At 42.6% G+C, this 60,948-nt stretch overlaps 2 protein-coding genes across 3 annotated transcripts; both read right to left on the minus strand.

The window, feature by feature from the left end:
* Positions 1-5,092: 5,092 nt before the first annotated feature.
* sost (sclerostin) lies at positions 5,093-10,896 on the minus strand. The gene is made up of 2 exons (XM_024387530.2): positions 10,399-10,896; positions 5,093-7,258 (listed from the first exon to the last, which is right to left on the minus strand). The coding sequence occupies exons 1-2, from the start codon at positions 10,637-10,639 to the stop codon at positions 6,837-6,839; spliced, it is 663 nt and encodes a 220-aa protein (XP_024243298.1). The 5' UTR covers positions 10,640-10,896; the 3' UTR covers positions 5,093-6,836.
* A 17,206-nt stretch (positions 10,897-28,102) lies between these two features.
* On the minus strand, positions 28,103-56,348 carry LOC112224168 (dual specificity protein phosphatase 3-like). Of its 2 annotated transcripts, XM_024387531.2 has the most exons (4): positions 56,269-56,348; positions 55,982-56,176; positions 42,677-42,909; positions 33,324-35,898 (listed from the first exon to the last, which is right to left on the minus strand). In XM_024387531.2, the coding sequence occupies exons 2-4, from the start codon at positions 56,152-56,154 to the stop codon at positions 35,657-35,659; spliced, it is 648 nt and encodes a 215-aa protein (XP_024243299.1). In that variant the 5' UTR covers positions 56,155-56,176; positions 56,269-56,348; the 3' UTR covers positions 33,324-35,656. The 2 variants fall into 2 exon arrangements, with proteins under 2 accessions (XP_024243300.1, XP_024243299.1); XM_024387532.2 differs by lacking the exon at positions 33,324-35,898 and adding an exon at positions 28,103-28,353 and having other exon boundaries at positions 55,982-56,348.
* Between the last annotated feature and the right edge of the window lie 4,600 nt (positions 56,349-60,948).

Raw genomic sequence — 60,948 nt, forward strand, 5'->3', positions numbered from 1 at the left:
CACATATGGTCGGCCCCGGCCTCACTCCTTATTCTTGCCTGCTGGCCGAGGCTTACATGGCTAATTGCGGGCCTGTGACCCATATTGTGCTACCGTCCATCTCAGAAGATGTGTGTCAATCTTCCCCATTCTCCTCAGCCCTGGTAGAGGGAAGGCATGTGTAGCCCTACCCTCATCCTGGCTCCTACCAGTCCCATGCCCGGGTAGAAACGCTTACATACAATTGAAGTCGGAAGTGTACATACACCTTAGCCAAATACATTTAAACTCTTTAAACTTTTTCATCATTCCAGACATTTAATCCTTGTAAAATCCCATTTTATATGGGATTGAGGTCAGGGCTTCGTGATGGCCATTCCATAACCTTGACTTTGTTGTTCTTAAGGCAGTTTGCCACAACTTTGGAAGTATGCTTGGGGTCATTGTCCATTTGGAAGAGCCATTTGCGACTAAGCTTTAACTTCCTGACTGATGTCTTGAGATGTTGCTTCAATATATCCACATAATTGTCCCTCCTGCAGCAAAGCACCCCCACAACATGATGCTGCCACCCCTGTGCTTAGCGGTTGGGATGGTGTTCTTCGGCTTGCAAGCCTCCCCCTTTTTCCTCCAAACATAATGATGGTCATTATGGCCAAACAGTTCTATTTTTGTTTCATCAGACCAGAGGATATTTCTCCAAATAGTACGATCTTTGTCCCCATGTGCAGTTGCAAACCGTAGACTGGCATTTTTATGGCGGTTTTGGAGCAATGGCTTCTTTCTTGCTGAGCGTCCTTTCAGGTTATGTCGATATAGGACCTGTTATACTGTGGATATACATATCTCTAGGAGACACAGCGCGTCTCCTTCCTGAGCGGTATGACGGCTGCGTGGTCCCATGGTGTTTATACTTGCGTACTATTGTTTGTACCGATGAACGTGGTACATTCAGGCATTTGGAAATTGCTCCCAAGGACGAACCAGACTTGTGGAGGTCTACAAAATTTTTTCAGAGGTCTTGGCTGATTTCTTTTGATTTCCCCATGATGTCAAGCAAAGAGGCACTGAGTTTGAAGGTAGGCCTTGAATTACATCCACAGTTACACCTCCAATTGACTCAAATTATGTCAATTAGCCATTCAGAAGCTTCTAAAGCCATGACATAATTTTCTGGAATTTTCCAAGCTGTTTAAAGGCACAGTCAACTTAGTGTATGTAAACTTCTGACCCACTGGAATTGTGATACAGTGAATTATAAGAGAAATAATCTGTCGGTAAACAATTATTGGACAAATGACTTATGTTATGCACAAAGTAGATGTCCAACTGACTTGCCAAAACTATAGTTTGTTAACAAGAAATGTGTGGAGTGGTTGAAAAATGAGTTTTAATGACGCCAACCTAAGTGTATGTAAACTACCGACTTCAACTGTATGTTAGCATGTTGACGCTAATGTGGGAGGACATCTCCCGGCTCGCCTCTGCTCTCCTCTCCCCTGACCCTGGCTTCCCCTTCCCCGCTGAACATTAGTCTCTCAGCCCTCTTCTGAAACCCTATCCTCCTTCTCCAGCAACTGGCTAAGGAGGATACAAAAAATGCGTCAGACTGGTTGCTTTCCACGTTCCAGATCTTTGCCAAGCTGCTCCTCTGGTTTCGATTTCTTTTAAGCTATTAGCACTCATGACCTGAGAAGGGTGTGGTCAGTTGAACACAAACATCCCTCTCTAAATACATCTGTCATATTCCATATGTGTCTGACTTGGGGAATAATATCTGTTCCTGGAGCACTTTGACTTGGGGAATAATATCTGTTCCTGGAGCACTTTGACTTGGGGAATAATATCTGCTCCTGGAGCACTTTGACTTGGGGAATAATATCTGCTCCTCGAGCACTTTGACTTGGGGAATAATATCTGCTCCTCGAGCACTTTGACTTGGGGAATAATATCTGCTCCTGGAGCACTTTGACTTGGGGAATAATATCTGCTCCTGGAGCACTTTGACTTGGGGAATAATATCTGCTCCTCGAGCACTTTGACTTGGGGAATAATATCTGCTCCTGAAGCACTTTGACTTGGGGAATAATATCTGCTCCTGGAGCACTTTGACTTGGGACACAGAGGTGAAATTACTGGGGCATAATAGTATCATACGTTTATATAATCCTTGAAAACGGTCAGAATATCATGTATTGCATTAGCAATGTTCTCTGCTCAGTAAATATATCCCTTTTTGGGAAATTACTTGGAAGGCCGCGAGGTTGTTAGGCTATTGCGCAGGAAGCCGACCAGGGGAATTGTAATATGCCAAAGATTGTTTTTGAGGATTGCTTGCCCTTAGCTTGATTTGAATAAGCCAACATTGTTCACATGCTAGGTTCACATGCTAGGTCTCCTCAACTTCATTTCCGTTCATGTATTACTAGTTCAGCAGAAGAGAGTCGTTTACTCTTGTAATACAGACAACACTGGCAGACATGCGTATTAGTCAAACATCTTTATATGGTGAAATACAATCTACTTAATTTGCTCTCTGGCAAGACATCAGTTTAGTCTGTGTTGGCAGTTGCTAAGCCATTCAAGTGGTTACCAATCTTTAAAAAACATTCTGGCACAAGCTAAACAATAATGCTGTGCACACTGTTGAAATGGGATATTTTACCATTCCATTATACACTTAACAAAAATATAAACACAACATGTAAAGTGTTTCATGAGCTGAAATAAAATATCCCAGAAATGTTCCATACGCACAAAAAGCTTATTTCTCTCAAGTGTTCTGCAGAAATTTGTTTACATCGGTGTTTGTGAGCATTTCTACTTTGCCAAGATAATCCAACCAATTGAAAGGTGTGGCATATCAAGAAGCTGATTAAACAGGATGATCATTACACAGGTGTACCTTGTGCTAGGGACAATAAAAGGCCACTCTAAAATGTGCAGTTTTGTCACACAACACAATGCCAAAGATGTCTCACAACGTGTATCCACGCCAGCCCAGGACCTCCACATCCGGCTTCTTCAGCTGTGGGATTGTCTGAGACCAGCCATCCGGACAGTTGATGAAACTATGTCAGAAACAGTCTCAGTAAAACTCATCTGTGTGCTCGTTGTCCTTACCAGGGTCTAGATCTGACTCCAGTTTGGCATCATAATCGACTTCATTGGGCAAATGAGTGCCCATGGTGGCGGTGGGGTAATGGTATGGGTAGCCATAAGCTACAGACAAAGAAGACAATTGCATATCTATGACAAGATCAATGAGACCGATTGTTGTGCCATTTCTCCGCCGCCATCTCCTCATGTTTCAGCATGATAATGCACGGCCCCATGTGGCAAGGATCTGCAAACAATTTTTGTAAGCTGAAAATGTCCCAGCTCTTCCATGGCTTGCATACTCACCAGACATGTCACCCATTGAGCATATTTGGGATGCTCTGGATCGACATGTACGACAGCGTGTCCCAGGTGCCGCCAATATCCAGCAACTTTGCACAGCCATTGACGAGGAGTGGGACAACATTCCACAGGCCACAACCAACAGCTTGATCAACTCTATGTGAAGGAGAGGTGTCGCACTGCATGAGGCAAATGGTAGTCACACCAGATACTGACTGGTTTTCTGATCCACGCCCCTACTTTTTTTTTAAGGCATCTGTGAACAAAATTTGCATAGCTGTATTCCCAGTCATGTGAAATACATAGATTACTTCAAATGACTGATTTCCTTATATGAACTGTAATTCAGTAAAATCTTTGAAATGGTTGCGTTTGTATTTTATATTTTAGCTGATGAGCGTAGTAGTGTGTTTAGAGCACAAGTCCAGAAAGCACTTTTGTTAGGCAACATAGCCTAACAAAAAGTGATTTAGCCTGAGAAATTGGCAGCTGAAAGAAGGGCTTAATTGCAACATCTCGTTAGAGGAATCGTTAAAAGTTCATTTGAATTATACAACATTTCTACGTTTCTATGTATATATCAGTTATTTCGCTAAGTTTGGGAGGTGGGAATCAATGGTTATAAAAACCTGTCAGTTCTATAAATATTCACCATACCAGTACATGCCATGAAACGATCAGGAACCGTCTGTGAATCCAATAAAGTTGATTTATGGGGACCAAATCTGAGGCTTTTGCACTCTCTCTTTTAATAGCCAAGGCCCCCATAGACTTTCTGCACCTGGTGCTGAGAACCTCAACGGCGGCCCTCGTATTGGGCGTAGTTAAGTTGCTTTAGAGTAGACATATGACGTGCCCAAGGGAAACTGATCGTGTCTGACCTGCCGTACACCCTCGTGTTCCCTAGGCCTACCGAGGTCGACACTAGGTAATTGTGGAGTAATGGCCTGTATAAACGCAGTAACACGGGCAGATGCTTTTGTCAGCATCAATCTATTAAGGTACCACTCATGTACTGCACTTAAGTACCTGTTCTTGAATTACTGGGAAACTTAGTCGGGTGCCAGTAGTTTGAGCTAAAAAGCATGGCATATCTGCTCTCTTGGATAGGGCTTGATTATGGCCGAATATCAATTGTTAGTCATTGGCAAGGATAATGACAAGCACCCACTTACAAATAGCTTCCACTCGGTTCTCTGTTTTGTATTTACTACAGTTTAACATTATTTGGTCTTCTAAAGTGCTGTAGTATAATAGGTGCCAGTTTTATCATTCAGAATTACGTTGGTCCATAAAACTCATCATAAACACCTAATTTGGTGCATTGGAGTGCCTGGATCCAGTAGGTGTTGGTAGTTGTTTGAGAGTCCAAGTTTTCAGTGAATAAATTAGGACCTTGAGGGAGGTGAGAAAACAGGCTGAATGACGGGTTCTATGGCTCGTATCCACCTCTATGAACAAAGCAATGTTGCTGTTGTGACTGAGCCTCTAACGTCTCATGTGTGAATTCCTTTGTGCAAATTCTTCTTCCATTCCTTTTGTGAGCCGGGCCAGACATTCCAAAGAGCTACAAAACCTCAACTTCCTAATTACCGATATGTGTTTTCATGAGACACATTGAGAGGTACGCTTAGCATGCAGGTACAGATAAAGGAGAGAACGACCTTGACAAAGCAAGCCCATTCAGAGAAGAATGATAACAAACACACAGTTCTTTCAAATATATCTGCCTTTACTTGATTCGTGTACTGTACAGCATTTCATTATTATCTGACAGTCACTATTATTCTAAATGACAATAATGGCTATCATTTACTACAAAAAGTTGCATAAATAATTTACATGTGGAAATAAAAAATAAATATGCAGTTAATTTCTTTGAGTCTGCAAGGTTTTTTTTCCTCCCCAACTGCTTTTAGCCAAAAGACCAGATAGGAACAATATGTACAATCAAGCTATACATGACAACTCTACTTATATGACAAAATCCTTTCCAGTTGCTATTTCAAACACACAATTGAACAAGAAGGAAACACTGTCAGTACAGTTTAGAAAACTGAAAATCAGGAAGCGATATGAGAGAATGGAACAATGGAATGTGGACAATAAGTGGAAACGTTATGAGTATTCTTCATGAAATACAGGCCATAGTACTGAAAGGGTTGAAAAAAGGGAATGGGTTGTCAGCATGGGCAGACTGGGCATCCACAACCTTTTCCTGTCTGTCTTTCTGTCTATTTCTGTCCGTCAGCATCCTGCAGGATATCAACAGCCAATATCAAACAATTCAGATTGAGATTCAGTTTTTTATCTATCTTTCCTGTCAGTGCTATTCAGAGAATGAGTCACTCTAGGTTCACAATGAATAGAATAGGGACATGACTAGTTGGTCGCCAATGTTATTTGCTGCTAACAAAATAGTTCCAGTCAGTGTGGGTTTAGTGGAGAATGTTGTGCCAGAGGGTAACAACAGGCACAATTACTGGAGCCGCCTCCACACGTGGACCTTTTGTGTGTGTGTGATTCCTGCAAACAGGAACCAGCCATGTCTAGCGGAAATTCTAAACACAGGAATGGGCTCATTTAGTCATTAAGATGAGTCACAGGAATGCCTAGTTGCCTGTTTGACCGAAGGGACCCTGGTCTTGGCCTGCTGACACAGCCATTTCCCCTCTCTCACTCTCCCTCTGCCTCTCTCACAGGGGCTCTAGGGCCACTGGGCCAGGGGCCCTAACTGACAGCTCCTGTAAGGCTGCTACGGAGCGAGAGCCCTGGGAGACTCCTGGTGAGTGAGGTGCTGCCCGGGCTGTCATGTGACTGCGTGGTCTGGGGTCAAGGCCAGGGCCTCTCAGGCCTGTCAGCAGCCCACTTCCAGAGCCTGAAGCCCCAGGGCTACCAGGTGCTGCTACGGTACAGTACACACAGCCATGGAAAAGATGGATTAGAACCAGTTACAGCATAGAGACACCTTTCAACCCTATAGGCCTATCAAGCAGTGTAGCCTGCCCGCTGGATGTTTTCACAGGTGGATTTTGAGTTTAGGTGCACCTCTTGCTGTGGCTAAGGTAGATTCTACTTGTGCCTGAGTCAGAGGCCGTTATCTATGAACTGGAGTGTGTAATGATGATCTACACTCCAATCCGAGCAGTGTTCCAACTTTCCTGACCAGTCCCATGGCCTTCCCTGGCAGTCTGTTGACTCATTTGGTCATGCAAATCAAAGGTTCTGAAATATGTTTGAAAATAGGCTGCAAAATCTATAGTGCCTGTCTGGTGAGAAAAACGCATGTCAAGCCAGTCCAACAAACAGCTTAACAAATCCCTTTTTGTTGAAATGTCTCTTCCTCTCCCTCTTCCAATGAAGGAGCCATGTTGGGTTGTGTGTAACATGTGCGTGTGTATGAGTGAGCGTGCTACTTTGGTCTCTGCATTTGTACGGAAGAAGGAAAGGAATCCTCAGTAGGAGTTGCTGACCAGCGTCGGGGTGTTGCTCTTGCTCTGACTCCCGGGAGACCGGGTGCGTTTCTTGTTGCGTCGGGGCTCGGGCAAAGAGGAGGCCTCCTTGGCCTCTGACTGGTTGTGGTGGCGGCTATAGCGCTTGCACTTGCAGGAGGTGACCACGCGGATTTTGTAAGTCCGGCTGTTGCCGTTGGGGCACTGCAGCTGCACCCGCTGGGTTCGGGAGTGGGCCGGGATGCAGCGGTAGTCGGAAGCGCTGCTCCGCCACCATTTGCCGCGCACGATGGAGTTGGGTAGGAGGTGGGCGGGCATGCACTGACCCGAGCACACCAGCTCCTTGACGGGCTTGGCACTGCGGCAGGAGCCGTCAGTGATGTAACGGGTGGAGCGCAGCTCTCTGCAGCTCAGCTCCGAGGCACCTGGGGTGAAGAGGAGGATATCAAGGTTACACAATCTGTGGCATCCCTCCAAAAAACCAAACACTTTGAAGTCGGACCGACTCGAGGGAAACAATCTTCCATTTAACTGTTCAAGAGCAGAGAGCTTGAGAGCTGTGTCTCTGTGAGACGTGCTGAATATGTCAATGACAAAAGTATGTGTGTGTCAGTGTCAAAAGTACGATTCCCACTGTGCGTATAATGTTATTTGTTTATTCTAAGAACTTGGTTTAACTGCATGCGTGGAGCTGGGCTGGGAAATGGAATATGAGTCTCAATTTAATTAATCGGAAATGTTCATAAACTCTTCCTTCCGTTTCACCATTCAGAAAAACATAACATTTAGAATTTCTTAACGCAGAGAGTACTTTTTATAAAAAAATGTAATGGTAATTAAATAAATGCAATGTTGATATACAAATCCAATTCAAAACCAATGTTGTCCCCATGTTTGGTTAAGGGCTCAGTATAAGGGGGGGAAATAAGTTGCAACTGAACACTAACGTTGATGCATGATCTGATAATGACTGTTGCCTGACAATGAGGTTGGATGTGGAATTCCAGCTGGCAGCAATCAGCTGATAGTAAATCCAGACCAGAATGCTATTAAACAGCTCAATCAAACATAATGGAGATTTAAATCGGAAACAAAAGCTGGCATACACAAAACAGGCCCTCCGGAAAAAGGATGTGAAGATTGGAAACTTTCTCTAAATGCTTGTTGTCATTCCTAAGTACAACATTTGACAATTGGAAATGAGACTAATGAACCAAACGATTTGAGAAAGCATATTCAGTGCATAATTGGTCATTCAATATGTTGGCCATGGCCTTTTTAACAGCCCTATGCAAGAGTTATTGTCCTCTTTTTTCTTTTTTACATGTGGCGTGTAGAATGGCAGAGGACATGTCGGTTTAAGAAATTATACACTCTGAGATGTATCTGTTTTCTTCTGTGGCTTTTCTATTGCAAAAAGGCAATAAAAAAGGATTCATGGAAGGATGACTTTTTTCTCCCCTCAGAGAACCTGATCTGGTGTTATTTTGTGGCTCGGCTGGTCGGGCGGCCACAGCATAAGGTCTCTCCCCTGTTCTCAGGTCTCTCCCAGTGTGCTGACTGCTGGGCCTAGGGACCAGGGATGGACTGTCATGGAGGGGAGCCAGACAGAGGTCACCCTCTCTGCCTCAATGACCCCACTGGGACCATGGGAAGAATCATGGGAAGATATGGTACTCCCAGAGGAAGGCAGATAGGCCTATGAGAAAGACCCCTAATCGCATATGATATGACCCAATAGATTATTATTTCTCTCTCTCGGTTGATGGATGTTGACCAGTATAAGAGGAGATTTAAAAAGACGTTCTTCCAACCCCCACCGCAAAGCTACAGGTGTAGGATCTTAATGTGATAGCCCTGGTGCAAAGAAATGTGATATGTACGGTGTATTTGAGGTTTAAAAAGCATTCTGAAGTTTATCATTTCCACTTTGACATTTCTGACTTGACTTCCCCTTACGAAGAATATATCAAGACCTACAAAAATGTTCATGAATTATAATCTACATAATAAATGGCATTTCCTGTTGGTGCAGGTTCATTTCCCTTCTGTAGCAAACGGTCTCAAATTAATATCCTGCAGATGTATCTGTTGTTTATCGATTTCAAGTATTATGTTAAATGTATCTCACCCATTATTACAGTATTTTATATCCTAATCACAACATTTGTCATTTGTACTCTATGTACGACTCTTTTAGATTTGAAATGACATGATTAGATTCGGGGAAAACTTGGAAAGAACAACATTGAATCCATGAGACAAGGCAATCAGAGATATTTCCTCTGTAAAAAAATCTGCATGACTACAGCATAACCTGTACTGGCCACAGGTGGGACTCAATTATCTATCACAGTGTTGCAATTCCCAAATACCTTGAAGAAATCCCCTAAGAGCAGAAACTCTATTTTCTATTTGGACACATGATGTTGCAATTAAATAGTTATGGCATAGGCAGACCTGAACTAATTCGTTGTATAAAAGAGAGGGAAATAGCACCAAGGATAGAGTGAAAAACCCTGATCTCTCATAAGTGCAGCTCTTCAGATCGTGTGAGGATGAAACCACGGGCATATTATGTGTCTGTGACATATTGCCCTATCAGCCTTGGCATAGCATTCATCTAACCGCAATCCGGCTTGCTCCATTGAACAGTACAGCTGTTCCAGTCTAATGCATCAGCAGGGAAAGCTGCAATTTAAAACAGCCACTGAAGGTTGAGGCATTACTCATGATATTGCTATTAACTATTCTACATACAGAAAGTAGCACTTCTCGGCACGTTCATAAATGAAACATTATTGGATATTCTGGGTGGTCTTTGGAGGGTTTCTTGCCTTAATGATTTACATAAACCACACAGGTGAGGTTTCATTATTCTCCAGAGACTATAGGCTACATTGATATTTTAATCGACACCTTGCGCATTTTTTTTATGATTAAAAGGACGTGTGTGGTCTTGCACATTGACAGAAACAAATTAACCCGTGCCTAAAGGATGAGACGCTATGCTGGGAAATATGTGTGTGGGGAAATGAGCAGTTCGCGCCCTTTGAACAGTGCTGACGGTCCAAAAGCTCAGTGCTTGAGAAATAATGCCTTATCTATCTCACATGCGTAACATGACAGATTCTTAGATATTGTTGAAACGTTTACCACAAATTGAAAACTCACTTTTTCACTAAATGACTGCGCACATTATGCACGAGAGCATATTGTGCATTCATGTCCATGAGATATTAGCACTATTCCACGCAGTTTATTTTAAACTCCTCGATTTGATATAAGTATCCTACGAATAAATCTAACTATGTGTTAGAGTAAAATTCGAAGGAAATATTTGTTAGATCGATTAAGCAATATCCCAACGTATTCAATTAAATTGATGAAAGACGATCCATACAGATAAATCGTTTCTCTATACCAATCTCACATTGTAGGCTACGAGTGTTTCACAAATAAAGCAAGTCATTGTTACAAGTATTCATAATGCGCCTTGAATATGGACATCCTATATTCATTCTAGCTATGTCGGCTACCAGATAACGTAAAAATAAATACTCACTATAGGAGGCTGTGTTTGCTGATGATCTCCTTCCCCCGTGTTTTGGTCGATTCATTGTATTATTGTTATTATTAGAAGCCAGTGGTATTGGTTCCTCGGGAGGCTGTATGTTTTCAGTATATTCTGGTACGATCTCTGTAGCATCGTTTTTTAGCACCCTCCATCCTTGCACGAAGGTACAACATCCCTGTAGCAGCAGCAGCACGGTGCTGGAGACAAGGAGCGCGAGAGACACCTGCATGCTTATCGATCTGCGGAGCTGGAATAAACTATGGGTAACATGCGCTCTGTGGCAAGTTGACCAATTCCACCCATACAAGAAACTTTGACGCTATTTAAGTACCCCAGCGTTCGTCAAAACTGACAATTAAGTGCTTACTCGAAGTGGGAGGGGTCCTGCCCCAGGCAAATTCATTGAAACTGGAGAGGTGCGTGTGTGCGCGCCAAGAGAGGTGCGTGCGGGTTTGGGGTTCGTTGGTTTGAGGGAGACAGCGCATCTAGTTCCAGTATTGCAGCATTTTTCCTTCGTGATTCATGCAATATGTACGTGTCTCTAAAATATTCCATTTGTTTTGATGTGGTTTTGTTTGGAGTGATACAGGGCGCAGTCTCGATGACCATTGAGTGATGTTTCATGGCAAGGCTGGTTCCTTCTCCATCATAGACAATGTGTTTGATAGCTGGCGCAATTTTGTGTTGTAAAAAAAATAATTCAAAATTGTGAAATTCGTACACGTTGACAGATCGCAGCAGTCTTTTTGCAATATTACTTGTTTGTTTTATAGTATTTATTTTATTGTTGTTTATTGTATGCTCGTGTATCTGCTTTTGAGTTCGACTATTGACTAACTTCAAACATTTATTACAGTCATAGACTACTGAAAAAAGTATCTATAGAAATGTAACACCATTCATCATCAAACAATCTCATTCATTCATTTTCACTATTTTTTTTATTAACTGAGAATGACACATGGAGTCCCATCCTGGTTTCAATAAGATAATTAGGATGGAAAAAATGGACCCCGAAAATTCTTGGCATCCTTGAAAATCACAGCCTTTGGATTTGCAGAGGTGTCATGCCCATATGGGGCACAAGGGCACCTGCTGCTTGATATTTTGTTTGTTTATGTAATTAAAAATAATATATTGCCTGTATTTATCCATTTTTATTTAAAAAAATACTTTTTCAGATGTTAAATTATTTACTTAACTTCATTTTTAAGACCACATTTTATCATAATGATTTATATATATATAATACAAGATCTGTCAGTGGTGTTTTGCAGAGGGGGCACACTACCTGGACCAGGCAAAGAGTAACCCCCTATTCTCCCTAGTAAATGGTTCTTTCCAAGATGCACCATGGATCAAAGATATGTTAAGGAGGACACTCTAATATGCTTGTAAATTAATTTGAGGAGAGAGTCAAGCTACATTACATGACCAAAAGTTTGATTTAATGTTAGCTGGACACCTGCTCATGACCAAAAGTATATGGACACCTGCTCGTCGAACATCTCATTCCAACATCTTGGGTATTAATATGGAGTTGCTCCCCCTTTTGCTGCTATAACAGCCTCCACCAAACTTTACAGTTGGCACTATGCATTGGGAAAGGTAGACGAACAGTTCTTGTGCTGATGTTGCTTCCAGAGGCAGTTTGAACTTGGTAGTGAGTGTTGCAACCAAGGATGGACAATTTTTCCACATTACGCACTTCAGCACTCACCGATACCGTTCTGCGAGCTTGTGTGGGCTACCACTTTGCGACTGAGCCATTGTTGTCCTAGACGTTTCCACTTCACAATAACAGCACATACAGTTGACCGGGGCAGCTCTAGCAGGGCAGAAATTTGACGAACTGACTTTTTGGAATGTGGTATCTTATGACAGTACCAAGTTAAAAGTCATCAGTAAGACCATTCTACTGCCAATGTTTTGTCTATGGAGATTGCATGGCTTTGTGCTCAATTTTATACACCTGTCAGCAATGGGTAATTTGAAGGGCTGTCCACATGCTTTGGGTATACTGTATAGTGTATGTAGCAGTAGTTGAAAAGTTGTTAATGAGTTAAAATGCTAAAGTTGTCTATGATGAGATTCAAACTCGTAACCTTTGGGTTGCTAGACTATTGCGTTATATGCCCACCCATCCACCCTGACCAAGTAACCATCTGTCTTATGTAGCCATACCAAACGTAATATATCATACTAAATGGAGTGTCTCAGATGTACAGTATGTATAGAATAATATAAAATGCTTAGAGACCAGGTTATAATACTAGCCACCTGGCAATTTTTGTTAAGTTGGCTTTAGCTAGCCAGCTAGATCGGTTCCCAATCTCCCAACCTCATAACTCGCTACCAAGCCATTTCAGGCTATCAATCAAGCTAGTGTAGTTTGTCTTACTATCTTAGCTGGCATGCCTGCTTTCGAAAGTACTAAAATTGCTTTAATTCTTGAGTTATACTATGTGGCAGTTGTACTAAACTCCTAAGGCAGAATAATGGGTGCATGACGACCCTGATTGGAGTCGGAGGCTCAATTGTACAAATACTGCCCTCTTGAGGGACAATAAACAAATAAACTGTTCAGAGGAAGCAGATAGGATTATGACTGCCCTCTGATCAAACTGAAATGTTCTCCTATTGGAGTCATTTTAAGAACAAAGCAGACATGCACAGACAGGCCAACCAGGGTGTGTTGCATGAAAAATTATACTTTTACACATATTCATAAAATAGTACTGTTCATGACACATTGTCTCCTCTCTTACTCATTTTGGGAACTGAGCAATGGTCATAATGAGATGTTTGATGGTTTCCTTCTAGCTTCAGGCCTATTGAAACCCTAAATCAGGGTTGGAATAAAGGGAGCCACCCAACCGGCTTCAAAACCATGCCAATAACGATCAAGGATGAAGATGATTCATTATTGTTGAAATGCTCCTTTCAGGGGCCACCAACAAACAAACAGCCTAAAACCTGTCAAAAAGAGAGATTATCGTTGTTGATGAACTTCTAACTTTGGCACAGTGATTTAGTGGACTGGACACCACTCTCCAGAAGACTCTGTCCATGTGTTTCCATGTCTTCCCTTCTATCGTCACGCTGGTGAAGAATGGTCCCGTGTTCACCCCAGAGCCAACTCTGATTACTACCTTGCCTCAGTCCCTGCCGCTCACAGTCCTCATTTAGATCTCTCTGGCTTTCTGAATAGAACACCCGGGCTCCAGTGCTTTTTTACTGGTTTATCGATAGCAGCCGAGGACCTGAATAACAATCAGATGCTCTCCAGATTGTGGGCTGCCAGCAGCGAGAAAGGATGGGTGGATATTTTATAGGAGACGAACAAACCATGTCTGAGCCACATAAACAAAACATTTAGTTGCTCAGGGCTCAACCTGGTCTCATAGACTAGACATAACATAGTAAATGTAAATCCAGGACACTCAAATTAGTATGCTATGTTTGGTATGGTTACATAAGACAGAAGGTTACTTAAAGGCAAAAAAACGAAAGTAGGGTGGTTGGTCGGGGTGGACGTATAAGGTTGCGAGTTCGAATCTCATCACAGACAACTTTAGCATTTTAGCTAATTAGCAACTTTTCAACTATTTACTACTTTTCAACTACTTAGCATGTTACTCAACCCTTCCTCTAACCCTAACCTTAACCCTTTTAGCTAACCCTAACTTTAACCCTCTAACTTAAATTAAAGGGTTAAGTTTAGGAGTCAACTCCTAATCTTAACCAACCGTAACCCCTAACTAACATTAGCCACCTAGCTAACGTTAGCCACCTAGCTGAAATTCGTAACATATAGTACATTTGCAAATTCGCAACATATAATATGAATTGTCATTCGTAACATACCATACGAAATGGGTGATGGACATCCACCATATGAAACGTATCACATCATACTAAGTGTCTCGGATTTGGATACAGATTAATACGAAATGCTATGAAACCAGGTTGCAGCAGCCAGGACTGGAGGACTGGGTGTTGGGAAACAGTGATTCAAGATGCTAACTACTTGACCACACATGTTTGAAAAATATGTTTATTTCAGATGCAGTATAATGGGTGAAAATAGTTGTAAATGGTGCGTGAAATCGTAAATGTCTGTTTTGCAATTCATTTTGCCCAAATTCTTAATTGTTTACATTTTTCGTCAATGTTTAAGTCAGTCAACAACGTGTCGTCTGTAGTTCTGCAGAGTATCAACAAAACCTCTCATATCTGGCATCTTCCCCTAAATACACCCTGCTGGCGTGATATCTATCTTAATAGTTTCCATTGGAGAGGGTCATATAGAGTGCAAAATGGAAAGGACATAAAATGCAGGCAAACATGTTGATGGAACAATATACTGTATACTGTATCACCATGCATTCATGTCCCTCTGTTCACATAATATGACAACTGCATAGGACTGTACTTGAGGACGGGAGTGTCCAAGCAACTCAAAAGACAAGAAGAGTGCACTAAATCTACTCAATTTAATGGAGGGACCCTGATAACCACAAATTGAAAGAGATATTGTAGGAATCTGTCTATAGTTGGGGACTCCCGAGTGGTGGAGCGGTCTAAGGCACTGCATCTCAGTGCTAGAGGCATCACTACAGACACCCTGGTTCGAATCCAGGCTGTATCACAACCAGCTGTGATTAGGAGTCCCATAGGGCTGCGTGCTATTGGCTCAGCGTCGTCCGGGTTTGGCCGGTATAGGCCGTTATTGAAAATGAGAATTTGTTCTTAACTGACTTGCCTAGTGAAATATATTTGTCATTTTTTTTCAGTTGCTTTGGAGAGGAGATATTGGATACATGGAAACATTTAACAATGTGTATTAGCTAAGCTACTTGGGGAAAGGTTATCAATCCCTGCATGTTTAAAAGCAATGCATTATTGGCAGGTGTTCTGCACTGTATCACAGTGTATATTTTACAGGGCAGGAATGCTTTGCTTTGCTTTCAAACAGTCCAGGCACTTGATTTATTATCCATTCATATAAACACAATTAATTCTAAACTGCTTCTGCACATTGTCACACAATGAAAAAGATTGATCAACATACATTATAATGTTGCACTCTCCACAAAACAGAACACAGGATATTTTCTATCTAGGAAATGCTTTATGATATACATTTTCACCCTGCCTCTATAGCTGAAGCTAAACTAACTGTGTGAAAATCCTCTGCTATTTCAACGGCGAAGCTAGAATATCAACCATTTGTCATGACAGGAATTGTTGAGCTTTACGCCACCCATCTCCCATTTACTTGCGACGCATGACACATGTGACAAGGACTACAGACTATCAAGGACTACAAGGCAAATCCAGCTGTGTGGTGCCCACCGAAGCCTCCCTCCCAGACGAGTTTAACACATTCTATGCTCACCTCGAGGCAGACAATACCAAGCCATCCAGGAAGACTCTCGCTGCTCTGGGCGACTAGGTGCTTTCACTCTCCTAGGCTGACGTGAGGAAAACTCTCAAAAGCCGCTGGCCCAGATGGCATCCCTGGCTGCGCCCTCAGAGTGTATGCTGACCAGCTGTCGGGCGTCTTCAGACATCTTCATCCTGTCCCAGGCTGTAGTACCCACTTGCTTCAAGGAGACCACCATCATCCCATTGCCCAAGAAAACCATGGTGCCCAAATGACTATCGCCCCATCAAACTCACCTTGGTCATCATAAAGTGCTTCGAGAGGCTGGTTGTGGTCTACATCAAGGCCAGCATGCCAGGCACACTGGACCCACTCCAATTTGCCTACCACTGTGGACCAACAGATCCACAGAAGATCCAATTTTCATCGCTATTCACACGGACGTAACACATCTAGACAAGAGGAACACCTGTGAGAATCCTGTTCATTGACTACAGCAGCATTCAACACTATTGTTCCCTCCAAGCTCTTCATCAAGCTCAGAGGCTTGTGTCTGGACACCACCCTCTGCAACTGGATCCTGGACTTCCTGACTGGCAGACCACAGGCTATGAGGATTGGCAACAACACCCCCTCCACAGTGACTCTTAACACAGGGGTGTGTCCTCAGGCCTCTGCTGTACTCCCTGTTCACCAATGACTGCGTGGCTTTGCACGACACCAGCTCCACCATAAAGTTTGCAGACAAAACCACGGTTGTAGGCCTGATAACCAACAACGACGAGCCAGCCTATAGGGAGGAGGTAAGTGAACTGGCATTGTGGTGCCAGTTCACTTACCTCTCCTTCAACATCAGCAAAACAAAATAGTTGGTTGTTGACTTCAGGAAGCAGAGGAGGGAACATGGCCCGATCCACATCAACGGGACTGGAGTAGAGAGTCGGCAGTTTTATGTTCCTTGGCGTCCATATCACAGAGGACTTGACATGGTCGAACATCAACACCACTCTTATCAAGAGGGTGCATCACCGACTCTACTTCCTAAGGTGGCTGAAGTAACCTGGCATGCCACCCCGGGTCCTTTCCAAATAATACCGCAGCACCATCGAGAGCGCCCTTACCGGTGGCATCACGGCCTGGTATGGGAATTGCTTCGTCGATGACTGCAAGGCCCTCCAGTGGGTGGTGAAGATGGACCAGTACATCACTGGGACCGTGCTCCCATCCATCCAGGACATTTACTCAAAATGTTGCCTGAGGAAGGCCTGCAGCATCATCAAGGTGCCCACACACCCTAGCCATGAAGTGTTCACTCCCTTACTGTCGGGCAGTTTGTATCGGAGCATGAGGTCTGATAACAACAGGTTCAAAGATAGTTTCTATTTACAAGCATTAGACTGTTCAACACTTTAACTGGACAGACCACCTGCTCTGATTCTCCACACCTTAGCAAACACACACACGTGTGTTGTGTATCTCTCAGCTCTATCCTCTACTAGGCCTAAAAACCTAATGCTGCATATTCTCGTAGGTAGACGGTAGTCTCATTCTATGCCCTGGCAAACGAGGCTAAGTGGACACCAGCAGGAGCACATAACATTCTTTATCTCTTGTCCCAATGCTTTCCAAACTGAGCCTTCATCTAAATCTGCTCCGTACACCAAAGCAGGCATGAGCCATGTGGTGGGAACTGTGGGAACCTCGACTGCGGCTTGACTGGGGAGCCTGAACCATGTGCTAACCAGTTGCGCTACCCAGCATGCCGCTCACCATGCCGCCTGCCGCAGGTGCTATTCTTAGCTGCCAAAGTAATTACCCTACAAATCAAATTATTCACTGCCAACGTGAAGGCTTTCTCTGGAGCGTTTTACAAGAAGCTCTAACATAGCGGTAGATTACGAGGCAAGGGAACAAAATTCTAGCTTCCTTCTCCTCTCCTTGACTGACCTCTCACCAAATACACATGGCTGATGCCAGGAGAAGAAATCTCTGATGGGATATTTTGGAGGAGAGCAGGGGGTTTTGCACACAACATTAGTGGTTATGAAAACCAAACGTTATGGTCCTTTTCCCAAAAAACATCCAATATCAACTGTCTGTCCACCCTCCCTTTCTTTTCTCCGCAGGCCGGCATGTTTCTCCTGATTGTCTTTGGTCGCTGCTCCACTTTGTTATAATCCAGATTGCTACTTTTGAAATGCTTTTATCAAATGGGGGCCAGGATTGCCAACAGAGATTCAACAGACCATTGTTTCCCATACCTTAAAATTACCTCTTAATTGGTTTGGCATTGTCAGTCTTCTCTGTGACCTAGGTTTGCCATTTGATGTTCAATGTCGATGCTATTCATTAGATTGGAAACCTTGTAGGTTTACAAGACTGTATTATACATTGGCCATAAATTATGTGCACAGCATTTATTTAACCTCTTAGAATGGGGAAGCTCCAACAGGGCTGCCTGCATGTGAAGCCCGATTGGGCCAGGAGGAGAGGTCTGCTTGTGGGATTGTGGCCATATGGTTTGTTAATGGAGCCCCCTCTCGCTGTCTCTGTGTGTGTGTCCATATAGTGGTATGGCTGTGGAGGTCACACTCACACCACATACATGAACAGAGATCCTGAATTTCTACACTAACACGATTCAGGGCATTTTGATATGGAACCTGGTCCAATGTATGATGTAGTGGTATATCCTTTTCCTACCAAATATTCCCTGACTGTGTTTTTTAAAGCTTTTGATATTCCTTGTCTGCGTCAACCTGTCAAGAAACATGGTATAGGCCCAAACCCAACTTGAGAAAACATAAGTACGAGCAGCATGGCCCACCCAAATCTAAACTATAGGAAGCTTGATACATATTGATGAATGAGAACCCAGAGAAAGGCAACACATTCCAATGGAGTGTGATAATCTCCCAGAATACCGAGTGAGGTGTTCTAATTAGCCATGAAAGTATAAACAACTTTCAGCTGCTGAACAGACAAGAATTGACATCCACACACTGGGTGTAAAAACATTCTTAGAGCCGTTCAGGACTAACAAAACGAGGTACGAAACGTGAAAATAATCTCCAGCTCTGGCATCTAATGCAATAAAGACCAATTATAAGCAGAAATAAAGGGGTCATGCCACAGATTGTCTCATAAAGGTAGCTGTTGAGCGTCGCAGATAAATAGCCATTCCCTTTGGCCACCCAGCCTGCTAGCTTCCAGAAAACACTACCCATCTCCCAAAACTCGAACACTGCCTATCCATAGCTGACAGTAGTGTGAAAACAAACCTGTTGCGGAGAGAAACAGATGAACCCTAAATTCCTAAGTTAGATGGTATATCCCTGTGTTTACCTCCACACTTGGGGGTTTTCATTCAGCAATGTGGGCGTTCATGGGTTGGCTATGTGATAATAGAGATTGATAAGGTAGATATGGTCATGGTAAAATAGTACATATATAAATAAATAAAAATGTCTCCTTGTTCATGCCATGAATATTGATACTGTATTTCGAGCAAGAATTTTGCCTGTTGCCACGTAGTTCTGGGTGGTCTTTTTCCACAGCCAGTGGCAATAATAGGGTGCAAATACAGGCCGTATTTATTTTATATACCCTGAAGTATATTTGGTCATTTTCTTTCAGATGTACTGTGTATGGCGCTAACAAAATGTTCCTGTCAAGCTACAGTACCTTTGAATCCAGGTTATGTTATGTGGGTGGTACACAGTCACACAAAGCCATCCAGAGTAAATGAAAAAGTAGCACTCAATATCACGTTGCACAATTGATATCCAAAACACATGCTATTTAAGGCTAACCGTGGCAGGAGGACATATAAGCCCTATGTGGAGCGTCACCAATATCACCCCAGTTTCCTGTTATGACTTGTTATTACTCTACCTTAGCAAGCGTTTCATGCGGATTTTAGGCCTGTGGATAATTTGACCACATTATGTTTCACATTCCGCAATATTAATAATACTTGAGATTATTATTTTTTACATTCAACATCACTCAGTCAAGGGAAATATAGTTCTCTTTCTAATAAAGATATCAACATATGTTTCAGGATGTTGTGTATCCCTGGAAATAATCAGAATTCAAGTAAACTTTACAGTTTTGAAAACATAGTCCAGAAAAAGTGGCACAACTTACCGCTGGTATGGGGTAACTGGAGCCGCTGGACAGGGTAAATTAAGCCACCGACAAATATCTGTACTGAATGAAATATTACCACTACCTTTTAAAAATCATGTTGTTTTCTCCCGAACACAATTCAACACAATCACTTGTTTGTCTTTTAATAATTGTATGCATCTTTTAAGGCTTAACACCTCACAAACACTTTGTACTTTATTAAACAATTTTAACAAAGTCCAAGCCCTGCTGTTACCTCATATCCCAGCGATAATATCTTGCATTACACCTACAGTACAAGAATGCACTTTCCTGCTAGGTTTAGGACATCATATTGAAGTTTACAGAGACCCCCCCGACAGTCTCCAGTATCTATTCTAGGGAGGCTAGGGTCAGTCTGTCTTATCTGGTGTTCTTGTGTGAATCTAAGTATGCTCCCTCTAATTCTCCCTTCCTCCCCTCCCCGAGCCCTAGAATCATGCCTTAGGACTACGTGGCCTGATGACTCCTGCCTGTCCCCAGTCTATCTGGTCGTGCTGCTGCTCCAGTTTCAAATGTTCAACTGACTGCAGCTAGGGAACCTGACCTGTTCACCAGACGCGCTACCTTGGCTCGACTTACCCATTTGGAACAACTTACCATACCCTCCCCTACAGGTAACAAGGTGATTCACATCACAAAATAATACAATTAAAGTATAAACCAATAAACAAAGACAGGAGGATGGAGAAAGAAAAAAAGATAGCTAATTATACATTGAAATCATACATTAATAGTATATTTTTTCAAAGTGTGTTCAGCAGGGATTTAAAAAGAGGCACTGAATCTGCGAGTCTGATCTCATCTGGCAGATCATTTCAAAGTCTAGGGGCCCTAATGGCAAATGCCCGGTCTCCTTTTGTTTTCAACCTACACTTTGGATTGGCAAACAGTGCCCAGGCAGAGGATCTCAGGCTGTCCTATAGTGAGGGAGATAAAGGGAGATGAAATATCTGCGATACAGGATGAGGATAAAACCAATAATGAACTGGTCCCTTATTAAATAAATCCATCATTATTACTGTTTGACACTGTTATTACTATTACTCTGCATGTTTCCCAACTCAAATCAAATGAAAACCTTCGGAAAGAATAACAGACATTCCGCAGCAGGCAAGCTGGAGTTATACACTCCCCATCGCTTTCCCTCAAAGGTCAGAAAAATGAAAATGTTTTTTTTTTTTGTGCGTGGTGGGGGGGGGGCATTAAATATGTTATGCTCTCACCGCCAACTCTTAAAGGGATGGGTAGTTCTAAAGAGCTTGGCGGCCATCTTGTGTCAAGCATGACATGACAGTTTCTTCTTTCTCCTTAATAAACATCAGAAAGGCGTGCTTGGCTCGGCTCCACAGCACTGTAAAACAACAGAGCAGGAGGAGATGAAAAGAGCAACACCACCACGGGCACAGGCGCTTGGAAGAGGATCTGAGGGCCATCCATTCCAAACCCCATTCTATCTGATATTTCCCAATAATTAGCGCTGCGCCACAGATGTTCCCCCTCTTCCCTCCCTCTATTCCACCTCACCGCCCTGTTTTTTTTTTTTGTGAAATGAGCGCGGTGGAGTATTAGGACAAGGAGTTAAGGGGAGCATCATGTGCTTTTAATTTGATAAAGTCATTAAAAAGAGGACAAAGATGAAAGCGGAAAGGCCTACATTAAAAAGACATGTAAAGAATTGCAAAATAACCTACAATATCGCTGCAGAGATGGAATTCAGATCCGAGCCGCTCGATGTTGGACGAACCCAAACATTGATTTCACCCAGAACGCAGAGTTAATTTTGAACTTAAAAATTTGCCTTCTGGTATTTTGATATTATAAACCCTGAGGGGAAAGGGATAAATTAGTCGACTAGCATTATTAAACCGATAATATCTGCTTTACATATGACTAGTACACTACACCACTGAAGCATCTCCTTCCGAAGCTAATAAATATTCACATAAAATTTGAGTGCTAGTTTCAACACATGCTGGATTATGCACTGTGTTGTCGCTGATGTAATGACAGCTCTGTAAGAGAGAATGGTTCTGTTGACATCACTCAGATTACAGGAAGAAAAGTCTCTCTCTTCCAGCATTCTGACACATCCTCAGAGTATCTGACTGTTTCCCTAATATAGCGAAGGAATGAGGCCATTCTCACTTCCAACTGTGCTACATATCTCTTAGCAAGACGTCCGCCTTGAATCCTCTGCCATCCCCACAACACAGCATAGACACTTCCTATCGGAGAATACCATTAGCTGCAGATAGCTGAAGTAAATTATACGTCATCATGCTAAGCCTAGCTCGATTATTGATGAGATTCCGGATACAGCGATCCTGGATTAACAGTGAGCCGCAGAGATCTAGGGACCCATAGCCTGCTACATCCAACACATAATCCTTCCACTTTACCTCTGCTCCCCCGCCCGCTTCTCCGGCAGAGGCCCTGGATATGACAAAGCAGGGAGGAGACCCCTGGATCTCGGGTGACCCTGGGGAGCGTTACAGCTGGGCTACAGTAATTGCAAAGTGCAAGGGGCCGTGGTGAGAGCGGGGAGTCAATGCAGAATCAGTATCGGGCCTTTCCAATAGTCCTCGTGGACACATGCTGTTTGAGAGGGTCCATCCCCGAGCCAGGTGTGTGCCACTTCAAAGTTGTAAAACCTAAAAGAGCATTTAGATCAAATCAGGGAGACGTGGCTGCTGGTTCGATGTGTGAAAAGGAGAGAGAGTGAGAGAGAGAGAGAGAGAGAGAGAGAGCAAGAGATAGATTTCAACAGGGCTCTCCAGAGGAGTGTGTCTCCATCTAATGGTCAGGTGATACAATGCCATTCAGGAGATAGAATACAGAGAGGATGTGACATTGGATTAGTGTCACCCATAGACTTAGTTAGACGACTAATCTTTGTATTTGTCCCATTATGGCGTCTTTGAGAGCACGGCAGTGTCATTGAGGCCATCTCCATCCTTCCTTAACCCATCCGAAGTCCCACCCAGTTGAATGGTGGAAAGTCTCAATTGCAATGTGCACAATTTTTTTTTGTTTTTTTGCAAGTAAAGATCTCGATCCATCTCTATGGTGTCACCTCACCCACCAGCCTTATCTGACACTTGCCTGACGACTCACCATGAATTTAATTCCGCTGCTCTATTGATTGCTACATACATTCAGTCTGAAACTTCCATCCTAGAAGTAGTTTGCATGACCTCAAAATAAGGGGCATTGTACAAAACAAATTCATCAGCGGTTGGATTGCCTAATTAACAAATCTAACCAATCAGAATATCAAAGATGACAACGTCATCATGTAGGCTGGCTTTGGCTCAACCCATCTGTTTCTGGGACCAATCAGAACTGTCAGAATGAGTTCTCATTCTAGAAATCGTCGGGGAGGGAGGAGAATCCAGACTCATCGTGGAAAAGAAACATCAGTTGGCCGGAGCGATGTGGAGGGGGGTAGCCAGGTAAATCTGACGTGACCAATGTGAGGAGCTGTGTTTGTGTCACCTTTGAGGATTTGATTGACAGGGAGATGATCACAAAAGGACTCCCCAATAGAAATCTGTATCGCAGCTGTTGCAACGGTGAAATACAGCCCAACGTTTTCAATGCCAGTCAAAAGTTCATTGCGCTGAAGCGTGGAGTGAAGACTGAGAGAGTACAGTAAATGCATTATGGTAGTATTCCTCCTGTCAAATGTGTCAGAGATAGAAGGCTGACAAGTATCACTACATTACTGCAGATATAGACAGGTTTAGAGTGAGCCCACTGGGCACAAACTGGCTGAATCAATGTTTTTTTTTCAACATATTTGGTCAATGTATTTTGTCAACGTATTGTAGAAGTAGAAAATAGATTTGTTTTGAAAAAAGTAAATCAACTGTTGTTTTGAGGGTGAAATTTCAACCACAGGATTATGTCATCATGGAAACCAAATTTCAACCTTGACAAACCTTTTCAAAAAATATGTTGAATTTGTACCTTTGATACGACGGCACATCTTCAACGTTTGGTCAATGTATGTCCACTATCCCCAAAAAAATGTCAATAGGTTGGGCAGCAACTCCTACTGGAGAAATTGATCTATCTATAGCTTTCATTTAGTTTCCCATCCGGGTTTTTTACCAAGCCCAGCTATGATATTTGCCACTGACTATTACCAATGTGCTATCGTGAGAATGATTGAGAGATCTCCACTTAAATATGAAATAGACCCACTGTTGCTATCAAAGTCATTCCAAATGGTAGGTTTAACAGAAAAAATTAAATGTGACCCTAGTTTATCACTCAGGCCTATATAGAATGTGCAAAGTCATCAATGGCTATTGTTTCAATTCAACACAGAATTCAATAATAGAGACACTACAAATAGGCCTAGGGTTTCAAGCTCTGGTTGATTTCAAATGTGATGATATTTAGTGATATTGAATTGTGTTTGGTTGTCAACGCAAGCAAATATATACAGTGCCTTGCGAAAGTATTTGGCCCCCTTGAACTTTGCGACCTTTTGCCACATTTCAGGCTTCAAACATTAAAGATATAAAACTGTATTTTTTTGTGAAGAATCAACAACAAGTGGGACACAATCATGAAGTGGAACGACATTTATTGAATATTTCAAACTTTTTTAACAAATCAAAAACTGAAAAATTGGGCGTGCAAAATTATTCAGCCCCCTTAAGTTAATACTTTGTAGCGCCACCTTTTGCTGCGATTAACAGCTGTAAGTCGCTTGGGGTATGTCTCTATCAGTTTTGCACATCGAGAGACTGAAATTTTTTCCCATTCCTCCTTGCAAAACAGCTCGAGCTCAGTGAGGTTGGATGGAGAGCATTTGTGAACAGCAGTTTTCAGTTCTTTCCACAGATTCTCAATTGGATTCAGGTCTGGACTTTGACTTGGCCATTCTAACACCTGGATATGTTTATTTTTTAACCATTCCATTGTGGATTTTGCTTTATGTTTTGGATCATTGTCTTGTTGGAAGACAAATCTCCGTCCCAGTCTCAGGTCTTTTGCAGACTCCATCAGGTTTTCTTCCAGAATGGCCCTGTATTTGGCTCCATCCATCTTCCCATCAATTTTAACCATCTTCCCTGTCCCTGCTGAAGAAAAGCAGGCCCAAACCATGATGCTGCCACCACCATGTTTGACAGTGGGGATGGTTGTTCAGGGTGATGAGCTGTGTTGCTTTTACGCCAAACATAACGTTTTGCATTGTTGCCAAAAAGTTAAATTTTGGTTTCATCTGACCAGAGCACCTTCTTCCACATGTTTGGTGTGTCTCCCAGGTGGCTTGTGGCAAACTTTAAACAACACTTTTTATGGATATCTTTAAGAAATGGCTTTCTTCTTGCCACTCTTCCATAAAGGCCAGATTTGTGCAATATACGACTGATTGTTGTCCTATGGACAGAGTCTCCCACCTCAGCTGTAGATCTCTGCAGTTCATCCAGAGTGATCATGGGCCTCTTGGCTGCATCTCTGATCAGTCTTCTCCTTGTATGAGCTGAAAGTTTAGAGGGACGGCCCGGTCTTGGTAGATTTGCAGTGGTCTGATACTCCTTCCATTTCAATATTAATCGCTTGCACAGTGCTCCTTGGGATGTTTAAAGCTTGGGAAATCTTTTTGTATCCAAATCCGACTTTAAACTTCTTCACAACAGTATCTTGGACCTGCCTGGTGTGTTCCTTGTTCTTCATGATGCTCTCTGCGCTTTTAACGGACCTCTGAGACTATCACAGTGCAGGTGCATTTATACGGAGACTTGATTACACACAGGTGGATTGTATTTATCATCATTAGTCATTTAGGTCAACATTGGATCATTCAGAGATCCTCACTGAACTTCTGGAGTTTGCTGCACTGAAAGTAAAGGGGCTGAATAATTTTGCACGCCCAATTTTTCAGTTTCTGAATTGTTAAAAAAGTTTGAAATATCCAATAAATGTCGTTCCACTTCATGATTGTGTCCCACTTGTTGTTGATTCTTCACAAAAAAATACAGTTTTATATCTTTATGTTTGAAGCCTGAAATGTGGCAAAAGGTCGCAAAGTTCAAGGGGGCCGAATACTTTCGCAAGGCACTGTAAACATTTGAAGGAGATGCATCTTCTGCTTGGATAGTTCCATCTGTGCCACTGACTTATAGGATGTGTTCATACAGTCAAATTGGAGTGCCAGAGTGCGCTCTGGGCGTTTCGCAAATTCAGATTGTCCGTTCGTAAATGGACAGCGTTTCGCTCTCTCTGAGCGTTCAGAGCGCAGACTGCACGTCTGGCGGAGGGTGTAGGGTTGATCCAAGCGTTCTGACCCCACAACAGCTGTCAAGCACTCAAGCTAACTGGCTAAAGTTGGCTAGCTTGCTAGCTACTTCAAGACACAAATGAGTGAACACCTCACTGACTGTTTTACTCACTCTAGCAAAGGTGCAGAATCTCGAACGGCATTGATCATTTGCACCATGTACTTTTAATGTAATCTCAACTGCAATCCATGGTCATTTGGTTCTGCTTTTGGATGTTAACACAGCACAGTGATAACACACTATTCTAAATATCGGACATTCTATTCCCATTTGAACTTGGCTGTGCTTTTAAATGGTTGAAAGCTTAGTGATACATTTTTGGTTTAGTTGTCACCCAAATGTATGACTGTTTTTCTATTGGAATTTGGTTGTGCGTTTAGATGGTTGAACGCATAGTGAAACCACATTGGAAATTCAACTTGTGGCTTTTTATCTATGAGACAAGGCGGTGTGCTGCCCAGCGGGAAGAATCCGCTTTCTGTTTTAAGGCTAAAGGCATAAAATATTCTGAAGTAGAGCTCTCAGGTAAGCACTTCTTTCAACATTCTCTCATGTCCTCCAAAATCTCGTATCACTTGAATTGAACAGTATTTTCACATGGCCTTCAAGTTTGTATTGCTTGAAGTCTCTGTTCAGGCCAGGCAGGCCTTTGACCGTGGATGGTCATGGCCTTCTCTTCTGTGTACTCTTGTGATTTGGGACTATTGTGTGCTCGGTTTTTCCTAAATGCATTCTTCTCCTCTGTGGTAATCAACGGCCCATCAAGACAAAGGAAGGGATAGCTTGCAGCATAAGATAAGCTCCAGTAATAAAATCTTGTCATGCGAGCAACACCGCTCCACATAAAACATGTGTCCTTCTCATGCATGGATCTACTTGGATGCGCTCTACCAGGAAATCGTGGAATTATGAGAGTATTTTCCCAATGATGTTCTACCATGTTTACAGGGTAATTGATGGGGCCAATGTCAAACACAACAAAGCAAAACATGAGAGACATGGAATATCTAAATATGCGCTGTAACTGTCACAGATCAAGCTAAATGACGGAGATTAGTTTGGAGAAAACAATATGGTAACACTACTTGACACCTAGTGTCAGAACAGTCATGTCATAACAGCTGACAAACCGGTCATAACACTGTCATGACACATATTTGCATGTGACATAATGACTTTATTTTATGGCTGATTATGGACAGTGTCAAAAACCCACCTTTCCTTTTGTTTGTTTAAGTTTCTTAAATCCATTGTGTATTCTGTAGTCATGGTTGTTAAATCATATTCTTAATAACTTGCAGAAAACACACTTTATGACACTGACAGGAAGCATTGGGACCATCCACTTCACTTTGACTAATAAAATACTATATAAAAACATAAGACAGATAGGCCTATCATGTACATGCCCTTATTTCAGTCATTAGTCAAAAAGGGGGGGACTCTAGTCCTGCTCCTGAAGTCATTCCAATCAGCAACAGAGCATTGGGGTAGGTGCATGTCTGACACTGTGCACAATTACAATGATCATTTAACAAAAGGTCAAAAATCAGAAAACGTTATACAACATAAAAATCACTGTTGACATGTAGGTTATGGTGGAATAGAATGGAATGTTTTGCCTCGTCTGGTAGGTTGTTTGTTGGACACTTATGGAGTCATAACCAGCCATAAAAATACACCAAAAAGGTCATGATCATATTGTGTCATGATCATATGACAAGTTGTCGGCTGTGACGGTGTCATAACACTAAGTGGCAAGTAAAGTGTCATCAAAAATACTGTATCATACACACCAGCTGAATTTTTTTTGCCATCCACCAAAACAAAAAGGTTAACATCTTAGCCATTTATTGTTCAACATAACACTTTAAAAACAGGTCAGAAAAATAACATAGCAATTCAAAATCAAGTGCACTTAACCCAGCAGTCATCTCCAACTGCAAAGGTGCTGTCCTTCCAAACGGTGTGAAGAAAGCACATCTTCAGTGTAAGGCTTTTGGGTGGGATTCGGTGTCATTACCGTCATGATGCATTCCCTGTGATGAGTTTCCTGCTCCTTCTCCAGGCAGTGCCCGCTAACCGCTAGTATGAAAAGAAAATTAACCCAACAAACCAATACTACACGAATGTAACATTGTGAGAACGTGAGAGGATAACTGGGGTGTGGAAGCCAGGCAGTGTGGGGGTCATTTGTGCCAAATCTCCAACTACTCCATAATGCCTGAAAGGATTGGAGGGGGCACGGATGTCACCGATGGCAACATGGAGTAGGAAAAAGTCAAGTGACATTTAGGTCTGTCTGAAACCCAAGGTAAATCAGTTTGGGCTGGAAACATAAAAGACCTTCAGTGAAAGTGAAGGGTGACTTAGGGAGGCTGGGTGCTGGAATATGAAGTGTTTAAGAATAATAAAAACAGTAGCATTTATTAGTACAGAGAAGTAACTAGAAACAGCATACTGGTACACAATGATATATTACTATAGGGCTGATTAAATACCTTTCGTGATTGTAAAATACAGTGACTCACAATAGCCAGAGCGCAATTACTGTAACTTAGATCTCTCTCATATCGTAATATACAGTAGAGTAATATCACATTCTTAACACATCACATTGCAAAACCATAAGCACAGAGATGTTACATTAATCTTTCAATTGTATATTATATTCAAGAGTGAATATACAGCACATAAATTACATTTCATGGCACACGTTATTCAAAACAGACAAGAAAAATAGTCCAGTCCATGTTTCACAATACGTACAACTGTATAATAGACAGAAAACCAGGACTAATGATAATTTGCAAATAAATAAAAAGTGTCAGCTTAATGGCATTCAATAACTGAATAAATTGTGCAAAAACCACTGGAATCATTTTAAACAGCAGGGGGCAGTGTTTATCCTTCAACACTAACAGAAGGGTGTGTTTGATGCTGACCTATGGAGCTGGTTCAATGTATTTTACAACCCCTTGTTTGTTATAAAGTTAACCATTTTACCTAATTTGTGGTAAAAATGGGTACTCAATCTGTAAACTGTAGGCAGGCAGTTAATGCTGAATTTTTTTTTTTTACCCTCATCTTAGACCAATAGCCAGAAATTCTCCCAATGGGTTGAATAACTGAACCTTTAAAAATGGTAATCAATACGGTTTGGGGAAAAAAAATGGTAGGCTCTACAATAGACACTATTAGATGTGTCTATTGTAGTGCCTATCGTTGTTCAGTAGGAAAACAGATGTATGGACCTGATAGAAAGAGGCCTATTAGAACAAGATAGACAACACTCCTTTCACGTTACCAAGCCAGTCATTTACATTGTAACCAGCTTCTGTAGGTTGCTTGGAACAGAATATCTTGGCACACTGTATGTTTGTGTTGATGGAAAAAAGGGTCTCAGTAACTACAGTAGGTTAGGTTGTATAAATCCTAGGTCTTCAGATCATACAGGAATGTTAGACATGTCTGGACTATCACTTTGTTTTAAAATGGATTCATTAGGGAAAAACAAAAAGGTTTGCGGTGTTGGCGTGATGGTGGTTATGAATGGTAGTGTGTGATGCGTGAATGATGGTTGGTGTTACGAGGCAACTTGGGGTCAGAGCATCAGAGTTAGAGAACATCCTATTAGTTAGCACCATGGAGTCACAGAATCGATACTAATCAAAATAGATCTACAAATCACTCCATCTTTTATCCTCAACAAAACAGATATAAAAATGCATGAAAGCATCTTTTAAAATACAGATATTGGAATATAAGGGAAATGTAGAGGAGTTAGCGGTGGGAGGATTGAGTGATCTAACATTGGACAGAAACTAAGTGTGTAAATGTTGAATTTATGGGGCAATTAATTTATAGAGCTACAGTAATGATACAGTATAACAATTAAACACATTGCTTAAATATGTATATACATGATTCATATTTATATTAAAAAAAGGAGGAATAGATAGTGCTGTGTGAGATAACGCAACCTAGAACTAATCCCACTTCTATTCCTTCCATCCGTGGACACACCAATAAGTCAGTAGACCTCTATGGTGAGCGTTATCCGATTTGACACATGGGACGAACAGGGTGAACAAAACGGTTCTAGAACACTCTTTAGTGCATCATGTCCAAAATGGAGTGATGCTGGTCATTAGAACTCAATGTCTGGATCCAATGTCTGTCTTTCACATTTTAAGATGACGTCAAGTCAAAAGGCAACACCGGATATCTGAGGGGTGACGTTTATATCTTGGATTCGATCATACAATATACTTTAATAGGATGGTAGGGCATTGAGATATTTAAGCCAAAAGAGGCATAACATTAGCATACACATATTTTGGTGCAAGGCAGTGAACATGTAAGGGCCAATTGGAATTTCTGTGAGTGACGTTGATCGACAGCAGAACTGTAGATCTATGGGACGGACAGAACGGATGTGTACTATGGAATTAATAGGCGGTAACTCTGGCACAGTAAGTGCGTATTCCTTTAGCTGATACCATGGTCTGATACCAGACCTTTCAGGTCTCTATGGAATGATTTGTTGATATACCAAATATCAACCAACACTAAATTTGTCCCTTCCTGGTGTGATGGCAAGGTGCTTCGCTGTCACACCCAATCAGGAAGTCTAGACCAGGTATTCCCAAACTGGAGTACATGTATCCCCAGAGGTACGTACGCGTAATGCCGTCGAGGGTACGCCAAATAAAAATGTGATTCACATTAAAAAAGTATATTTATATTTTCCAACACAGCCATAAAAATCTCATTAAACCACCGAAATAACAAAGTCAAATACAGGTAGCCTAGTCAAATAATTAACCGTTGAGGGAATTCCAATTCTCTCCCGAGCCCGTACGGGAGTTGTAGCAATGAGACAAGATAGTAACTACTAACAATTGGATACCACGAAATTGGGGAGAAAAGGGGGTAAAAAAATAATTTAAAAGGCCAGTGTCCATAGAGACACATACCAGCTCTACTGGTAGTACTGCTACTTCCAGCAGTACTAGACCTGCACCTGTCGACAACACAAGTTGTTCTGCTTCCACGAGCAAATCCAAAGCTAGCATCAATAATTCTACATGTTGTAGTCCAGCTAGCATGGACACTGACAGTTGTAATTCTGATGCAGCCGAAGAGCTACTGGCCCCTTCTCCGGGAAAGCACCGAACAGACCGGGATGTTGGACCATCGATGAGAACTACATTGATTTGGGGTTCACTAATATTGGGAGTAGTGCCTTTCCTCAGACAGTGTGTTATATGTCTGAAAGTACTCTCACAACTCAATGAAACCTTTACTCTTGCGCAGACATTTAGAAACAAAAAAACATGCCAATTTTAAAAGTAAGCTACAGGAGTTTTTGGAGAAAGAATTAAGATGACTTTTGAGTAGTAAGACGTATAAAAAGCAACATATACCATTAATAAGAAGGGGCTAGAAGCGTCCTATATGGTGAGCTACTGAGTGGCTAGGACAGGCAAGCCCCATACTATTGTGGAGGACTTCATTCTTCCTGCTGCCACGGATATGGCTGGGACAATGCTGGGGGAAAAGGCCCCCCCAAAAAAACTATACAGTCAATGCCTTCATCAAACACTGTTTCACGACGCATCAGTGACATGGCAGGAGATGTTTTGAAACAATTGCTGCTTCGCATACAAGCCAGTGAATTCTGTGAGTTACAGCTGGATGAGTCAGATGTGGCAGGCCTGGCACAGCTCCTGGTATAGGTCTGTTACATTTATTGGGGGGGGTCAATTAAAGAAGACATCCTCTTCTGCAAACCACTGGAAACCAGGACAACAGGAGAGGATATTTTTAAAGTACTGGACAGTTTTGTTACATCAAATGGACATGTGGTAAAGATGTGTCGGTATCTGTACGGATGGTGCAAAAACCAAGACAGGGAGACATAGTGGAGTGGTAACGCGTGTGCAAGCAGTTGCTCCTGACTCCACTTGGGTACACTGCAGCATCCACCAAGAGGCTCTTGCTGCTAAAGGAATGCCTGACAGCTTGAAAGACGTTTTGGACACTACAGTGAAAATGGCTAACTTTGTTAAAGCAAGGACCCTGAACTCTCGTGTATTTTCTGCACTATGCAATGATATGGGTAGCGACCATGTTACACTTTTACAACATACAGAAGTGTGCTGGTTATCAGGGGCAAAGTATTGACACAGTTTTTTTTTTAATTGAGAGAAGAGCTTAAAATTAACTGACCATAGTTTTCACTCGTCTGACCGCTTGCATGATGACGAGTTTCTCAAGACTGGCCTATCTGGACGACCCCCCCATATGTGATATAGCAAAGCACCTCAGTTGGGTGCTCAATTACGCAGGTACTTTCCCGAAACTGATATCGAATCCAGTTTATCCCTTTCATGCCCTGCCTCCAGTCCACTTACAGATATCTGAACAAGAGAGCCTCAAAATAGCAACAAGTGGTTTTGTGAAAATGTCATTTAAAATCAGAAGCCATTGCCAGATTTCTGGATTGGGCTGTGCTCAGAGTATCCTGCCTTGGCAAATCACACTGTTAAGACACTGATGCCCTATGCAACCACATACCTTTGTGAGAGTGTATTCTCGGCCCTTACTAGCATGAAAACCAAATAGACTGTGTGGAAAAGGATTTAAGACAGACTCTCTCCAATTACAACCCAACATTGCAGAGTTAAGTGCATCCTTTCAAGCACACCCTTCTCATTAACCTGTGGTGAGTTATTCACAATTTTCAATGAACAAATATGGTTTTATAATAGATAGTAGATTCTAAACAATTGGATACCATGAAATGGGGAGAAAAAGGGGTAAAATTAAAATAAATAAAATGTTTTTATATGTAAGATGTTAAAGAGCAAAATTATTATTATTAATTATTATTATTGCCCTGGTCCTATAAGAGCTCTTTGTCACTTCCCACGAGCCGAGTTGTGACAAAAACTCACTCATTCTTATGTTTAATAAATCGTATAGTGTGCGGCAGGCTTACAATGATGGCAAAAAAAAAAAAACTAGATTTGAGAGTGCGCTGACCCTGGTGCTAGAGGGGGTACGCAGCTGGAGGTTGAACGTTTGAAGGGGTACGGGACTATAAAAAGTTTGGGAACCACTGGACTAGACCAAATGTCAAAACATTCCAGACTGGTCAGGGATCATTTTGTTGGTGTCATGACATCATTGTAGTCAGACAGCCCTGGCAGTGGGATACTATGAAAATATTGTGCTATAATCTATTATTTGTACCTCAGAGCTCCAAAAGTGGCACACAGGGAGAGCTGTCCAGTGTTCTAAACCTATGGTCTAGGGAATGCTTCATTGGTCAGGTCAAAACCTCACACTAGGATAACTTTGGGGCTGTATGTACTAGCAGTGGCATGTATGTTATTGGAATATAGAGAGAGAAGATGGGTGACAGAATATACGTTAAAGCACTGAGCCATGGTTAGAAGGCTTCCATCTCTCCTCTGCCTAACATAACTCCCCTGCTGTTGGGACAGATGTACCCAAGGATACCGGCAGAGAGGACAGAGGACAGCAGCGTGACAGATACTAACTCTCTCTCTGACACAAACTGTGTGTGTGACCGTCAACATGCATGCATGTAGTGCCGTGAAAACCCCTTTTTGATTTTCAAAACGTTTGCCTATTTTTGATACAGAACGTTATCACTGCATTGTCGGAACTAGAAGCACAAGCATTTCGCTACACTCGCACTAACATCTGCTAACCATGTGTATGTGACAAATAAAATTTGATTTGATTTATCAGATCTTCAAAACCTAATACGTGAGTATACTAATAAATTATACAATTTTTTTTTTTAAAGTAAAAAAAAAAAAAATTCCCTTGTGTTGCACCCTTACACTCAATAACTGGTTGTACCACCTATAGCGTATGTGCGCAACCAAATGCTTCCTGTAGTTGTTGATCAGTCTCTCACATCGCTGTGGAGGAATTTTGACCCACTCTTGCATGCAGAACTGCTTTAACTCAGAGACACTTGGGAGTTCAAGCATGAATTGTTCATTTCAAGTCCTGTCACGTCGGCTCAAATTGGGATTAGGTGTGGACGTTGACTAGGCCATTCATTCCTAAAGTTTAGATGTCGCTTTTTAGACACTTTGTGCGTTTTGGATCATGGTCTTGCTGCTTGACCCAGAGATGCTTCAGCTTACAGTGGCTGGCCTGACATTCAAGTAGAAATCATGGTTCCCTCTATTTAAAAAAAAAGGCAAGTCGTCCAGGTCCTGAGGCAGCAAAGCATCCCTAAACCATCACATTACCACCGCCACGCTTCACCCGTTGGCATGAGGTTCTACAGGAGAACGTCAGGTCATCCGTCTGTTAAAGCTACGCCAGAAGTTAATGGGTATATGTAGGAGGAATGGACATGGTAGGGTCAATGGAGGTTGGATAAGAGCCAGGAGCTTGGAATGTTACTGAGTGAGGGAGGGAAAAGGCAATCGCATGGTTGCGGTCACTGATAAGGGTGGCTAGCTGTGGATTAAAGAGGTAAAATGGGGGCCCGAGGTCAGGTCACATGAAGTGAGAAAGAACCGTTTATTACCCAGATCACTTACTTTCCCGCCCAACAACGATGTTTAGGGAAAAGGAGACTCCGTCCTAAAGTGGAGGATAGAAATACTTGTGCTGGAGGAAACACTACCGTCTTATGCAGCTGTATGACCCAGTGGGTGAATAAACTTGGTTTGAGCTTTACTAGTTATCTGTGAGCTTTACTCTATTGTAGAGCCTAATAGCTGGCGCTGCAAGCAGGGTCAACCACGATTTAGTCTAAATAGAGAGTCAGAATCAGTGAAACAGGAGCCGGCACCAAAAACAAGGTAGGCACAGTTCCTATACCCGTTATCACTCATTCTGACATCTTGTGGAGATGAGTCGTAGGCTGAACCAATTATAGGAGTCGGACCTAGGAAGCCTGAGCTTATTCAGTAGTCCCATTGTATCACGACCGATCGTAGATTTAGGATATTTGGTAAGTCACGGAAGGTAAGCCCGAGCAGGCTAGTACCTGCAGAGGGTAAGTCCTAGGAGGAAAGGGGGCAATTACTTTTCCCCCCAAACAGGGGCATTGGGTGTTGTATAACTTTGTTCACTCCGGTTCCCGTTATCTAATCTTAGGTTGAAGCTCTGCTAACATTCCGTATAAAAAATAAATAAACAAAAGTTGAGAAAATTAGAAAGGGGGCAAATAATTTCACAGCACTATATGTATATGCATGCATGTTACAGATTGTGGATGTACGTGTGTGCATGTGTGTCTGAGTGATGTGTTGCTGGCCGGGGTGGAATGAGTCTGGTTGGCTCTTAGGGAAGCACAGGCCTTTCGAAGGCGTTAAGTCATGCTCTCTTATTTGGTCTTCAACTTGGCCACCTTGTCTGGCATCACCTCATTCAACTTGCCCTCTTTCGCCAGCGTCTCGTTGAGTTGACACAGCTGGCGCAGAAAGCCGTCATTGGGGCCGATCGCTCTCTTGAGCCTCACTGTGGCGACCGCCACCCGGGCGTCCAGCTTGTGGCGCAGCATGAGGTAAGCGATGACAATGGTGGGCGAGCGGCTGTAGCCCTCTCGGCAGTGGACATACACCTTCCCTGATGGACAGAGACAGACACTTAGGGCTACGTCCCAATTCTCTTTAAGCAACTCCTTTCCTTCATGAACACTGACGGTTGAGAGGACTGGATAGGGTTACACTAAACTGCTCGCAACCATCAAATCCTGTCAGATCTGTGGTCTTAAAAGGAATACAAACAAAAAAAGGAGAGCATTTAAGGCATTAGGATTCTGACGAAGACTGAAGTAAAAGGAAATAGAGGGAAGACTGAGGTACAGTGTTGACAGGAGGTGAGAGAACAGATGCTCCAAATTTAACCTTGCCTGGCGAAGCATCTCAGCCAGGGAGATGCGAATCTAGGGCCCGACCCACACGTTTGTGTGTGTTGAGGATGATACGCATAGCCTACATATCCAGGTGCGCACACTGATCTGATGAGGCTATGGGAAGTGGTAGGTGCAGTGAAGATGGTTGACATTGACTTGTCTGCCGCAGATGTCAGGCCCTAGATTTGCATCTAATATATATATATAGTGCGGCAAAAGTATTTAGTCAGCCACCAATTGTGCAAGTTCTCCCACTTAAAAAAATGAGAGGCCTGTAATTTATCATTATAGGTACACTTCAACTATGACAGACAAAATGAGAAAAACAAATCCAGAAAAATCACATTGTAGGATTTTTTATGAATTTGCAAATTATGGTGGAAAATAATTATTTGGTCACCTACAAAAAAAGCAAGAGTTCTGGCTCTCACAGACCTGTAACTTCTTTTTTAAGAGGCTCCTCTGTCCTCCACTTGTTACCTGTATTAATGGCACCTGTTTGAACTTGTTATCAGTATAAAAGACACCTGTCCACAACCTCAAACAGTCACACTCCAAACTCCACTATGGCCAAGACCAAAGAGCTGTCAAAGGACACCAGAAACAAAATTGTTGACCTGCACCAGGCTGGGAAGCAGCTTGGTTTGAAGAAATCAACTGTGGGAGCAATTATTAGGAAATGGAAGACATACAAGACCACTGATAATCTCCCTCGATCTGGGGCTCCACGCAAGATCTCACCCCGTGGGGTCAAACTGATCACAAGAACGGTGAGCAAAAATCCCAGAACCACACGGGGGGACCTAGTGAATGACCTGCAGAGAGCTGGGACCAAAGTAACAAAGCCTACCATCAGTAACACACTACGCCACCAGGGACTCAAATCCTGCAGTGCCAGACGTGTCCCCCTGCTTAAGCCAGTACATGTCCAGGCCCGTCTGAAGTTTGCATTTGACCTCTGTCATTGCCAACAGAGGGAATATAACAAAGTATTGAGATAAACGTTTATTATTGACCAAATACTTATTTTCCACCATAATTTGCAAATAAATTTAAAATCCTACAATGTGATTTTCTGGATTTTTCCCCCTCATTTTGTCTGTCATAGTTGTAGTGTACCTATGGTGAAAATTACAGGCCTCATCTTTTTAAGTGGGAGAACTTGCAAAATTGGTGGCTGACTAAATACTTTTTTGCCCCACTGTGTGTTTGTGTGTGTGTATTATATATATATATATATACACACACACATACAGTGCCTTGCGAAAGTATTCGGCCCCCTTGAACTTTGCGACCTTTTGCCACATTTCAGGCTTCAAACATAAAGATATAAAACTGTATTTTTTTGTGAAGAATCAACAACAAGTGGGACACAATCATGAAGTGGAACGACATTTATTGGATATTTCAAACTTTTTTAACAAATCAAAAACTGAAAAATTGGGCGTGCAAAATTATTCAGCCCCTTTACTTTCAGTGCAGAAAACTCTCTCCAGAAGTTCAGTGAGGATCTCTGAATGATCCAATGTTGACCTAAATGACTAATAATGATAAATACAATCCACCTGTGTGTAATCAAGTCTCCGTATAAATGCACCTGCACTGTGATAGTCTCAGAGGTCCGTTAAAAGCGCATAGAGCATCATGAAGAACAAGGAACACACCAGGCAGGTCCGAGATACTGTTGTGAAGAAGTTTAAAGTCGGATTTGGATAAAAAAAGATTTCTCAAGCTTGAAACATCCCAAGGAGCACTGTGCAAGCGATAATATTGAAATGGAAGGAGTATCAGACCACTGCAAATCTACCAAGACCTGGCCGTCCCTCTAAACTTTCAGCTCATACAAGGAGAAGACTGTTCAGAGATGCAGCCAAGAGGCCCATGATCACTCAGGATGAACTGCAGAGATCTACAGCTGAGGTGGGAGACTCTGTCCATAGGACAACAATCAGTCGCATATTGCACAAATCTGGCCTTTATGGAAGAGTGGCAAGAAGAAAGACATTTCTTAAAGATATCCATAAAAAGTGTCGTTTAAAGTTTGCCACAAGCCACCTGGGAGACACACCAAACATGTGGAAGAAGGTGCTCTGGTCAGATGAAACCAAAATTGAACTTTTTGGCAACAACGCAAAACGTTATGTTTGGCGTAAAAGCAACACAGCTCATCACCCTGAACACACCATCCCCGCTGTCAAACATGGTGGTGGCAGCATCATGGTTTGGGCCTGCTTTTCTTCAGCATGGACAGGGAAGATGGTTAAAATTGATGGGAAGATGGATGGAGCCAAATACAGGGCCATTCTGGAAGAAAACCTGATGGAGTCTGCAAAAGACCTGAGACTGGGACAGAGATTTGTCTTCCAACAAGACAATGATCCAAAACATAAAGCAAAATCTACAATGGAATGGTTCAAAAATAAACATTTCCAGGTGTTAGAATGGCCAAGTCAAAGTCCAGACCTGAATCCAATCGAGAATCTGTGGAAAGAACTGAAAACTGCTGTTCACAAATGCTCTCCAGCCAACCTCACTGAGCTCGAGCTGTTTTGCAAGGAGGAATGGGAATAAATTTCAGTCTCTCGATGTGCAAAACTGAGAGAGACATACCCCAAGCGACTTACAGCTGTAATCGCAGCAAAAGGTGGCGCTACAAAGTATTAACTTAAGGGGGCTGAATAATTTTGCACGCCCAATTTTTCAGTTTTTGATTTGTTAAAAAGTTTGAAATATCCAATAAATGTCGTTCCACTTCATGATTGTGTCCCACTTGTTTTTGATTCTTCACAAAAAAATACAGTTTTATATCTTTAATGTTTGAAGCCTGAAATGTGGCAAAAGGTCGCAAAGTTCAAGGGGGCCGAATACTTTCGCAAGGCACTGTATATACACATATATATATATATATATATATATAAATAAATAAAAATAAAAAATATAAATATAAATATAAAAAAATATATAAAAATAAATAAAACACACGCTCAGTCAATAGAACATGCAACCTGGCTGGCAACACACACTCGTCCACTTGAGCAGCCCGGCTGACGAGTCACATGCTCCAACGCTGACATTTCCACAGCTCTGCACGGTGGTCACAAAATGTCACTGATCAAGCCTCGGTGGGTTACATCAGGACACTTTACCCATCAGGAAGGGGCTGGTGTTACGGCATCGTGTGTCTCGTTGGAAAGATGTGTCCACCTCCTCTACTGTCGTACACTGATTTACTGGGGTGTCGACGCAGCTGCCGCCTAATTGGCTGAGAATTAAGATATTATAATTGTGCCGCTGTGTCAGGGCTTCCATTAAATCCACGCCACAAAACAGTGTTCAGGGCTTCAATGAAATGGGCCCCCAGGGTATGTCAACACACCAGTAACATTTGGGAGAGGAGAAAGGAGCCAGAGGTGTGGTCAGCGATAGATGGCTGTTCTTGTTCTTTCCGTCTACAGATGGCTGTTATGAATTAGAGAGTTTTGGTTGAAGTGATGGGACTCCTTTGATCTCTTCTTGTTTGCTTCCTTGATAGATTTCCATTTGTTTTGTGTTGGTGCTCGGATACAAATCTGATATATTTCAAAGAGTACTAAAGTACTTAAAGTACTACCAAACGCAATCAATGTGCTGTTCAACGCAATGTGTTTCACTGTCCTGGTACTGTACATCAAATGGTCCTCTTTAAGAACCATCTTGTAAGCGTGTTTTACCTTTGGAACACAGAGGAAAGGAAAAATAACTTGTGGCAAAGTGGTGTCTGTTTACTCTCTATGGAAAAATGTGGGGGGTTTGGTACAACAGCAGAATGTTCCAATTTAACTGACCGAAACATCAGCTGATACAGCAATGTGGAATAGGACTAGCCTGAGAAACAGTTTACAGGAGTATCCATCTCCACTTTGTTAAGCCGGAGGACTGACGACGTACACAGATTAAACAAAACATTAGGAACACCTTCATAATATTGATGCACTCCCCATTACCCTCGGAACAGACTCAATGTGTCTGGGCATGGACTATACGAGGTGTCAAAGGCATTCCACAGGGATGCTGGTCCATGTTGACTGCAATACTTCCCAGAGTTGTCAAAATTGGCTGGATGTCTTTTGGGTGGTGGACCATTCTTGACACTCACGGGAAACTGTCGAGAATGAAAAACCCAGCACCGTGGCAGTTATAGACACAAACCGGCACGGCTCGCAACTACCACCAATACCCCAGTCAAAAGCACTTCAAATCTTTTTCTTGCCCATTCACCCTATGAATGGCACACAACACAATCCATGTCTCAATTGTCGAGGCTTAAACATCCTGTAACCTCCCCTTCATCTACACTGATTAAAGTGGATTTAACAAGTGACATTTTGTATACTCCGTGTCTATTCCATCATTAAATGTGTTAGATCCTGTGCCCTGAAGGACAGTTGCTGTTACTCCTCTTCTCATAACTTGGACTTGGAGAAACAAAGGTCTGTTTACAGTTTTTTACCAAGGGGAACAAACTATTGATAGCAGAGGATATTACAACCTCAAAAAGCACAAGAAAGAGGACTGACACCCATCATCTTAGATGAGGAATCCAATAAAATGGTCAAAAGCCACTCACGAACCCCTCAACCAACCAGTACCAGTTCTCCATGTTTGACAAGTAGTATGGAGCTGCTGCATGGAGTATTGCAGCTTCATCCTTTGTAATGCATTTCCTGTGAATCTGGTGATGTTTTTTCCTCTGTTCAGAGAAATTAGCCATTTGAAGTCACATGCATTATTTAGAGAAAGTACCAAGCTTTGCCCACTAGATGCCACTTACGGAGTACCACTATCCAGTTTTTCAAAGCATAGTGGTTGCATCATGTTATGCGTATGCTTGTAATCATTAAGGACTGGGGAAATTTTCCACACAAAATCCTTGAGGAAAACCTGCCTTAATCTCCCAGCGTCTGGTGAAAAGCAGATTACTTCACCTTTTAGAAGGACAATAACAGAACACACAAGGCCAAATCTACATTGAAGTTGATTACCAAAAAGACAGTGAATGTTCCCGAGTAGCTGAGTTACAGTTTTGACTTTAAAAAATAAAAAAAATCTTGAAAATCTATGGCAAGACTTGAAAAATGTTTGTCTAACAATGATCAACAACAAACTTGGAATTTTGAAAATATTGTGTAATCCAGGTGTGCAAAGCTCTTAGACTTACCCAGAAAGACTCACAGCTGCAATCGCTGCAAAAGATTATTATTAGGGATGCACGATATAATCGGAATCGGCTGATATTAGCTAACAATGCCAACATCGGTATCGGCCAGACGTCTAGTTTAACGCCGATGTTAAAAACCGATGTCGGGCCTTCCGGGTGGCGCAGTGGTTAAGGGCACTGTACTGCAGCGCCATCTGTGCCATCAGAGACTCTGGGTTCGCGCCCAGGCTCTGTTGTAACCGGACGCATGACTTTCAACATTCGTCTCTCCCGAGCCTGTACGGGAGTTGTAGCGATGAGACAAAATAGTAGCTACTAAAAACAATTGGATACCACGAAAAAGGGGGTAATATTTTTTTTTTTAAATGATGTCAAAGCTACCTATATAACGTAGGTACACGACGTAATGACACCACGTAAAATGTTACGCTACACGTGTAACACAGCATTCCTAACCTAGCCCACAATGTCTGCTGTGTGGATCGAGCAGTCAACAAGTCAAGCAGTCATTTGAAAGAGTAAGAACATTTCAGCGAGACAACTCAAAGGTGAAATCCATTAAAGCCAAGATAGAACTCATCGCCCTTGACAATCATCCGCTTGTCATGGGTGATGTTGGCTTTCGCCGACTGGTCGGGCACTGGTGCGCTATTTTTCAGATGTAGCCCTACCGGAGTTACACAGTAATAGCGCCACTGCGATCAGCTTCACAACATACATACTATGGAACGCCGTTTGGGTCTTTGCGTGTCATAAAAGATACAGTAGCACTGTACAAAAAAAGTCAGCAAACAGAGATGCAGTTTATTAGACCACTGCGTCCGTATGGGTGTTAACTATTTAACTGTACTAGAATGCTTAGAAGGTCGCAAAAATTGTAAATAGCAGTTATCGGTATTGGGTTTTTTTTGGCAAGGAAAATATCGGTATCAGCCAAAAATGTCATATCGGTGCATCACTAGTTATTATACAGTATTGAACACTTATGTAAATTAGATCTCTATTTAACTTTCAATACATTTGCAAAAAAACATAAAACATGTTCCCAATTTGTCATTATGGGGTACTGTGTGTAGATGGGTGAGATGTATTTAATACAGCCTGAATTCAACAAAATGTGGCATAAGTCAAGAGGTATGAATACTTTGAAGGCACTGTATAAGAGGCAGTTGCCACTATTTTATCGTATAGAAATCAGGTATTTGCTTATAACCTACATGGTGAAATGGTTTAAATAGACAATAAATCACCTATGAATAAGGTAAAAGAGAACCCAGAGTGGGCAGACTCACCTTTGCCATTGTTGTGTGCCAGAGCCTTCTCAATAAAGTCCGCCCCCTCCTCAAAAAAGTTACTGAGGTTGAACTGCGGCTTGTCATTGGCCTGGATGCCATGGTAGGTGATGCCCGAGCCAGCGTAAAAATCTGCATTGGTGTTGACGTGCATAAAGGAGTTGCCTTCCGCCGCATTCAGGATGTGGGTCACGCCCAGCTTCTGCAGACGCATCAGATTCTGGCCCACGAACCTGTGCGATAGAAATAGATAATTCTATGGTTTATGAGGTAGACGTCAGACATTGATTAAGCACAGGGCAGACCCGAGTGCATTGCTTTGGAACACTTTGTTGCTACTCAAGGGGTAGATACAGCAAATAAGCAAATGCTAGACCTACTTTACAGTGGCTGTCAAAGTAAAAACACGCCGTACATGGTTCAACAATACCAGGTTCTAGCAGTTCTGACAAAGTTGTCCCAGACATGCTATTCAAGCAATTGTCATAACACCGTCTCAAAGCCTCTCCTGCTGGTCACCCTAAATGTTCTGAGTAGCCAATGCACGCTCAGAGCATCATTGTGAAAATGTGATGTGTTGGATGCACTTCCTGCTTGTCGATTATCGCACCAAACCTAGGCTACTCCATCTTGCCCAGTCTTAAACCTACACTGTATATACACAAAAGTATGTGGACAGCCCTTCAAATTAGAGGTGACGGCCACTTCAGCCACACCCGTAATCAAGCACACAGCCATGCAATTTCCATAGACAAATATTGGCAGTAAAATGGCCTTACTGAAGAGCTCAGTGACTTTCAACGTGGCACCGTCATAGGATGCCAACAAGTCAGTATGTCAAATTTCTGCGCTAACAGAGTTACCCCGGTGAACTATTAGTGCTGTTATTGTGAAGTGGAAATGTCAGCTTATTGAGAAAGAAATAGCCCAAACAGACTCTGGGACGATAGAGCCCAACAGGTAATTTCATACGAATAGGCTACATACATATATTTTTTTTTATAGCAATGAATCCTTTTCTTCTGCCTGACAATTGGCCAGTGGCAAATTTATTTAATTCGCTTTTCAACAACAGAAATTATGGCCAAAAGCACGCTATTACCGACTAATGGAAACACTGGTCTGCATGGCACTGGGCTCTGAACACTCCCGTCCCCTGGGGGACCACTAACATAGGCAGACATATCCACTGTCTAAAAGTGGCTCCACCAAACTTTACTATGGGGGATAGTAGATTGGCTCAGAGCATCCATAAGGCTTGAATTCTATTGCCAAAATTAGATGGCCTAATTAGCCTACACAGAAATACTATCATTCAAAATAGGCTGCTAAAGCATGATTTGGCCAGAAGTTGATTAGCTTCCCTAGCCTTTAGAAATATATATTTTTTATTGTATTGCCTACATTCGGAAAGGCAGAGCACGCTGCAAATACAAAATAGATACTTGCTGAGTTGCAACTGTCAGCGAAAAGTAGAGGCCTAGCCAGGAATATCACAATATTATTTTGTTTAAATAGCAGGAAACATAGTTTAGAAATTGTTTGTCATGTAGACTGAAGGGGAGTATCTTTGCTATAAGGCCATGGTATCTTTTGTCGGTGTGCTCAACAAATCACCTACGAGGGGGGGGGCTCGTTGACAAGCTCCATTACTGCAGGTATTTTTTTTAAAAAGTTCACTTGTTTTGAAATGTAAAAAAAAATAAAAAATAAAGTCCTTTGATTACAATAATTCCACGACAGGATTCAATAGTCGTCCCCCCAATCTGCAAACAATACCCCCATAATGACAAAGCAAGAACATATTCAGAAGTTTTAGCAAATGTACTTAAAATAAATATGAAATATCACATTTACTGAAGTATTCAGATCCTTTACTCACTACTTTGTTGAAGCACCATTGACAATGATTACAGCCTCAAGTCTTATTGGTTATGATGCTACGAGCTTGGCACACCTGTATTTTGGGAATTTCTCCCATTATTCTCTGCAGATCCTGTCAAGCACTGTCAGGCTGAATGGGGAGCATAGTTGCACAGCTATTTTCAGGTTTCTCCAGAGATGTTCGATCGGGTTCAAGTCCAGGCTCTTGTCCCGAAGCCACTCCTGCGTCATCCTGTTGGAAGGTGAATCTTTGCCCCAGTCTGAGGTCCTGAGCCCTCTGGAGCAGGTTTTCAAAAGCATGATGCTGCCACCACCATACATCACCATAGGGATGGTGCCAGGTTTCCTCCAGACATGACACTTGCCTTTCAGGCCAAAGAGTTCAATCTTGGTCATCAGACCAGATAATCTAGTTTCTCATGGTCTGAAAATCATTCAGGTGCCTGTTGGCAAACTCCAAGCGGGCCATCATGTGCTCTTTACTGAGGAGTGGCTTCCATCTGGTCACTACCATAAAAGATCTGATTGGTAGAGTGCCACAGATATGGTTGTACTTCTGGAAGGTTCTCCCATCTCCACAGAGGAACTCTAGAGCTCTGTCAGAGTGACCATCGGGTTATTGGTCACCTCACTAACCAAGGCCCTTCTCCCCAGATTGCTCAGTTTGGCCAGGCGGCCAGCTCTAGAAGGGTTCTTGGTGGTTCCAAACTTTTTCCACTTAAGAATGTTGGAGGCCAATGTGTTCTTGGGGACCTTCAGCGCTGCAGACATTTTTTGGTACCCTTCCCCAGATCTGTGCCTCGACTAATCCTGTCTCGGAGATCTTTCATTGAATGCAGGTCCCGTTTACTGTATTTAATTTGATCTGGGGGCTTTATCCCATCCCAGAGTGCTCTGCAGTTGGATGAGCATATCATCAGGCTCCAGGCAGAGGTGTGGAGAGGCTGAGTGACCCTGGATGGTTCCCCTGGGACAGAGGGTGAACATGCCTGCACTGCCTCCCACTGCAGGGCTAACTAATAATGAGCCAGTCTGCCACCATCTTAGTTTATGACTAGGGGATGAGGTTGCCCATCTGTCTGGCCTGTTTGCAGGTCAAGGCTACTCTGAGGTGATGGAGCGATGGCTTGAGTACATGAGGCTCAGCCGCTCAGATCTGCTCACATAACCCGATATAGCTACCCTTCGCGCTCCTCCCTTTCTCTCCTGTGTCTACCCTTCTCCATCTCACTGCCATCTACTTTGCTCTCTCACTATTCCCTCAGAGGCTCAGTCTATTCTCGCGAAACCAGTAACATTTCTCTTGTAAAGACAAAGCCTATGTGTAAAGGGGTGAGGATGAATGTGTAACTTTGAGCATGTGTACAGTACATGTTTCAGAGGATGTGCCTGTAAGCACCGAAGTGTACAAATAAAGCATCTACGCGTATGAATGTGTCGTACACCAGTGCCTACCCAAGTGTATGCATACCCGCTTATGTTTGTATGTGTGCGCGCATATAGGTGCATGCACAGGCTGAACTCAGTGCATGGCTAATGCCTTCATGCCCTCCATTTACCTGCCCTGTCCTCCACTCAGTCCTCCTCTGTGCAGCCCCAGACCATGCATTATTAAAACAAGCCCTTACAAAGAACCAAAGTGTGCCGTCAACCAGGGGCTGCCCAGCACTTTTATATTAAAGACTGAGCGGGTGTCGATAAAAGCATTTTAGTGCACCTTCCATTGACTTTTGGCTCCATGGATGGTGTCGTTTGAGAGCGACTCACGCCTCAAGTTTGTGTAATGAGCTTGTCTTGAATCCAGACACTGAGATGCGCAGTGAACGTATCATTCAGGGAGTGTTCCACCATGATAGCAGCCAGGACAAACATACAGTAAGTTTAGACATGTCTGACGCATACTGCCCTAATTTCTGTAAGAATAATTATATTAATCTCCCCTACAGTTATTAAAAGAAACAGACCATTACTATTCATCAGGGAAGTAGTAGCACTTCCTAAAGCCTAGCTGAAGATAGTAGAGCGGGAGGTTTGAAACTATTGTATTACAAAAGGTACAGGTGGGGGACCAAAAAACAGGATCACCTGGATGAAAGAAAGACGACAAGATGACAATTCCCCCACCCAAAAAGTGCATGAGTAGTCTCCCAATAGTCATCTTCGTGTCCCTCATTTCTTTACATTTTTTTAGGTCCACCACTTCTAGGTCTTCTGTCCCAGATATCCCTCAACCTCGATCTTATTCTTCTCTCTGCATCAACAACTACCTGTCCACTCCAAACATCTTGGAAAGAGTACAGAGGTTTCTAATCTTGGTAAAGGCACCATGGCTAGATGCATAATATGCTTAACTGTAGTTGTGTGTTTTAAATCAACTTAAAAATCAAAAACAAAACTATTTATGCTGATGATTATTGGGGATAAACACACTATTCCCATGTGTTTCAATACAAACCGGGCATGATAGGAGTATACTGGGCTTAACTGGAAGCGATTTATGGTGAAAAAAAAAAACAATAGCAAAGTTTACTCTTAAATATTTGGAAACCAATGGTTTGGGGTATAAATATAAACGATAGACAAAAATATTATGCAACATTGTAATATTGATCAATACTATTGTGCATAGAGGGAGTGCTTTGTGCTACTGTACCCTTTAAGGCCACCTGAGATGGTGCATTCGGAAAGTACTCAGACCCCTCGACTTTCCACGTTTCGTTACATTACAGCCTCTTTCTAAAAGGATTAAATCGTTTATTTTCCTTATCTACACACAATCCCATAATGACAAAGCAAAAACAAGTTTAGGAATTTGGCAGCGATTACAACCTTGACACACATGGATTTGGGCAGTTTCGCCAACACTCCACCAAAGGGATGGACTATTAGACCATGAGAAACAAGATTCTCTGGTCCGATTAATATTTTATGTTTTTGAATAATAAGTTCTATATTTGCTTTATGAGTAGTGCGTGACCCTAGGGGGGGCAACACATACATTCTAAGTAATTTCAAATTAAATTTCATAGGCCTAATGCACGGTTCTGACGCCATCTGCCTGGTGGCCAACCTGCTGCTCCCCTCTCTAGTTCGTTATAAAAGATGTGTGTGTTTGTGTTCTCAGAAGTACACCAACTAATGAGTCTCCTACATTCCAAAAATACTGAATCTTAGGAGTTGATTACTAACGGAAGATATATTTTACACTAAATATTTTATACTACATTTATACTAAATGTATTGGTAAGTCACGGTATTTAACACACTAAAGTACTTTGTGTGCAGGCAGGCTGCGCAGAGGCAGATCCGAGCCATTTTGATTGACAGTTCTGGTTGCCTAGTTGACATTAGTTTCGCTTCAGAAGCGTCATTCCTTGACAGCCAAGTAAAATGCCTATTCCAATGGCGCATTTAAGAAGACGTAGTGCAGGCTATCCTTCCAGACAAACATGCCGTATCCAAGGAGCTTTCAAGGATGACTGCGGTAGATGACTTCATTGCCCGGCCCTAGAGGTCATATATACACGTTAATAGAACCATTATTCTGCATTGTGAATAGACATGGAATTTTATGATTTTTTTCTTATCGTTTTAAAAACGACACCCGTAGTGCGTGTCCATTGTTTTGATTGAACAACAGCCAGCTACTCATCAGCTTGAGCTATGGTAGCAACAGCTCTAGCTGACCTACAGTATATCACAGACCATGTGAAGCCACTAGTCTCCGGAGTGGACAGTGGTGTGAGTGGATCTTAGATCGATAAGCAGTCCATACATCTTAATTTTACCTACGCCTTAACTCTGCACTGGAGGATGACGCTTCACAATATGCAAGGTCATATTAAACATTATTTTACTTGTGTAAACCAATAATAAAACTGAGTGAAATATTCCATCTAATTTCCTGTAAGAACAAATGAGATGCACATTTATACTGTGCCGTCTCAAATATCTAATGGGTCTACATTACACATTTTAAAAACAAGGCAAAAACAGCCTTTTGCACAGACACCTCACCCCCTTAACCCAGGGGTGTCAAAATCAGTGTCGGCAGGTTTTTCCCTTTCAATTAAGCCCTAGCCAACCAGGTGTCGGGAGTTAATTACTAATTAGCGACCAGAATCAAGAAAAAGGGAGGTTCGAAAACCAGCAGACACTTGGCCATCCCTGGAACGAGTTTGACAAGTGCCCTAGAGCATGTCTTCCTCTAAGTTTATACAATAGTCAAGACGTCTCGTCAACGTGTTAGCTGGCTCTTGGCCCTGGCATATTCAAAATGATTTTGTTGTAACGGAGGGAATGTGCTTGCTTTCTGTCCTACTCACCTTCTTGCTGCTCTCTAGGCAATGACTGGAGCCAAGTGATGATATCATTATACAGGTTGTGGCCAAAAGTTGAGAATGACACAAGTATTAATTTTCAAAGTCTACTGCCTCAGTTTGTATGATGGCAATTTGCATATACTCCAAATCAAATAAAATGTTATTTGTCACATACACATGGTTAGCAGATGTTAATGCGAGTGTAGCGAAATGCTTGTGCTTCTAGTTCCAACAATGCAGTAATAACCAACAAGTAATCTAACTAACAATTTCAAAACTACTGTCTTATACACAGTGTAAGGGGATAAAGAACATGTACATAAAGATATATGAATGAGTGATGGTACAGAGCAGCATAGGCAAGATACAGTAGATTGTATCGAGTACAGTATATACATATGAGATGAGTATGTAAACAAAGTGGCATAGTTAAAGTGGCTAGTGATACATGTATTACATAAGGATGCAGTAGATGATATAGAGTACAGTATATACGTATGCATATGAGATGAATAATGTAGGGTATGTAACATTATATTAGGTAGCATTGTTTAAAGTGGCTAGTGATATATTTTACATCATTTCCCATCAATTCCCATTATTAAAGTGGCTGGAGTTGAGTCAGTGTCAGTGTGTTGGCAGCAGCCACTCAATGTTAGTGGTGGCTGTTTAACAGTCTGATGGCCTTGAGATAGAAGCTGTTTTTCAGTCTCTCGGTCCCAGCTTTGATGCACCTGTACTGACCTCGCCTTCTGGATGATAGCGGGGTGAACAGGCAGTGGCTCGGGTGGTTGTTGTCCTTGATGATCTTTATGGCCTTCCTGTAACATCGGGTGGTGTAGGTGTCCTGGAGGGCAGGTAGTTTGCCCCCGGTGATGCGTTGTGCAGACCTCACTACCCTCTGGAGAGCCTTACGGTTGTGGGCTGAGCAGTTGCCGTACCAGGCGGTGATGCAGCCCACCAGGATGCTCTCGATTGTGCATCTGTAGAAATTTGTGAGTGCTTTTGGTGACAAGCCGAATTTCTTTAGCCTCCTGAGGTTGAAGAGGCGCTGCTGCGCCTTCTTCACGATGCTGTCTGTGTGAGTGGACCAATTCAGTTTGTCTGTGATGTGTATGCCGAGGAACTTAAAACTTGCTACCCTCTCCACTACTGTTCCATCAATGTGGATAGGGGGGTGTTCCCTCTGCTGTTTCCTGAAGTCCACAATCATCTCCTTAGTTTTGTTGACGTTGAGTGAGAGGTTATTTTCCTGACACCACACTCCGAGGGCCTTCACCTCCTCCCTGTATGCCGTCTTGTCGTTGTTGGTAATCAAGCCTACCACTGTTGTGTCGTCCGCAAACTTGATGATTGAGTTGGAGGCGTGCGTGGCCACGCAGTCGTGGGTGAACAGGGATTACAGGAGAGGGCTCAGAACGCACCCTTGTGGGGCCCCAGTGTTGAGGATCAGCGGGGTGGAGATGTTGTTGCCTACCCTCACCACCTGGGGGCGGCCCGTCAGGAAGTCCAGTACCCAGTTGCACAGGGCGGGGTCGAGACCCAGGGTCTCGAGCTTGATGACAAGCTTGGAGGGTACTATGGTGTTGAATGCCGAGCTGTAGTCGATGAACAGCATTCTCACATAGGTATTCCTCTTGTCCAGATGGGTTAGGGCATATGTGCAGTGTGGTTGAGATTGCATCGTCTGTGGACCTATTTGGGCGGTAAGCAAATTGGAGTGGCTCTAGGGTGTCAGGTAGGGTGGAGGTGATATGGTCCTTGACTAGTCTCTCAAAGCACTTCATGATGACGGAAGTGAGTGCTACGGGGCGGTAGTCGTTTAGCTCAGTTACCTTAGCTTTCTTGGGAACAGGAACAATGTTGGCCCTCTTGAAGCATGTTGGAACAGCAGACTGGTATAGGGATTGATTGAATATGTCCGTAAACACACCGGCCAGCTGGTCTGCGCATGCTCTAAGGGCGCGGCTGGGGATGCCGTCTGGGCCTGCAGCCTTGCGAGGGTTAACACGTTTAAATGTCTTACTCACCTCGGCTGCAGTGAAGGAGAGACCGCATGTTTTCGTTGCAGGCCATGTCAGTGGCACTGTATTGTCCTCAAAGCGGGCAAAAAAGTTATTTAGTCTGCCTGGGAGCAAGACATCCTGGTCCGTGACTGGGCTGGTTTTCTTCTTGTAGTCCGTGATTGACTGTAGACCCTGCCACATACCTCTTGTGTCTGAGCCATTGAATTGAGATTCTACTTTGTCTCTGTACTGGCGCTTAGCTGGTTTGAAAGCCTTGCGGAGGGAATAGCTGCACTGTTTGTATTCGGTCATGTTACCAGTCACCTTGCCCTGATTAAAAGCAGTGGTTCGCGCTTTCAGTTTCACGCGAATGCTGCCATCAATCCACGGTTTCTGGTTAGGGAATGTTTTAATCGTTGCTATGGGAACGACATCTTCAATGCACATTCTAATGAACTCGCACACCGAATCAGCGTATTCGTCAATGTTGTTATCTGACGCAATACGAAACATCTCCCAGTCCATGTGATGGAAGCAGTCTTGGAGTGTGGAGTCAGCTTGGTCAGACCAGCATTGAACAGACCTCAGCATGGGAGCTTCTTTTTTTAGTTTCTGTCTGTAGGCAGGGATCAACAAAATGAGTCGTGGTCAGCTTTTCCGAAAGGAGGGCGGGGCAGGGCCTTATATGCGTCGCGGAAGTTAGAGTAACAATGATCCAAGGTTTTTCCACCCCTGGTTGCGCAATCGATATGCTGATAAAATTTAGGGAGTCTTGTTTTCAGATTAGCCTTGTTAAAATCCTCAGCTACAATGAATGCAGCCTCCGGATAAATGGATTCCAGTTTGCAAAGAGTCAAATAAAGTTCGTTCAGAGCCATAGATGTGTCTGCTTGGGGGGGGATATATACGGCTGTGATTATAATCGAAGAGAATTCTCTTGGTAGATAATGCGGTCGACATTTGATTGTGAGGAATTCTAAATCAGGTGAACAGAAGGATTTGAGTTCCTATATGTTTCTTTCATCACACCATGTCTCGTTAGCCATAAGGCATACGCCCCCGCCCCTCTTCTTACCAGAAAGATGTTTGTTTCTGTCGGCGCGATGCGTGGAGAAACCCGCTGGCTGCACCGCCTCCGATAGCGTCTCTCCAGTGAGCCATGTTTCCGTGAAGCAAAGAACGTTACAGTCTGATGTCCCTCTGGAATGCTACCCTTGCTCGGATTTCATCAACCTTGTTGTCAAGAGACTGGACATTGGCGAGAAGAATGCTAGGGAGTGGTGCACGATGTGCCCGTCTCCGGAGTCTGACCAGAAGACCGCCTCATTTCCCTCTTTTATGGAGTCGTTTTTTTGGGTCGCCGCATAGGATCCATTCCGTTGTCCTGGTTGAAAGGCAGAACACAGGATCCGCTTCGTGAAAATCATATTCTTGGTCGTACTGATGGTGAGTTGACGCTGATCTTATATTCAGTAGTTCTTCGACTGTATGTAATGAAACCTAAGATGACCTGGGGTACTAATGTAAGAAATAAAACGTTAAAAAAAACAAAACACTGCATAGTTTCCTAGGAACGCGAAGCGAGGCGGCCAACTCTGTCGGCGCCGGAAGTTGCGCCAGAATGTTATGAAGAGTGTTCAGATGAATTGCAAAGTCCCTCTTTGCCATACAAATGAACTGAAACCCCCAAAAACATTTCCACTGCATTTCAGCCCTGCCACAAAAGGACCAGCTGACATGTCAGTGATTCTCTCGTTAACACAGGTGTGAGTGTTGACGAAGACAAGGCTGGAGATCACTCTGTCATGCTGATTGAGTGTGAATAACAGACTGGAAGCTTCAAAAGGAGGGTGGTGCTTGAAATCATTGTTCTTCCTCTGTCAACCATGCTTACCTGCAAGGAAACACATGGCATCATCATTGCTTTGTACATAAAGGGCTTCACAGGCAAGGATATTGCTGCCAGTAAGATTGCACCTAAATCAACCATTTATCGGATCATCAAGAATTTCAAGGAGAGCGGTTCAATTGTTGTGAAGGCTTCAGGGCGCCCAAGAAAGTCCAGCAAGCGCCAGGACCGTCTCCTAAAGTTGATTCAGCTGCGGGATCGGGGCACCACCAGTACAGAGCTTGCTCAGGAATGGAAGCAGGCAGGTGTGAGTGCATCTGCACGCACAGTGAGGCAAAGACTTTTGGAGGATGGCCTGGTGGCAGCAAAGACACTTCTTTCCAGGAAAAACATCAGGGACAGACTGATATTCTGCAAAAGATACAGGGATTGGACTGCTGAGGACTGGGGTAAAGTCATTTCCTCTGATGAATCCCCTTTCCGATTGTTTGGGGCATCTGGAAAAAAGCTTGTCCGGAGAAGACAAGGTGAGCACTACCATCAGTCCTGTGTCATGCCAACAGTAAAGCATCCTGAGACCATTCATGTGTGGGGCTGCTTCTCAGCCAAGGGAGTGGGCTCACTCACAATTTTGCCTAAGAACACAGCCATGAATGAAGAATGGTACCAACACATCCTCCGTGAGCAACTTCCCCCAACCATCCAGGAACAGTTCGGTGATGAACAATGCCTTTTCCAACATGATGGAGCACCTTGCCATAAGGCAAAAGTGATAACTAAGTGGCTCAGGGAACAAAACATTGATATTTTGGGTCCATGGCCAGGAAACTCCCCAGATCTTAATCCCATTGAGAACTTGTGGTCAATCAGAGGCAGGTGGACAAACAAAAACCCACAAATTCTGACAAACTCCAAGCATGGATTACGCAAGAATGGGCTGCCATGAGTCAGGATCTGGCCCCGAAGTCAATTGACAGAACGGATTTCAGAGGTCTTGAAAAAGGGTCAACACTGCAAATAGTGAATCTTTGCATCAACTTCATGTAATTGTCAATAAAAGCCTTTGACACTTATGAAATGCTTGTAATTATACTTCAGTGTTACTATGGAATACTGAAGCATAATTACATCTGTCAAAAATATCTAAAGACACTGAAGCAGCAAACTTTGTGAAAATTAATATTTGTGTCATTCTCAATTTTTGGCCACGACTGTGCAATAGAGACTTCCTTCTACAGCATGGGCTTCCTGTACATGGCCCTTTATATATATATATATATATATATATATATGGGTAAAGGGAAAGTAAAGTTATACAATCTACTAGATTGACGTATTCTATATAATAACATTTACATTTTTTGTTAATGCACATGTACTCAATGTGGATTTTTTTCACCCAATACATGTAAACATACCTTATATGGATTGAGAATTATAATATATATATCTTTTTTTTTTACACCTTACTCTGTGTCTAGACTAGGTATTATGCTGTGTTTGTGAGCTGGACTTTGCATTTACATTGGGACCCCCACACCTCCTGCACACACAATCAGCATAAAGGATGCCTAAGAACTGACCTAAGTGGAATGGCAGGCTATAAATTGTAGGGAGTCGGCACATACATCGCCTTTAGTACCCAGTCAACCAACCACAATGGATTTAAAGCCCGCGGAATATCATGACAGACTGGTCTAACCCTCCATCCCCTTTTGTGTGTGTGTGTGTGTGTGTAAAAGGTAAGTGAGACAAAGGGAGGTGAGTAAGGGGGTGATGCCAATGAAAAAGTGTCTCAATGTCGTCAAACAATATGGAATTGTTTCATTTAATAAAAATAGGGCTTCGTATCGCCCTTGAAATACAAACACGAACGTTCAAGAGTGTGCATGAGTCTGTAGAAAATTCACCATTTCCTTCAGAGCAAGAGAGCAACCTCCTCCCTAGATCCTGACTCAGTTCCATTACATATAAGAGTCATCGGACGAAGGCGTCTTCTGTAGGGGGAAGTAATTGTTAAGAGATGCTCGGTCTGAACTTTAAACACATATCGCTTGAGGTATGGTTTTGAAAGCATAAGGACTTTTTCATACCTGCAAGAAATTATTTTCAAAAAACAAAAATGTTCAATTGATACACCTTTATAGGGTTAGGGTTCCCACACGGCCATGTTACAGCATTTAAGGAAATCAGAGGGAAGACAGCTAATAAGCACAAGTAGTTCACTCGATCTGCTTCTCTGAAATGGAAGACATTTTCACTGGTCAAATTATCAGTGATGTGATTAAAGTACTGGGATTTATGTTTCTAGAACCGTACCGCAACCGAGTCAAATTTGGATGGAGTATTTGGCTGTTTTGGCTTTGAGCCAATTCACCCTTAAAAGCTGCAATAAGTAACTTTTTGGGTAACTGACCAAATTCACATAGAAATGTGTGTTATTGATCTGTCACTCATTGAAAGCAAGTCTAAGTAGCAGATCTGTTCTGTGCACCATTTCTATGCTTCCCATTCTTACCTTTTGTTTACTTTAGGTTTTGTACACCAGATTCACACAGCTGTAAATACAATACTTTGGGTTATGGAAAAGATATTACACTGAGGTTTAGATGGTACAATGATTCTCTAGACAATTGTTGCTTGTTCTGTCACAAACTGAAATTAGGCTAACTTAGAATTTTTGCAACCAGGAAATGGCAGTGATTTCTGCATATTGCACCTTTAAAAACAACATGTAAGATTATTGGACTAAGGAGTAACTTTAGACTCCTTTAACCCAATATTGGGCGACCTCCTCCCATGCTCGTGGCAAATATTATGAAGAGATTGCATTCGCCTAAGGCATAAAATACATTACTTGACAAGGTTAGTTCAATCCAATTGAATCCGGAGACACCTTGTCTTGACGATGTTTTTGGAATGGTTTGATTTGGAAAATATTCGTTTAGGGTTTTAAATTGTTGGTGATGTAATTGTATACTAGGGGCTTTCCAACCCAGTTCCTGGATAGTTACTGTTCTGTAGGTTCACTCCAAACCTAATATAGCGCACCTAATTCTAATAATTAGCTCGTTAACAATAATTTAAATTACAACCTCGGGTTGGTGCCCAAACCTACACCAAGTGTAGCTGACCAGGAACAGGGTTGGAGAGTCCTGTTCTATACAATTGTTATACATTAGAAATTGTTCGGCACAACTAACGCACACATTCCTCAGAATTCGCTCAAATAAAAATAACTTACGCGTTACCAACGTATATTCTAGGGAATACCTCGTTGAAATGCTGTGTTGGTAAACTGTAAAATCCGCTGCTGTTTGACAAAAGCTCGTTCAGTTGTTGCAGGGTAACCTCGTCCCCTGGCACGGCGACTTCACCTGGTGGTGGTTGCTGCTTTGCCGGGCTCGATTTTTTCATGGTTCCAGGCTCTCTCTCCGAACTGGCGAACAAACACGTGTCAGACTCTTGAGTCGTGTCAATTTATGATTTTGCAGAATTTTATTCTCCGTTAAGTCATGTTGTGTAACCTACACGGTGTCTGAAACGTACGCTCTCTTCGTTCGCAGACACACCCCAACTCGCCCACAGCGGGTCAGACCCTCGGGATAGGAATTGGTTGACAACACAAGAGTGGCTACCGGAAAATAAGGCAGAGAGGGCACCATTAAAGGGAAAGTAAATCCATTTTTACATGTGGCCTTATTTTCCTTCTTTCTGTGCTAGTTGATTCCCCGCCAAATATATATTTTTTATATATTTAGTTTAATTACAGAGAAAATTGGTATGTCACATTTTGGTGAGTCATCACTTGCCATTGACTATAATGAAATATGCAAATATGTCTAAAGCATCTTAAAACCCTTTTTTCTTTCTTTTTTTCTTAAAAAACATTTAAACACTCCATACCAACTCATATTACATCATAGCTTGTACTAATCAAAGAGTGGAAGACATGTCTCTAAAATGTAGGCGCTTTGGTCTCCTCACTACGACGATCGTGACAGCAGGTCCCTCAAAATACTTTGTGTGTTCGATATCATGGCTTCCAGACTGTTCTGGATCTGGCTGTAGTTGTGGCTTTTGGCCACTTTATGCATATTGGAGTTGCAACGTTATCATTCCATCAAATGCCGTCATCTCTCTCTTCCTCTCTTCCTCTCAAGCATGTATGCATTGAGCGCACACACACTTTCACATATGGGCCTGATTCTGTTGAAGTTCTATATGTATCCAGAGAGGAGCAGCTAATGGATTTACTAACCGAGGAAGTTATTTCGGGTAGGGACGGAACTTATATTTGGCAGAAGTAATCAGGCCTGGGTAGGGCCTGAACGTCATGGGCATGGGTAGGGCTTGGGCTTAACATTTTTGCCTGTGCAGGGCTCTATACATGTGGTGTGTGTGTGACCATGTTTAACTATACTTGTCCCCACAAGAATAGTAAACAAACCCAAATTTGACCAACTGGGGACATTTTGTTAGTCACTTCAAGGGGGATTAGGGTTAAGGTTAGAATTAGTATTAGGGTTAGGAGCTGTGGTTAAGTTTTGGGGTAAGGGTTAGGTTAAGGAAAATAGGATTTGGAATGGATTTAGTGTCCCCACAAGGTTAGTTATACAAATCAAATTGTATTTGTCACTTGCGCCAAATATAACAGGTGTAGACCTTGATTGCTTACTTTACAAGCCCTTAACCAACAATTCCCATTCAAGAAGTTGAGAAAATATTTACTAAATAAATATAAAAATAAAGTAACACAAGAAAATTACATGACAATAACGAGGCTATATACAGGGGGTACCGGTACCGAGTCAATGTGCGGGGGTACAGGTTAGTCGAGGTAACTATTGATTATGCATAGATAATAAGCAGCGAGTAGCAGCAGTGTAAAAACAAAGGGAGGTAGTGTCAATGTCAATAGTCCAGGTGGCCATTTGATTAATTGTTCAGCAGACTTATGGCTTGGGGGTAGAGGCTGTTAAGGAGCCTTTTGGACCTAGACTTGTCGCTCCGGTACCACTTGCCGTGCGGTAGCAGAGAGAACAGTCTATGACTTGGGTGAGTCGTTGACAATTTTTTGTGCCTTCCTCTGACACCGCCTAGTATAGAGGTCCTGGATGACAGGACGCTGGGCCCCAGTGATGTACTGGGCCATACACATTACCCTCTGTAGTGCCTTACGGCCAGATGCCAAGCAGTTGCCATACCAGGCGGTGATGCAACCCATCAGGATGCTCTCAATGGTGCAGCTGTAGAACTTCTTGAGGATCTGGGGACCCATGCCAAATCTTTTCAGTCTCCTGAGGGGGATTAGGTTTTGTCGTGCCCTCTTCACTACTGTCTTGGTGTGCTTCGACCATGTTAGTTTGTTGGTGATGTGGACACCAAGGCACTTGAAGCTCTCAACCTGCTCCACTGCAGCCCCGTCGATGAGAATGAGGGCGTGCTTGGTCTCTGATCTCCTCCCTATAGGCTGTATCATCGTTGTCGGTGACCAGGCCTACCACTGTTGTGTATTCGGCAAATTTAATGATGGTGTTGGAGTCGTGCCTGGCCGTGCAGTCATAAGTGAACAGGGAGTACAGGAGGTGACTGAGCGCGCCCCCCTGATGGGCCCCTGTGTTTCTAATTGAAAGGATGTGGAAACCATTTTGATTCAACCAGTGTGTGCCCAGTGGGTAGACTGTTGTCTCTGCTACCGCACAGCAAGCGGTACCAGTGCATCAAGTCTTAAACCAAAAGGACCCTGAACAGCTTCTACCCCCAAGACTGCTAAATAGATGATCAAATGGCTGGTTGCATCACCGCCTGGTATGGCAACTGCTCGGCCTCCAGCACTACAGATGGTAGTGCAAACGGCCCAATACATCACTGGGGCCAAGCATCCTGGACCGCTATACAAGGCGGTGTCAGAGGAAGACCTAAAAATTGTCAAAGAGTCCAGCCACCCTAGTCATAGACTGTTCACTCTGCTACCACACAGCAAGCGGTACCGGAGTGCCAAGTCTAGGTCCAAGAGGCTTCTAAACAGCTTCTACCCCCAAGCCATAAGACTCCTGAACATCTAGTCAAATGGCTACCCACACCATTTGCAGTGACCTCCCTAACAACCCCTCTCACCCCCTTTTTACACCACTGGTACTCTCTGTTGTCATCTATGCATAGTCACTTTAATAACTCTACCTACAGTTGAAGTCGGAAGTTTACATACAGCTTTGCCAAATACATTTAAACTCAGTTTTTCTGACATTGAGTAAAAATTCCCTGTTGTAGGTCAATTAGGATCACAACTTTATTTTAAGAATGTAAAATGTCAGAATAATAGTAGAGAGAAGGATTTATTTCAGCTTTTATTTCTTTCATCACATTCCCATTCCTCCTGACAGAGCTCGTGTAACTGAGACAGGTTTGTAGGCATCCTTGCTCGCACACGCTTTTCAGTTCTGCCAACAAGTTTTCTATGGGATTGAGGTCAGGGCTTTGTGATGGCCATTCCAATACCTTGACTTTGTTGTGCTTAAGCCATTTCGCCACAACTTTGGAAGTATGCTTGGGGTCATTGTCCATTTGGAAGACCCATTTGCGACCAAGCTTTAACGTCCTGACTGATGTCTTGAGATGTTGCTTCAATATATCCACATCATTTTCTATTTTGTGAAGTGCCCCAGTCCCTCCTGCAGCAAAGCACTCCCACAACATGATGCTTGCCACCCCTGTGCTTCACAGTTGAGATGGTGTTCTTCGGCTTGCAAGCATCCCCCTTTTTCCTCCAAACATAAAAATGGTCATTATGGCCAAACAGTTCTATTTTTGTTTCATCAGACCAGAGGACATATCTCCAAAAAGTCAGATCTTTGTCCCCATGTGCAGTTAGAAACCGTAGTCTGGCTTTTTTATGGCGGTTTTGGAGCAGTGGCTTCTTCCTTGCCTTTCAGGTTATGACGATATAGGAATCGTTTTACTGTGGATATAGATAATAGGTCCTTTGCTGTTGCTCTGTGATTGATTTACACTTTCCGCACCAAAGCACGTTCATCTCTAGGAGACAGAACACGTCTCCTTCCTGAGCGGTATGGCGGCTGTGTGGTCCCATAGTGTTTATAGTTGCATACTATTGTTTGTACAGATGAACATGGTGCCTTCAGGTGTTTGGAATTTGCTCCCAAGGATGAACCATCTTTTCTGAGGTCTTGGTTCATTTCTTTTGATTTTCCCATGATGTCAAGCAAAGAGACACTGAGTTTGAAGGTAGGCATTGAAATATATCCACAGGTACACCTCCAATTGACTCAAATTATGTCAATTAGCCTATCAGAAGTTTCTAAAGCCATGACATAATCTTCTGAAATTTTCCAAGCTGTTTAAAGGCACAGTCAACTTAGGGTATGTAAACTTCTGACCCACTGGAATTGTGATACAATTAATTATAAGTTAAATAATCTGTCTGTAAACAATTGTTGGAAAAATTACTTGTGTCATGCACAAAGTAGATGTCCTAACCGACTTGCCAAAACTATAGTTTGTTTACAATACATTTGTGGAGTGGTTGAAAAACGAGTTTTAATGACCTAAATGTATGTAAACTTCCGACTTCAACTATACTACCTCAAATAACCGGTGTCCCCGCACATTGACTCTGTATCGGTACCCCCCTCTATATAGTCTCACTATTGTTATTTCACTACTACTCTTTAATTACTTGTTACTTTTATCTCTTATTCTTATCTGTATTTTTTGTTTTTTAACTGCATTGTTGGATACACCTGTTGTATTCGGCACATGTGACTAATAAAATGTGGTTTGATTGGAATAAAGGTGTGTGCCCAGTGGGTATGGCTTGGGTGGATGGAGTCTTTGACACTTTTTTGGGCCTTCCTCTAACACGGCCCTGGTATAGAGGTGGCAGGGAGCTCGGCCCCAGTGATGTTTTTTATTTTTATTTTATTTTATTTCACCTTTATTTAACCAGGTAGGCTAGTTGAGAACAAGTTCTCATTTGCAACTGCGACCTGGCCAAGATAAAGCATAGCAGTGTGAGCAGACAACACAGAGTTACACATGGAATAAACAATTAACAAGTCAATAACACAGTAGAAAACAAAGGGGGGAGTCTATATACAATGTGTGCAAAAGGCATGAGGATGTAGGCGAATAATTACAATTTTGCAGATTAACACTGGAGTGATAAATGATCAGATGGTCATGTACAGG

The sequence above is a fragment of the Oncorhynchus tshawytscha genome, linkage group LG25 (assembly GCF_018296145.1).
Source record: "Oncorhynchus tshawytscha isolate Ot180627B linkage group LG25, Otsh_v2.0, whole genome shotgun sequence".
NCBI classification, from domain to species: domain Eukaryota; kingdom Metazoa; phylum Chordata; class Actinopteri; order Salmoniformes; family Salmonidae; genus Oncorhynchus; species Oncorhynchus tshawytscha.

Excerpts from the sequence above, each read along its gene's own strand:
- LOC112224168 (XM_024387531.2), bottom strand. The coding sequence starts at position 56,154 with ATGAAAAAATCGAGCCCGGCAAAGCAGCAACCACCACCAGGTGAAGTC. Across the intron at positions 42,910-55,981 it reads AGAATATACGTTGGTAACGC|GTTCGTGGGCCAGAATCTGA; the intron begins GTAAGTTATTTT and ends TCTATCGCACAG. Across the intron at positions 35,899-42,676 it reads GGCACACAACAATGGCAAAG|GGAAGGTGTATGTCCACTGC; the intron begins GTGAGTCTGCCC and ends TCTGTCCATCAG.
- sost (XM_024387530.2), bottom strand. The coding sequence starts at position 10,639 with ATGCAGGTGTCTCTCGCGCTCCTTGTCTCCAGCACCGTGCTGCTGCTG. Across the intron at positions 7,259-10,398 it reads AGCAAACACAGCCTCCTATA|GTGCCTCGGAGCTGAGCTGC; the intron begins GTGAGTATTTAT and ends TCTTCACCCCAG.